Genomic DNA, 71,153 nt, shown 5'->3' with positions numbered 1-71,153 from the left:
GGACGACGCAACCTTTGATGAGCAGGAGAGCAGCTCTGACCTCTACTAGAGTCAACAGATGATCCTTCTGTTAAGAATGATGAATTAGTACTTGAGAGCGAATGCCTGCTACTTCTGTGTGAGAGCGAATGCCTGCTACTTCTGTGTGGTATCTGTTTTTGGCTACACTGCCACTTTTCTAAACGACCCCAATCAAGGACCCCGACGTTTAAAACTTTCTCCTGCCGATTTTCTCCTCTCTCCAGATAACTTGGCAAATTTGACATATACTTGACAAGCTCCTCTTCTTTGGTTACCTTCCTACATTGCTTTAGGAGATTCCTTGAACAATTAGGTGAAATATCTTTTATATTCTTTGTAATTTCATGATGAAGATCAGCACATGACAAAGTAGGCTTTTTTGGTGTGACTCTGTCATGTGGAGCCAAATTTTGCCTTGCTCGGGTTATTACAGTCTCAGAAGTTCCTAATGATAGCTGATCCCTTGAATTTATTTTCGGCGTTGAATGGTCTCCCATAAGACAAATAATTTTTTTATGACTTCAGCAATATCCCAAGTTCAGACTATGGGATGCAGATGTTTGTCAACTTCAACCTTTCTTCTCTTAAGATTTGCAAGGAAAAGGCTTTAATGTGTTCTTTTCAGCTCAAAAAAGATGCTGGCCACTCTGAAGATAAAAAGAAAAACAGAAAATGTAAAATAGTTAGCTTTTTATCCAAGTTTTGATAAGCAAATACAAAGTTCTCATGGTCATATGGCTATGGGAAAAATAAGATATGTTGAAAAAAAATACACAAAACTATATTAAGTAGAACCATCATTAGCGATGGCCACGTTATTCCACAAGAACATAGAACATTCCCTTTGGTGTTGAGTTGTGACACGAAACGAGTTAAGCAAAGATAACAAGCAACTCAAACAAAAAGCAATTCCCCTACTTATCTCATCCACCAAAGAGGCATCAATGCCACTGGGGGCATGAATTAGATATTCACTATAATAGAAATGAACAGCCTGTATTAAGATGGCAGCTAAATCAAAAGGTAACTTCTATGAAGTTTTCTACCACCATGTTTGAGTGGCCTAGAGCATTTTATTCTGAATCAGAAGTCATTAACAAACCAATATGCATGGGCACAATTTATACTATAGAACTCCAAAAAAAAAAAATCTAACCTGAGCAGCCATAAGGATTAGCTATAAAGTTTTCATAGTCATAAGTAACAGAACCCTAAAAGCATAGATGACAAAACGTACAGGTGGAAACAGAAAAAAAGAAACAGGAAACAAAGAGTATATGCCAGACAATTGTTTTAATTCCCAAATACAGATCCATGAGAGTTCTTAAGCTCTTCTGAAAGATATCCAGAAAATTTCAATTCAACAACTTATAATCTTTAAGGATGAAATTTTCAAGTTAGATATATAGCTTAAATAGAAACCTTGGTCATTGAATTAATTAAAAAAATCTGATCACCCAATTCTCCTCATCTTTACTTACCAAGTTTTGTCATCACCCACTGTAATACAATCAACTAATGGAATATACTCTAGCAAAAGTTTTAACCACCCAATTTCATCTTATAAAGTGGTTGTTTGTTCTATCTAATTGGCACTTTTCCATTAATTCCCTTATCTTTTATTAGCAAAAGAACTTAAATCCATAGATAAATGCCTATTAATTAGCAGGCCTCACCAGTCAATACAACGTACAAATATAAGTAATTCAGTATCTCTTAGCCATGATAAACTAAAATATTCATGAAACAGACCTTTTTGTACCCACTACAGATGAGATAGAATTGGCAGTATCTCTACACCCAATGCAATAAGCAAAATCATAGGGCAGACCTAGTAATCAAAATATTTTGTTTTGTTTTCCCTATACATTATGCCTTTCCTGCAGAATCTTGGAAAGCAAAGGCCTCAACATGAAAGGAAATATCTAAATAGCATGCGTCACTTGAACTTTTGATCAAATGAAGCCAATTGATCAAAGCCTTTTTCAACTTGCACCATAATTGAAATGAGATGCAAGAAGACAATAAACATCAAGCATCTTGACAGAATATATAGGCAAATAAAAATTGAGAGCAAAAATTGGGTGGTCCATGAAAGCCCTGTATATATGTGTGTGTGTGTTTTTTTGAAATACTTGAGGTAAGGCAAATCAACCTTTCCTCATCACTGATAATGGCCTTTTGCTTCAGTTAATGCATAGGACAAAGATCCCCAGCTATTCAAAAGCATAACGCACTAGCTTTCAAAACCACTGAACAGCAAGGCCTCATTTGATTCTCCAAAAGTAAGGAAAGTAAAAAAGAGTAAAGATAAATTTCCTCTTTTTTTCCTTTGTCTTTTGCAAGAATCAAACAGTAAGAAATTGCTTTATATCAATCACAGTGTAAAAAAAAAAAAAACTTTGTATGATCCCTTTCCCCTTCATTCTTTAAGTTCAACTTAAAGATGCAACTATGGACCTAAAAGAAGACAAATTTTCAAACAACAGCAACAAAAAGCATCAAACAAACAACAAATTTGAGACCATTAAACTAAACATATAAAAGCTGTAGGCAAACAGAATTTCCAGCAACTAAAGCATGAATTTTTCGTGTGATTTCTCACTCAAACAAAGAAAATAGCACATACCCATTTCAGCTTTAGTAATGCAGAGGCAAGAGATGCCATTAACAGAAGCACCAGCCCCTCCAACAGGAAGTAACGAGTGTCGGTGCTCCAGAGGTCAATGAAACCCAAGAAAACAACTACCAGAGATTAGCAAGAGTTGCAGAGAGCAAGTAAGCGGCAAAAAAAAAAGATATCAACGCCTTCATTTTGTTTTAGATACTCCAAACTCGAAACTCCAAACCAAGAATAAGCAATCCCAGAAAAGCACAAAGATAAAGAGAGGCATGTAGAGAGAGCAAGGCAGAGAGTGTGCGTTTCTGGTTGGAACTCATTTGTTTTCGTTCGCTTCAAGTACTACAACCTACAGTCAAAGAGCGACGTGTGATGCAGAGAGAGAAAGAGAGATAGTAGAGGGGCAATCGTTTTCATCGGAGGGCTAAAGGTAAAAGGTGATAATCAACAACATGGCGCGTAATGGGTATGTTTTTGGGACCCACTTTTGTGACCTTAAAGAAAACATTTTTTTTTTTAATCCTAAAGAAAATAATTAGGAAAGGACATAATTGGCTAAATAATTTAATTTATGTTTGCTATGTTCACTTCTGCTTAATAATACATTTTTTATTTAATAAAAAATAAAATGGATTGATTAATTCTCCACTCAAGATTTTTTTTTTTTACTTTCCATACTTTTTTATTGACCTTAGTTTTAATTATTGATTTAAAGATTTAATATAAGATGATTCTTTTATATTAAGAAAATGTGTGATTTAGTATATAAATTTATTAAATTTATTTATAAATAAATCAATATTTAATTTAATTTATAAATTAAAATTTTCTTAAAATAAATAAAAAATTATAAGTAAAGTATATTTACTTATAACTTATTAATTTATTTCAAAATTATATTTTAATCAAATAAAATATTTTATTATCTTAATAATTTTTAAAAATATTAATATTATTCTCATTTTAACAATCACAACACTTAATGATATATTCTTTTTTATTATTTTGATAAATTAAATTATTTTTAAGTGTATTGTAATCAAATATTTAAATTATTTAAAAATTAATTTTAAATAATTTTATTAAATAATTAATTATTTATTTTAAAATTAACTTATAAATTAAAAATATATTTTAAGTTAAAAATTAAAAATAAATAATCAAATCAAACACACTTTAAGATGACAATTTTTTTTTCATTTTTTAGGTAATAATTTATGTTATTTGTTTTTATTATTACAATTAAAAAAAATATATGCTCCCAATTATTTTACAAACAAACTCACCCTTAATGTTCAAAAAAATCTTTTTTTTTATATGGAAAATATAAAGATGACATGCTTTTGATAGAGTCTAAAATAACATTCAAAAGCATTGCTTTCAAACACAAAAAAGATATGAAAAGGAATATATATATATATATATTAAAGGGAGTGGGAGCCTATAGCCTTAAAAACATTATAATTACTTGGTAGATCCCAATATCTTAGTGATCCATGTTAATTTGAATTCATGATCACATCTTGCACTCATATAATCACATTTCATATGATTGATATAATCCCATAATGCATCTTTTCATTCATGCATGTGTAATCATTTAATCAAACTAAGAGGTTTGAAAATCTTCTTAAGTTATAGATTTCTAGCACCCTTAATTACTTTTATGTAGCATCCAAGGCTAATCTTTATACTTGTTAAATTTTTTATGTTTGTATTTTGTTTTTTAAAAAAGATTATTAAATTGTTCTTTAACTAATTTTTATTATCTAAGTTTTTAAAGTTATATTTTACCCTTTATGTAAGACCCCAATTTTTTTAAGAAATATTAAGAGGGTGTTTGGTTCATATGTTGGGTGCAACTGATAGTTGATAGACACCAAAACAGGTGAATTAGAGTGTTTGGTAAGTTTTAAAAAATAAAACTGATAGCTGATGGGTAGCTGAGAATGAGTTGTATCAGACTCTATTTTTAAATGCTTTCATCACCGATAAATGATTTGATTTTATTTTTTATTTTGACCATATTATCATTTTTTATTTAACTCAAAAATTAATATTATTAATATTTTTATATTTTTCATTTATGATTTTAATATTTTAATACATTTCAACTTTGTTAAAATATTTTTTATTAATAACATAAAATGTAAAATATTTATTTATATCTAAAAACTTAAAATTAATTATAAATTTTTTATTCATTAATAATAATAATTACTTTATTATTTTATCTATATTTTTTAAAAAATTTAATTATTTTCTTCTTTCAATAATAAAATAAATAATATAATATAATAGATTAATAATTATATTTTTATTTTAATAATATAATAAATGATATAATATATTAATTTGATAATTGTATATTTAATTTAATAATAAAATAAATGATATAATATAATAAATTTATAATTTTATATTTATTTCAATAATAAAATAAATTATATAATATATACCATTATTGGTCATTTTACATATCAACAGCAACAGCTAAACATAGTTTTACTAAATACTTAACATAAATCAACTATCATCAGCTACCAACTATCAGCTATCGGTTAACAGTAACAGCTATTAGCTAACTGTTATCAGTTGTATTCAACAGTTAAACCAAACAGGCCCTAAATATGGTTATTATTTGAATGGAAATATAATTTATAAAGTTTTGGGGAGAAAAGTTTAATTTAATTTTAGACCTAAAAGTAAAGTTTTAGAAGTTTTGGGGTAAAAAATATGATTTTTTAAAAATTCAATGATCAAAATAAATGTCACGACCCAACCTATGGGCCGGACCGGCACTAGGACCTGGGCCAGCCTAAAGCCCCCGAGGCCCGTAGTAAGCCTAACTGTTCATTAACCCAACTCTAAGGCCCATTTGGGCCCAATTTCAAGAAATCAAACGGACAGAGTCCGGCCATAAAATGGACTTTCCAACGGGGAGTTTTCGACTCACCCGACCTGTAAACATAATAAATACTCAATTGGGGAGCTCAGCTCACCCTCCACATACTCATATCCTCATAAAAATAAATGGGAGCTCAGCTCCCTCATCCAATCCATCAAACATACATATCATTATATGTTTACAGGTCCAACATGATAATAATATTACAGAACATAATCAAATAAATACTTCTAACACATGCGGAAATTCTAGGAATAAATAAAATTACACAAATATTGATAAACAACCTGCGAAGGAGAAAAGCGGGTTAACCAAAAATAAAATCCTCCTGTAGCCTGAAAAAAATATTGAACAGGAGTGAGCGTTCGACTCAGAGAGTAAAATATCAATTTTAACCATAATCTCTATAACTATCTAAAACTAATGCACCCTGTAGAGTGAAATGCAACATCAACATCATTTTCACATCATAACATCAAAAAGGTAATTTGGAGCACTCACGCACCCTGTAGCATCAATCATAACATATGGAGCCGATCCTATACTGACTCTCTTAAATCCAACTCGTGCCAAGAAGAACTCAAGCCGACTTTCGCTTAATAAACCAAATCGAGGGTCCCATGAAGAACTCAAGCCGTGACTACCCTCAAGGATCGGGTCCAATGCCAAGAACTCAAGCCGTGACTACCCGTCCTATCCATAGTCCACACCACATCACACGCACGCCAACGCACGCACACTGCTCCAAATTACCACAACAACATCATGGCACTTTAACAGTTATCAATGCATCATAAATCGTGCCTAGAGTTTAACTACATAAATATATGCATATAAGTGATGCATGGGCATGCTGAACATATAATAATATCGAAATTACAATTAAAATTAATATTTTACTCACAGACTTGACGGTGGTCACTGAGGCGGCTGGGCGGAGGAAGAAGGCTGTCCCGGCTCACCTGACAATTTTATTACAATCATTTAATACAAATGACTCAATACAAATCAAGAAAAGACCCAATACGTCCTAAGTCATGCCGAAAATCTGGCAGAGTCTTCCCTATACCTAGGACCTATCCAACCTGTAAAAGGGCTCAAAACACACTTCTATATCCACAATCCATATATCCACAACTCAATCACATCACACAGCCCCTCCTGGGCCCATCAAATCAATCATCCATCACAATATGTAAAATTTTAATTTAGTCCTTATAATTGATCATTTTTGCAGAAACTGCTCAAATAAGCTCTAAAAATTATAAAACTCTGCCCCGCGGTCCTTAGAAATATTACTAAACTATTGCAAAAAAAATCGTAATTTTCTAAGCTACCACGAATATTTTATGGATTTTTAATCCTATTTAAGCACTAGAAAATTACGAAAAAGCAAGGTTCGAGTTTACCTTTGCCGATTCCGACTTCGGGAACGTGCTCGGGATGCCTAACAATGGTGGGGTAGCCAAAATCTCGATCCAATTCGGAGACTTTTCCGATAGCTGGTCTGTTTGGCCGGAAATTCACAAATCCGGACAACTGTCGAATTTCCGCGAATTGAGATACCTACACGAAGCCCAATAATAATATATAAAAATCGTGGGTGTTACATTCTTCCTTACAGAAAATTCGTCCTCGAATTTTACACAAGGCAGAATAAAGTATATGATTACACATTGAACAGATAAGGGTACTTGCTACGCATGTCCCGTTCTGACTCCCAGGTGCACTCTTCCACTGACTGGCTCTTCCACAAAACCTTAACCATAGGGATTTGTTTTGATCTTAGCTGTCTCACTTGGTAGTCCACTATGGCTACAGGTTGCTCCTCAAATGTCAAGTTCTCTTTTAGCTCTATTATATCTGGTTGTAGTACATGAGAAGGATCTGGAATGTATTTCCTGAGCATGGAGATGTGAAGCACGGGATGAACGTGAGAAAGGTTGGGTGGTAGCTCCAACCGTAGACAATCGCTCCAACTCTATCCGTAACCTCAAAAGGTCCAATATACCGAGGTGCCAACTTGCCCTTCTTTCCAAATCTCATGACTCCTTCATTGGAGAAACCTTCAGAATACATAGTCGCCATCGCAAACTCCACATCCTCCGTCTGGGTCCGCATAACTCTTACGCCATCGAAAGTCAAGTTACTGCTCGACAAAGGAACTACCTCTGAAGTGTATTGCACTAGGTCTACATCATGCAAATTCGCTTCCCCCATTTCTGTCCAACACAGAGGAGACCTACACTTTCTTCCATATAGTGCCTCATAGGGTGCCATCCCTATGCTGGAGTGATAACTGTTGTTGTAGGCAAACTCCACCAAAGCTAGCTGCTCATCCCATTGACCTCCAAAATCCAAAACACTCATGCGAAGCATGTCTTCCAGTGTTTGGATTGTCCTTTTTCGTCTGTCATGCGAGGGTGGAAAGCCATACCGAGTTCAATCAGTGTGCCAAGTGCCTCGCAACTTTCTCCAAAACCGAGAAGTGAATGGGGCCCTCTGCCGATATTATGGAAGTTTAACTCCATGCAATCTGACTATTTCTCGAATGTAGAGCCGGGCATACTGTGCCACAGAGTATGTAGTCTTTACAGGTAAGAAGTGAGCTGATTTGGTCAAGCGGTCTACAATTACCCATATCGAGTCATATCCTCGCGTGGTACGAGGTAACCCAGTCACAAAATCCATAGAAATCATTTCCCACTTCCATTCTGGGATAGAGAGCTCTTGCAACTTCCCTGACGGTCTCTGGTGTTCAAACTTCACCTTCTGACAAGTCAAGCACTTGGACACAAAGTCTGCTATGTCTCTCTTCATGCCATTCCACCAATAGCTATCTTTCACATCATGGTACATCTTGGTGGAACCTGGGTGGACATTGTACAGTGTATAGTGTGTCTCTCGCATGATTTCATCTCTGAGATTGTCCACATCGGGCACACATATCCTAGAACCTTGCACTAGGGCACCATCATTGGCAAATCCAAACTCACCACCTTCACCTTGCTGTACTCTTTCTATGATCTTCATTAATTGTTGGTCTCTTTACTGGGAAACTCAAACTCTGTCCTGCAAGTATGGCATCACTGAAGAATGAGCCAACAATACCCCTCATCTGAAAGATCTAGGATTAAACCTTGATCCATCAACTCATGTACTTCCTGAATCAACGGTCTCTTCTCTCACAAATGTGCGCCAAATCGCTGTAAGATTTTCTCGCTTAAAGCATCTGCTACTACATTAGCCTTCCTGTGGTGGTACCGATGGTGCAATCATAGTCTTCCAGAAGCTCCATCCATCTCCTCTGTCTCAAGTTTAAATCCCTCTGTTGGAAGATGTACTTCAAACTCTTATGGTCGGTGTATATCTCGCACAATCCACCATACAGGTAGTGTCTCCAGATTTTTAGTGCAAAGACTACAACCGCCATTTCAAAATCATGGGTGGGATAGTTCTGCTCATGCCTCTTCAGCTGCCTTGAAGCATAAGCCACTACTTTTCCATTCCGCATCAAAACACACCCTAGGCCAACTCTGGAGGTGTCACAGTACACGGTGTATCCTTCACCGCTCATAGGTAGTGTTAACACAAGGGCAGTGGTTAGACACTCCTTATCCTCGTCATTATAACTGACTCTATCGAGCTCTCTTCCTGTCCTTTGCATCTTATCCACTTCCCTTTTCCTATTTTTGGTATTGTTGGTATCTTTTCAACCTGCTGTACTTATTCCTTAATTTTAGTCATATCTCATCCTTACACCTTTTCCTTCAAAGACGTCTATCACATCATCAACTTTAACTTTCTTTTTATTTCTTAGTCTTATCTTGATTACTAGTTCCATTACTTCGAAAATTCTAACCTTACGGCTTACTCCTGCCAGCACATTCTTCACCTTTTGTAACACTTATAATTAACCATAGAAAATTCGTTTTTGTAACCCCTTTCCCAACTTAACTATCAGAACATTATCATTCCCTACCAGCATTAGTAGGAAATTGCTCATCCCGGATGGATAGGAGCTCCAGAAACTATAAGTTCCATCTGAACTAACACGGCTGTGGGAAATGTATGTCATGCCTTAATTCTAAATAAGATACTTCACGTGTTTATTCTCTTTAATATAATCACATATACTGCCCACAACTTTCCAAACTTCAACCTCAAATTACCCATTAGCAATAATTTCATCTATTGAAACTCATCCACAATTAGTATTTCCTCTAGCTCATAGTTTAAAACAGTTACAAGCCTTAGTAGCTAACTCAATTTAACTCCTGTCATTACTCTGTTTGTCCTTTCATACTTAATACTAGGTATGCACTTACTGTCATTCTCATATCAGGAAATTATGTATGAATTTGTGCCTACCAAACTCTCAATAACTAGGTCTCCTTGACTCAGTTTCTGTTCCTTATATAACCTTCTAGAACCAAAAGCACAAGCTAAACTTGAAAAGAAAGAAAATATCCTCTTATATTCAACTACACCCGATTGTCATATTATAACGTTTCACCTAAGTTTCTTGGTCTTTCTCTCCAAATTTCATCATCTCCTAGCACAATTATGCTCTACCTATAAGGTATCATCTGCATGAACCCTTTACCGTACCATTTTCCTTCTTGACATAATATTTTATAATTTATTAACTTTACTTATACTCGACCTATGATTCATATCTATCATCGTTTTTATTGTGCCTTTAACTTTTGTTGATTCCTGAAAGATTTCTCTCACTAATAAATTCTTCCAACACTAATTCCACCCTTATCTAGGGTCATTAATTTGATCCTTGAACTTTCTAGTGATTTATAACCATCCAGACTTGTCACTTTTCGCTCTACCCTACTATTGTCCCGTCGTTATTGCTTCACTACAAAGTGATTCGTTGATCACACTAAAAATGTTTGCTGACATTCATAACTAACATCTAACTACCTTCTCACTATCTCAAAAGTCTAACCTAAAACCTATGTGTCATTATCTATCATTCTTTTCCTCTCATCATACCTATTTGATCCCTTAGACTGACTTTTATTCAACTTACTGCTTACTAACTTCTCTTTCTCTACCTATTTAGGTAGTCCGCAATACCATCGCACACCTTCTAACATTTACTCATTATTATTGTATTCCATACCTCCATCACTTTTCTCACTAATGTGGTCCCATTTTGGGTTTTCCATCCTTGTCATTCTCCTTGCCAAGAATAACGCTTAGCCTATCCTATATCTTAACTTTGTTCCTTTTATTATGCGCTCTTTAGGTTGTCCTTTCATTTATTTCCTTTGTCTTACCCAAAATAGAACTTGACTATTTTATCCCTGGTTCCATTCTTTTTCCTAACATAATAGCAGTACTTGCTAACTATATCTTTCAGAGTCTCTATCGCGTTATCATATGTCTGTGCTACTCAGATTTGGTCCTTTGACCACTATAGCTAGTACTTCCATTAGCATTTAGATTATATTGCATCTGCAATCAATTGTCCAAACTTTCATTCTGCACTTTCTTTATCCATTGGCCTTCTATGATTTATCTTCGCTAATTTATTACTCTTAACACTATTATAATTATTATTTTCCATGTTTACTCAACTAGCCAAAACTTAAGATTCCGGGCACCCAAACCTGTCATCCAATTCAAAGGACTTACATCCATCATGATCTGATTATATATGATTCATATAATGGAACTTGTATCCTCTCCAGGATACCCGAGCCAACTACTCTCTACCACACTCTACAGTCCCATCTGGGACACTATTCCATAAGTCATCATTATCAGTAATAACCTTCGATCCATTCTGAAAAGATAGGACTATATCCTAACTTGCTGCAACAAAGGTACTATATCTACCACCTTGCCAGAACCATGTCAAGTTAATGACTCTTTTATCATATCATAGCTCTATAAATCATCAATTCATAGTTTCGACCTTCTCTAGGTAGTAGAGTTGTACTTTATTCCATACTGATACACACAAGGTATACTATTCTCACTCTATAAGTGTCACCTTTACTTTGCAACTAGTCCAAACCTGCAGTCCGATGGAAACTCTTGATGTAACTCTAGCTCATGCTGGGGTAACTGAGTCACTGACTCTAGTTATCACCCAACTGTGACCTTTCAATATTCTAACTCTAGACTCTTAACCAAGAGTTTCCAACTCCTCTACAGATATAGAACTCTGTTCTGGTATTACTGTACCAAAACAGAGACTGCCTGCAACATCCTCATCATAAGCACTACAGGGAAGTACGCAGCTCTACACAATAATCCCATGTCTGCATCAGAATCTGCAGCTACGTAATGATATCGAGAACATTGTATAGTTACTACGATACGCCCCGATGCACTAGGTCTCCTAATTTCTTATCTCTCACGAATCTTCTATTATCACAAACTTATTCTGACTGGGTCATCTACTGATGACTGCCAGTAGTGGTATCCTCATCCTTATCTAGGGCAACTATACTTTTAAGACTCACTTTTATGTACTCGTGCCTTACACAAAATGGGCACACCATTTAAACCCATACTGACAAAAATATAACATTTCTTGGAGTACGTATCCTCATGATAGACCTCACACGTCTACTAACTCTATTTCACATTTCTATGTACTCCACGAAAATCAAGACACTAACTGAGGTAATCTTATATTTCCCAAGGTATAACGTAGAATCTAGAAACAAAGAATTACAGGACAAGACGAAATGTAATCCTATACTCCGCATGTGACTCTAGTAGACTCTTCCCAACACTTAGATGATTTTTCCTATGAATGGAGCCTAAGCTCGATACCACATTTGTCACGACCCAACCTATGGGCGGACCCAAGACTAGGACACAGGCCACCTAAAGCCCCGAGGCCCGTAGTAAGCCTAACTGTTCATTAACCCAACTCTAAGGCCCATTTGGGCCCAATTTCAAGAAATCAAACGGACAGAGTCCGACCATAAAATGGACTTTCCAACGGGGAGTTTTCGACTCACCCGACCTGTAAACATAATAAATACTCAATTGGGGAGCTCAGCTCACCCTCCACATACTCATATCCTCATAAAAATAAATGGGAGCTCAGCTCCCTCATCCAATCCATCAAACATACATATCATTATATGTTTACAGGTCCAACATGATAATAATATTACAGACCATAATCAAATAAATACTTCTAACACATGCGAAAATTCTAGGAATAAATAAAATTACACAAATATTGATAAACAACCTGCGAAGGAGAAAAGCAGGTTAACCAAAAATAAAATCCTCCTGTAGCCTGAAAAAAATATTGAACAGGAGTGAGCGTTCGACTCAGAGAGTAAAATATCAATTTTAACCATAATCTCTATAACTATCTAAAACTAATGCACCCTGTAGAGTGAAATGCAACATCAACATCATTTTCACATCATAACATCAAAAAGGTAATTTGGAGCACTCACGCACCCGTAGCATCAATCATAACATATGGGAGCCGATCCTATACGACTCTCTTAAATCCAACACGTGCGCCAAGAACTCAAGCCGACTTTCGCTTAATAAACCAAATCGAGGGTCCCATGAAGAACTCAAGCCGTGACTACCCCTCGAAGGATCGGGTCCCAGCGAAGAACTCAAGCCGTGACTACCCGTCCTATCCATAGTCCACACCACATCACACGCACGCCAACGCACGCACACTGCTCCAAATTACCACAACAACATCATGGCACTTTAACAGTTATCAATGCATCATAAATCGTGCCTAGAGTTTAACTACATAAATATATGCATATAAGTGATGCATGGGCATGCTGAACATATAATAATATCGAAATTACAATTAAAATTAATATTTTACTCACAGACTTGATGGTGGTCACTGAGGCGGCTGGGCGGAGGAAGAAGGCTGTCCCGGCTCACCTGACAATTTTATTACAATCATTTAATACAAATGACTCAATACAAATCAAGAAAAGACCCAATACGTCCTAAGTCATGCCGAAAATCTGGCAGAGTCTCCCCTATACCTAGGACCTACCCAACCTGTAAAAGGGCTCAAAACACACTTCTATATCCACAATCCATATATCCACAACTCAATCACATCACACAGCCCCTCCTGGGCCCATCAAATCAATCATCCATCACAATATGTAAAATTTTAATTTAGTCCTTATAATTGATCATTTTTGCAGAAACTGCTCAAATAAGCTCTAAAAATTATAAAACTCGCCTCATGTCCTTAGAAATATTACTAAACTATTGCAAAAAAAATCGTAATTTTCTAAGCTACCACGAATATTTTATGGATTTTTAATCCTATTTAAGCACTAGAAAATTACGAAAAAGCAAGGTTCGAGTTTACCTTTGCCGATTCCGACTTCGGGAACGTGCTCGGGATGCCTAACAATGGTGGGGTAGCCAAAATCTCGATCCAATTCGGAGACTTTTCCGATAGCTGGTCTGTTTGGCCGGAAATTCACAAATCCGGACAACTGTCGAATTTCCGCGAATTGAGATACCTACACGAAGCCCAATAATAATATATAAAAAAATCAGGGGTGTTACAATAAAATTTATTTAAAAAAGAGGGACAACTGACAGCCCTTCTCCTGCATTATATATATATATATATATATAAAAGAAATAGAGAGTAGAAGAATCGAGAAAGAGAAAAGGAAAGGAAAATGAGAGAAAGAGAGAAGGAGAAGAAGGAGAAGGGAATGAGGAAAATGGTGGCTGGATTTTTGAGATTTCTTTAGCAAAAATGGACATTAACAAGGAGAAAAGAGGGAAAGTGGTCTAAAAATCAAGAAATTAGAAAGAGAAAGAGAGGAAAATGATGAATAGGAGTAGAAACAGGGGTTGAGCAGGGGCAGCAATTTTGTCTTCTGTCCAGGTGAGTTTGGTGCATCTTTCACCATTGATTTTTTGATATGTTTGAGGTCTATACCTATAGAAGTTATGGTTAAAATTAAGTAATTTTTCAACAGTTAAATTTGGAGAAATAAATTATTGAACATAAACTATATGCATTGGAATTCTAAATTTTAGCTACTGAAATTTGAGTAAAATAAATAGTTAGGATGCTTAGAAAATTATAAAATTTGGTAAAGATTGTATTTAGGATGTTGGGGCTGTTATGGTAAAATTTGGTGAATTTTGAACTTGTGATTTGTGATATATAAATTATTTTATATGAGTTAGAGTTATTCAAAAAAATTCAAAATTTGAAGGATTTGATAGATATTTTGATATCTCATGATGTAGAGATAATGACTAATATTGTATTTGGATATCTTGAACATATGGTTAAAATTTAGAATTTATCTGATGGTTATAATATTTTATATAAATTTGAATGTACAAATTGCCAATTTTAGTATTAAGGATTGGGTTAAGTTGAACATGTTATTTTAATAGAACTAAAATTATTTTGAGATAGTATATGGTGTATAATGAATTTTTAAGTCATTTTAGAATATTTTTGGGAAATAAACACAAATGTTTAATAGGATTTTTTGTGATATGGATATATTGTGAAATATTTTAATTTAGATTTGACTATGAAGTATTGGAATTAATAATTGTATGAAGATATAAGTTGAGAATTTGTGTAAGTTGATATAATTATTGAGTAGTGGATTTGAGTTTTGTGACAAGAAATTTAGTCAAATTTTAAGAGAGAATGCTATCGAATATTTATTAGAAATTTAATATGGAATTGAAGTTTTATTGATTAATTTGATTATAATTGTATCATGATATTTTAGTGAGAGCTTTTGAAATTGTAGTTTTAATTTGATTATAGACGAGTTCAAGAACCGAGCTAGAGATTTGAGTTTTAGACGTAGTTTAGGATGCTTATAGGCCTCAAATAGGCATTATGTTGTGTTGTGCTGTGGGTTTGAGGCCTATGGATTATTGAGATATAAATAAGATTTTTCTTGCAAGGAGGTTAGATCCTAAGTATAAGGAAAATTCTATCTAATTTTCAATACAAACTTAGGAATCTTTTATTTTTTTAATTATTTATTGTTGGTCTATTATTGATAGTTATTAGATATGTTTGCTTAGGTGATTCAAATCAACAATTTTCTTCTTCTCAGCAGAATTAATAAGCATTGGGTTGCACTGTGAGTTTGATATTAATTTTATTTGTAATTTTAATATTATTAATTTATATTTAAGGCATACTCATGCATTAATTAATTAATGCTAGGCATGCTCTTTTGCTGCATATGTTATTAAATTTATTTGTGGAAGTCGCCTTAAGATAACTTAGAGCTTTGTGTATATGTTGGCGTGAGTATGGGGTGTATATATATATGGGTAGGACGGGTAGTCGCGGCTGGAACCTAACTCACTCAGACCCGATCATTATATATGCGTAAGTCAGGGTGAGCACAATTTTGAGTAAGATCCGGACATAGCCGTTAGATTTGTGGTTGGCTACATAGTATTTTTCAAGCTAGGTGGAGTCTCACTTCGTGCGATTCGTAGATTAGAGATTTTCGGGTATTTGACTTAGCGGACACAATAAGCTCTCTCCGTACTTGGATTATTAAGCGAAAATTCAATTTGAGTTGGCCTCGCTGATAGATACTAGATTAAGAGAGCTGTGGAGGGAATCAACTCACATATGTGTATCGATATAACACATAGATGTGTGCGTGCTTTAAATTATCTATTGTGCAAATATTGGTTGAATTGTTTGAACTATGTGAACGTATTGCATTTCATACATAGGAATGCATTAGAGTTAGATAGTTATAGAAATTATATATAAAATCAATATCTTACTCTTTGAGTCAAACACTCACTCCTATTTAACTATTTTTACTCAGGTGATAAATGGTTTTATTTGTGATTAACCTGATTTCCTTTCCTACAGGTTTAAACAGAAAATATTTTGATTTACTTTTATTGTCTTTTATTTAAATATAAAACTCCGCATGGACCAATAGTTGTATTTTTATTTGAGTTGTAATAACTTAACTCTGGAATTGTAAAATTAATTATGTGAGATTGCATGGATATAAGAGACATTTATTATTAATGTTGGAGGGAGCTAAGCTTTCAAATATTGATATATGTGATTTGAGGGTTGTGATAGTTAGCTAAGCTCTCCATATTATGTATATTATTTGTTTATAGGTCAGGTGAGTTAATACTCCCCGTTTGATAGTTTAATTTATAATTGGACTCTGTCCATTTATTTTATTAAAATTGAGCTACCTTAATAGGTTTTATGAATGGTTTAAAAATAGTTAGGCTTACTACGGGTTTCAGAGGCCTTATACAGATTCAAGTCCTAGTGTCGGTCTGATCCAGAAATTAGGTCGCAACACGTTAGTTATTAAATGAAATAAATTCTTTAATTATCTATACAAATTTAATTAAAAATTCAGAAACTAAAAAAATTATTTTACTTAAAATGTGAGAAATTAAAAGAGTGTTTTTAAATTACCTTTTTGTTTAATTATTGGTTGCTGGACTTTTAACCTGAGAACAATATAAAAGAATGGCAAAAAGAAAAAAAAAAATCAATCAATCAAGTTGTGATTGCTACTTATTGAGGAAAAATGAGTGCAAACATTGAATTTGGTCATATTTTGGTTATCACACAATAAGAAGAAAGTTATTTTATTTAGAAGAGAAGGAAAAGGGGGAAGAAAAAGAAACCCACATGAGCTAGAATGATTGAAATATTGAATTTAATTATGGGTTGAAAATTAATGTGCAGGCAAATGAGGATGAGGTACTGGTACATCTGAAATAGTGCAGCCTGGATCATCAGCCATGCTGAAATTAATGCCAAGTTGCTAAGATTGAGTAGAATCATATGAATTGAGAATTTAATTCTATTATGGCCAAAAGCCTAGAGAAAACTTTTGTTCTTTAGATGATATAACCAATTAATTCTCATGGCTACTTATGATGATATTATTGATGGTATATTATGTCGGGAGGTGAATTTTTTTTTTACCTTAGTAAATTTGTAATTAGCTTCAACCTCAATTATATCCCTATATTTAATGAAAAAGTTTAATTTAACTCATTTTGACTTTTGATTTAATTTAATTTAAAATTTTTAATTTAAACTCAATTTAACCCAAAAATTAAAAAAATTAAGAAATTAAATTTTTTTAGTTTTTGAATTAAAATCAAGAAATTAAAAAATTTAGTCATAAAATAAAGAAATTAAACTTCTTATTTTTTTATTTAAATAAAAAAATTTAGTCTATAAATTTTAATGTTTGAGTTAAATTAAGTTTAAATTAAAATTTTTAAGTTAAATTGGATAAAAAAATTAAAAATGAACTAAATTAAATTTTCCTAATAAATGTATGGGCTGTATTAAACATTTTATCATTTTTAATTCCCCAATTTAAAAGAAAAAAATTCTTTGTCATCATAAAATTGAATAAAGATGAAGATGATGTGAAGGGATGATATGCAAATTACGATTGTTGAATATAAAACAGGAAATATGTGGTTGCCCATCAATGGCGATTGAAAAATAATCACCGACCAGGCCCCTATGTCTCGCATTTCTAAGCAAAGGCCACAGAGGAATATTAATATGTACGGCCTACATATTATTCTTGTTCTTAATTATTTCTTTCAATAAATCTGTCTCACTTTCACAAATTAATTATAATATATATTTTTAATCAGATTTGATGCATGTGGAGCTCGCTTAAAATTAGGCAACATAAACTACTACAACTTTACGCCACTAATATATCTTTTCTCGTCTGCAACAAGTTGAGGGATGTGAATGAAGAAGAAAGATAACTTTGCCTTATCATCTGATACACTCTAAATCTTCAAATAAGAACACATTTCATATTTCTCTGACAATTTCTTGCTTCTTTGATTTGATTCTTTCATGTGATCGATTAACGTAAGACATTTCATGATACTTGATTTTGTTTTTCCAACGAAAGGCAGTGCATGCATCAGCCATTAACATTTGACCTTCCAAAGCTAGATGGAAAATGACCCTTGAAGTTGAAGGTTGCTTTCTTTCATTATATTTAATGAAGGGTTATTAAGTTCAGCTGTGGAGAGTGGAGACACATCATATGCCTTTTATGGCTACTGCTATCAACTAGACTCTCAGATGGTTTGTTTACTTCTGAAAATTAAAGCACAAGGAAAAATACAAAAGAGAAATTAATTTACATAGTATAGTTTTTGTTTTCTTGTCGTGACTTGATAGAGAAGTAGAAGATTTGTGTTCTAGCTAGCTCCATTTTTTGTATTGTGGATATGCAGTTCAGCTTTGGACTGAAACTCATCCATTCCATAATCATATTTGCCATATATGCCCTTTTCCTCATGGGATTCTAAAATGTGTGTTTCCATAGTTGATCATAAGAGTTACGTACAGAATTGTTATTTGCAATTTTTTTTTTATTTTAAAAATTTATGGATTAGTCTTTTTCTTAAAGAAAATGAATATAAAACAGGATTAAAAACTTGTAGACAAAACCTAATTAACATAATTTTAAAAGTTTAGACTAGCGATAGATGCACGCATGTGCCATTCTCGGGTCCAATTTCAATCTTGTTTCTATAGAAGGCCATGCATTTTATAGAAATTATTTGTTTCTTCCCCTCTTCATAATTTTCTTAATAAAACATTTATCATCATATTTTAAACAAGATTATTTAATTTAATGATCATAAGCGTCCACTATAAATAATGTTCAACTGTGCACTCACCTGGCAAATCAAAGAGAGCGGCGCAATACCTGATCAGCAGATTCAAGTATATTCTCTCTGTTTCTCTCCTTTCTCTTAATCTCTATTAATAACTAAAGGGGTTTTGATCAAAGTTTTGTGTTCAATCTCTTTCAGGAATGTTGATGATTCCAAGTGGTTTTGGCGTCAGCAGCTGCTTGAATGCAAGCAATAATCTCAATTCAAGCAGTTTCAGCAATCTGTTTGGCTTCAGTGATCCCTTCTCCATCACAGTGTGTGACGATAACCTAATAACTAATAATGCATTCTTTCAATTAGCATTATTTTTAATGGGGTTGGTTTCACTTTTTCTTCAGATGTATTGGCAAGAAACAACCTTCGTTGTCACGGCAAACCTGCAGGGACTGAAGACTGAAGACGTGAAGGTTGAGATCAGAGGCAGAAATGTCTTGCTGATCATTGGTGGTAGTCGTCCAAATTGCAAAAAGAGCTGTCAATTGCCATACAATGTGAATGTGGAGATGACCGCTACTTCCTTCAGCAATGGCCTTCTGATTGTCAAGGTGCCAAAGCAAAGTGATGTACTGCAAAAGAAACAGAACCACCCCGTAGTTGCTCATGTCACCAGATGCCGCTTTGGCAGCTTCTTCTACTAGGTTGAGTTCCTTGCTTGCTGTGATTGATCATGGAATATTAATTGTGCTTGTAAGTAACTTAATTGTGCGTGTGTGATATAAGTTATTGCCAAGAAAAAAAAAAGAGATGATATATATATAGTGTGTGGGTTATGAATTATGATATTTGAAGAAGTGAACAGAAATGATTTATATGAAACTTAAAGATTAGTACTCTAATTGACATATGTGGGTTTGTTTAACATAAAGATGCGATCAATTACAGGTGTGAAAATACTTTACTTAAATTTATGGTGTGGATGACACCGTCTGATGATAACCCAAAAAAAGCCCACATCCAAGCTCAGAGTCCAGAGGCTTCCCTATGAAAGCCACAAAGCTCCAGACTTTACCAGAAAGTTCGTTAACAAAAGCCCACGACACAAGTAAGATTGATCGAGAAGGTACCAGACGTCTCCCTGCATCCTATAAATATCCAACCCATGTCTCCCATGTTATTCCGACGACAACGAGAGGCAATTCATAGCTAAATCTGCAAGATTAACAATCCTCCACTCTTAAAACTTAAGCCTCAATTGAAAATGTCAATGATTCCAAGCCTCTTCGGTAACCCAACAAGCAGCATTTTCGATCCCTTCTCTTCTTTTGCTCTGCGGGATCCATTCAAGGACTTTCCGTTCCCTTCCTCTTCTAGCGAAAATTTGGCCTTTGCTAACACTCGCATGGACTGGAAGGAGACTCCAGAAGCTCATATCTTCAAGGCCGACCTTCCTGGGCTCAAAAAAGAGGAAGTGAAAGTTGAAATTGAAGATGCCAGAGTGATGCAAATCAGCGGAGAGAGGAATGTGGAGAAGGAAGACAAGTATGATACATGGCACCGTGTGGAGCGTAGCAGTGGCAAGTTCTTGAGGAGGTTCAGGCTTCCGGAGAATGTGAAGATGGATGAGGTTAAGGCTTCTATGGAGAATGGAGTTCTTACTGTGACTGTTCCTAAGGAAGAAGTCAAGAAAACTGATGTGAAGGCTATTGAGATTTCTGGTTGAGATATTATTTCTTGTGAAAAGTATACGGAGAGATAAAGGGATGGTGTGTGTTCTGTAAATTTACAGGTTATAATTATTGAAATTTTGTGAGCAGTGTGTGATATAAAATATCTTTGGTTATCTAATAATAATAATTTGCAGTGCTTGCCGGCTCTTGTTTAAACCAATTTGCATAGACGTCTTTTTCTTTCTTTCTGGAACTAAGAAACAAAGAGTAACTTATCACTCTTCAATGTCTTTATTGGTCAAATTTTCATGACTAGAGAAAAAAAATGTTACTGAAATCCAATCTTCTTCCAAAATAAAATTTCCTGCACCATTTCCTCTTCTTTTATTTTTAACAAGCATTATTGCCTGCAGCTTGCCGCGATTAGTACAATATTTTCCCATCCAATATTTTTTAATAATTGGATACACAAATATATATTATATATATTGATGCTATATAATGATATTGGCAAAATTAGTAAAATGTCTACTTTATTAAGGTTTACTTATTATGTAGACTTTAACTATTCAGAGGTAATGTCTACTTTATTAAGGTTTACTTATTATGCAGGCTTTAACTATTCAGAGGTATTGTCATTTTTTATATATAAATAAAATGACTTATATAAGTATATACATAAATATATATTGATTTAGTAATGTTATGTTGCCTAACTTATGCAAAATGAGATGACATATATATATATATATATATATATATATATAGGCAGTTATTGTATTTATTAGCAAAAGAGAGCTAATATTTATTTTCTAATCCTATAGAATAAAGTTGTTGAGATTGCTTTCAGGCTAGTTTGAGTTTATTCTCCTCTAGTTGTCTGCTACTATAAAAAATATAACGAATAAAATTAATAGACAATTGAGAATAAATATAATATTGAGTGTGCTATAATCTTATATCATATACAAGATCAATGATAAAAGGCTATGATAAAATAAGGTGAGAAGATAGAAGCACATCATATGCTATTACAATAATTTTTGAAAAGTAATTTAAAGCAAAATTGTAAATCAAAAGTGTAATTTCAACCAATAAAAACAAGAGGATAATTGCTTAAATACCATTTAATAACTTGATGAGGTTTCATTTGATATAGATGTTCTTGTATGAATTTTAGGCACATAAAACTCTTTTATAATATAAACAAATTATAGTTATTTATATTATAATATCAAGCATGTAATATTATCCAAGTTTGTTGAACTTGAATCCCAAACTTTTTTTTATCTGCTGCTATATCCTTGAAATTTATAAATCCATTCTCACATGTAAAACTACTATATTCTTAAGATTTTAAATCAATTTTAAAATAAAAACAATTATGGAATAATAATAGATTATTTCAATTTTATTTCTCAATTTCTAAAATTAATACAAATTTTTTTTTAATATAAAATTATATAATTTAAATGACAATAGTTAATAATCTTTTTATGTTTGAAGGATATAGAAAATAGATATATATACCTATTAAGTTGTTTTGTTGTTTTTGCTTTGAAAGAGGTTTTTGATAGTGCAGAAGAATGAGTTAGAAAAACACTATAGAAAGGTTAGTAGAAGAATTGACCCATAAACATATTGTTTGAAACATTGATGCTATTCAGTGTGGAAATTCATGCATTAATTTAATACCTTAAGAAATGTGGACAGTTGAATGAATATGTCCCACTCATTCCAATATGGGTTTCACTCATTTAACGGTTCAAATTACTTGTATACTGAATTTTTCTACATATTGCTCATATAATAATACTTTCTATTAAAGGAAAAAAAAAAGGGCAATATGGACAGTGCCAAGTGAACGGAAATCAATTTAGAAGTGACGAAATGGTCTTTTAACTGTTCTTAAGAATAGTAAAAATGTTGGTTATTTTAGTATATTAGTAGAATTTATGGCATGTTTAATATTTTGAAATTAAAAAAAAAAGGGAAGGATATGCTGGAAATTGGAACTTTTTTTTCCCCTTCAAAATATTAAGAAAAAATAGTAATTGAAGAGATTAGCTTCAATCTAGCTCTTACAAGAGGTGAATACAGTTCTCTAGAATTGACTTTTCTACAATAGTATTGGAAGAAATTGATTCTTATTAATGTCTTGATATTTGAAACACAAACTGGGAAGAGTTATACACAAGCATGAGAAGACTTATTAGTAGATTAGATGGAAACTTAGTCAACTTTCATTGTTGAAATTCCATCAACTTCAAAAACCCGTACTCCATAACCAGCAACTCAAACTACCTTATGGTGTCAGAAGAATTTCGAGTACTCGAACACCATGTTAATCGATGGAGTCAATTACATCTGAGGCAGCAGCAACTCATCTGCTATGGAAACCTTGACAAAGACACAAGCTATTTCAGCAACAAGAACAGTAAGAAAATTTTCCTTTCATTTGTTTAATAGGATGGAATGATTGAATCTTTTTCCTAGATGCTGCATACTAATTTCCCAAGAACACTACAGAAATTAGGCAGGAGCCATGCTCTTTTGTCCCCCCAAATCAGCACTGTGGATTATCCTGGACTCATCTTCTTCCACATATAGTGTCCACCTTTAACAGGATTTTGAATCATTTCAAAGAAACAGTACCGTATTCCTTTTATATACACTGGAATCATCTCTTGGATTTCTTGTTGATGCCTCAGTGACCCCCACAGCCCCACTTGGAAACAACACAAGAAACCTCGGATCCAGCGAATGGCCTAATGGGAATCTCCACTTCCCCAGTATAAGAATACTAAGGAAGTATTTGTCCTAAAGTTGGTGCATTCGATGAGTATCAACGATCCAGGATTTTGATATGCAAAATTCACGCATAAATATATAATTTATCCTCTTGTCTTGTGCCCATTCCTAGTTTTATCTTGATCTACTTTCCAGCTACTTCTTTTCTATTCTATCCCATTGTCATTATTGTTTTTTTTTTGGTTTGTCCATTACATAATTTTGGAAGCAGATGCTCTGCCTGGAAGGAAAACAAAAGCAATAAAGCAGGACAGCAATCAAAAACTAAAAACTGTTGCCTCGGACTTGTAGATTTGAACTATGTAATAACCCATTTGCAACCAAAGCATATTTGGACTATCTAATCAACATCCTGAATCACTTGACTTGTTTCTGTTCTTTTCTTAACAATTCTCTTTAAACTTAGAATCTCTATGCTTAAGAATAGCGGCTGGAGGCATTAGCCAACAGAGAAGAATTGCTGAAAAGCCAATGTATCATTTATCTATTATAATAAAATTCACAAATTTTTGATAAATAATTTTTTTTTATTTTATTGAAAATGATGTAAAAATTATTATGTGATGTCTATCTTATTATTTGTTAGAAAACAAGCACATAGCTTCACTCATCCTCCATCCAATTTATAACTCACTGAACCAGTATATATGTTGTGATATAAAAGATTTGAGATTGGTTTAGGGTTAAAAATTTTCAATATAAAGAAAATAATATGATCCACTCTTGATGGGCATCCATTCTCTGAGAATGTTCTGGACACCCAATAACTTGTTTAGTGGGGCGAAGTCCTGCCCACGAAAAACCCAAGTCCAAACATTCAGAAAGTCTAGAACATTCGCCCACTAGAATTATCTAGGAAAGCCAGAGTGTACTAGAATACCCCTCCAACCACTACAAATACGTCAACCTTCCTCACTGGCAGCAGCATTCAGTGCACGGAAAAGCATCCCGTTAACTTAGCAATCAAGTCCAGTCTTCTCGCTCAGCTCAGCTAAAGATGTCGCTCACTCCTTTCTCCGGCAACCGAAGAAGCAGCATCTTCGATCCTTTCTCTCTTGACATTTGGGACCCCTTCAAGGACTTCCCTTTCCCTTCCTTTGCTTCTTCTTCCTCGCTCTTCCCTCGTGAAAATTCTGCGTTTGTTAGCACCCGCATCGACTGGAAGGAAACCCCTGAAGCCCATGTCTTCAAGGCTGATCTTCCTGGCCTTAGAAAAGAAGAGGTGAAGGTTGAGATTGAAGATGATCGGGTGCTGCAAATTAGCGGAGAGAGGCATGTGGAGAAGGAAGACAAGAACGATACTTGGCATCGCGTGGAACGCAGCAGCGGGAAGTTTTCCAGGAGTTTTAGGCTGCCGGAGAATACTAAGATGGATCAGATTAAGGCTTCCATGGAAAATGGGGTTCTTACTGTGACTGTGCCAAAGGCGGAGGTCAAGAAACCTGATGTTAAGGCTATTGAAATCTCTGGCTGAAGATTTCAAGTTAAGTGTCATCTCTCTCCTGCGACACGTATTTACGATATATGTGATGAATGATAAGATGAGGTTTTTGTGGTATGTGGAAAGTGTTTGATGAAATTAAGTTGGCTAAGCTTTTGAATTAGGAGGTTTATGTGTTATGTGGAAAGTGTTCGATAAAATTAAGTTGGCTGTAATGTGGAGTTGTTTAACTTAATGTTATATACTTGGGTCTATTCTGTAGATATCCAAGGAATCGAAGTATGTGCTTTTTTGTAAATCTTGCTAATCTGGCCACCCTCTTGTTTGTTCTAATGAATGGAGTGAAATTGTGATACCAGTTTGAATGCTCGAATTTATGTATGTTCGGTTTGAAATGAGTTTCAATGGCATCGAGCAAGAAAGGAGAGGTATAAATAAGGATGCCATATCCTCTTCCTGGCATTTTTTTTTTTTTTTCACTTGATTCACCAAAATGCCTTGTTTTTTGATGGCTAAGACATGCTAGTTACAGGGACCCAAAAAAAGATGTTTTGTTCATGTGATTCATTTCTTTAATTAGCAGATAGCCAACAAAGGGTGCAAATTATGGAAGACAATATGACCTATTAGGATGATAAAACCGATATGTTGATCGTGTGATTCATTTCTTTTATTAGCAGATAGCCAACAAAGGGTGCAAATTATGGAAGAGAATATGAGAAATTAGTATGATAAACAGATATTTTGTTAATGTGATTCAATTTTTTTATTAGCAGATGGCCAAGAAAGGGTGCACACTATGGAAGACATTATGAGAAATTAATATGATAAAACAGACATTCTGTTTATGTGATTCATTTCTTTTATTAGCAGATAGCCAACAAAGGGTGCAAATTATGAAGACAATATGAGAAATTAGTATGATAAGATGTGTTGTTCCTACTTGACCAAGGAATTGTAGGATGAGCCTCCATTCTTCATGCTAGATTCAACCTTCTCCTTCAATTCTATAGTTTTCTGCCTCATCTCCATCCCCTCTGCACTTACCATTAGCCTTCTGACTGCTCTTGTTACCTCCTCTCTTTCCAACTCATTTTCCAGCTCCAATCCCACTTTCCATACATGGCACACATACCTCGCATTAACTTTTTGGTCCCCAAAACATGGTCGACATATCATAGGAACCCCTTCACTGATACTTTCAAGCGTCGAATTCCAACTGCAGTGACTCCAAAACCCTTCAACTGCTGGATGTGCCAATACTTCCTTTTGCGGTGCCCATTTCACAATGCAGCCTCTTTCTCCAACAGCTTCTTTGAAATCCTTGGGTAACAATTCAATCCATTCAGAACCACACACTGAATTGGGTCTTATAACCCACAAGAAAGGCTGCTTACTGTTGGCTAAGCCCCAAGCCATTTCAGCCAACTCTTTCTCAGTCATAGAAGCCAAGCTTCCTAAGCTCACATAGATTACTGAATTAGGAGTTTTCCTATCCAGCCATGTGATGCAGCAGGTGTCCTCGGCAATTATGCTGCTGGAGGAGGCTGTTGCAAATTTGTACAGGGGGCCTATAGAGAAGAATGGAACTTGGTATTGTTGCTGGTGCTGCGCCAATTCTGATTCTTCAAGGCAGTCCATGCTATTCCAGATGATGGCTGAGGACCTTTTGGCAATAATTATATTTGTTAATTCCATCAAGGATTCTAAACTTGCAAAATCGATGGTGGGTAGGTCCTTAAACCTGAGGGGATAAAGCACAGGCACCATTTCCTGCAATAGATGCTCTGCAAACATAAAGTGAGTTTTCCTCATTGGCATTTGCTGGCTGATCATTAAGTAGTAGATGCTGTAGCAAGGTAATTCTGATTTAAAGCATTTCTTGAAATGATGAGATGGAGTATGTTATGTTACATCAGAAAATTGGCAAAATATTGAAAACTAATTCATAGAATCAAGATAGTTGTGAAGTCTTGGTGGCTCATGCAGAAGGATTTAAGAGCCAATCATACCTTTTAAAGGAAAGTAACCTTCCTGTTGTAGCTGAGTGAATTTGCTGTAAGCGATCAAAGTGGCAACACTGCTAGTTCTTAAGATTATGCTAGTTAGCTTCAGACGATTGGCCACTGCTTCTGAGTAGTGCATAAGTGTATCATAGATGATACAAGTGATCTTTGTGTGTGGCTTTTCCATGATTTGAGACAATGATTCCAGCAATGGTGCTTCGCAATTACCATTAAGATATGATATCAGAGATACAATATCGAGAGATGCAACATCATGCTCAGGTAAATGGTCTGCTATGGGTAAGAAACTGAAATTCGGATAGTTGGCAGGGTTAGGAAAGTTGAATTTTGTGTGAGCAATTGTAATGGAGAAGCCCCTGCAGTAAAGAATGGTGCCTAACTCGAACATAGGACTTATGTGGCCTTGGAATGGGCAAGGAACAAGCACCACCAATCGCCCGTGCCTTTGTTCTCCCTTCTTTTCCATCTTGCTCTCCCAGTCTATAATCCAGAGAAATCCAAGTGCTGCAATTATGGGGAAGTAGTTTGCTGGGGCTTCTTACTATTAAGGAATTTTAGATTTGGGCCGGCATAGATGCTAACATTATTACCTTTGGCACATAGAGTTTGGATTGGCTTGTGGAGTTTTATGCTGCATCACTTTCATACTGCATCCGATGATTTTACCTTGAATATCATTTCATATCTATCATGCTACGTTACTTTATTCTTTTTCTCCCCTCTGTGTCTCTCTTTTATAAAAAATACTAATATTTCTAAAAGAGAAAATACTGGAGATTATAATATATATTTTTATTTTTGGACAAATTACATCAAACACTGCTCACAAAACCCAACGTATACAGAAACACTCTTCTTCATCTGTTGACATACACCCATGCCATTTATAATAAAGAAATAACTCAACCAGAGATTTCAGTGGCTTTGGCATCAAGTTTCTTCAGTTCCTCTGGGACACTCACAGTAAGATTCCCATTCCCCACTGAAATCTCTGGTTAAGACTTGAAGCTACTTTTCCTGCATCACCATTTCTAGCCTTACAGGATTTTTTTTTCGACAGTAATAGAATGCGGATATCAACTTCTCAATCTTTTTAGTCTTTCTGCTAGTTGATGCAGCTTTTGCTGACACTCTTCTTCCATTATTATTATAGTCTAATTATGAAGTTAGTTTCTTACTCCAGGCATTAATATGATGAACAATGTGTCAGTATTATCAGTGTACTTTATGTGATTCCTTTTATTTAGTTACCAAAGATATCCCTGTAGTGATGAATATTTCTCCCTTTCTTTAGAGGGAATATTCATGGTTGCTCACTTCCAAGTTCGATCTTTTAGATTGAGTGATTTTATGGCACTAGAAACTTTTTGATTGAAAAAAGTCTTGGAGTTTGAATCCTATGCATCCCAACAAAGGTGGACAGGGAGTAAGGTAATTAAATTTACTAATTCTGATATTAAACTTTTTCTTTTCCTGGATAATAGCTGTGAGAAACTGTCACTGAAGGTGCTGCCAAATGAACAGATATATGCGGGCACAGGGATCAATAATGCAGTTTATTTTACCACAATCTGCCTATAGAGGTTAATATTTTTAAACGGCAAACATCTGTACAGATATTTTTGTTAAATAATTCATCATTTGCCCCTATGGACATATTCAATCTTTCTTGGATTTTGCTTCTTTTGGCAAATGACAAGACAAATCCAGTAATTGAGGTGCTCTTAGAAGTAGAGTAATGCCATTATAAGGTGTACTGTTATATGAGATATTATGAACTTAAGTTGTCTGTGCCACCATCAAAATATTTTATGAGCACAAGACGTATGCTCTTGCTAGAGAAATGAAAAACTACATTACATGCAGAGAGAGAGAGAGAGAGAGAGAGAGAGAGAGAGAGATGCATAACCGAAGACATTAACGTTGCCTTGTGCTGCTAGTGTCATCTGTAGTGATTCTAGTGAATAGGCTCTGAGGTTTTTGCAGTTTGTGGAAACTGTTGGATAAAATTAAGTTGGCGGTGGTATTGATTTGTTTAGTATAATTTGATAACTGGATCTTTCTGTGGATACAAAGGAATCAAAGTATGTGTTTCTAAATATTCCAATGTATCGAAAAAAAAAAAGGTAGTCTGTGTTTCTTGTAGATTTTGCTATTATGACAACCATCTTGTTTTTTTTTTTTCCAACGAATGGAGTGGGATGGTGGTCGTTGTTTGAATGATAGAATATATGAATATTTTGGCTTGAAATGAGTTTCAAAAGCCTCGAGCAAGGGAAGGAATTGTGTATGTTATGGAAAGTCAATCACTATATTATTTTTCTGTATATTCTGTATTCTTATTTAGGATTTCTTATTTAGGATTTCTTCCTAATTAGTAGAACACAATTATAGGAATCAATTGTATATATATACCCATGTACAGATTAATTGAAATCAATGAGAATCATCTCTTTCTACATGGTATCAGAGCAGGTCATCGATTTAGGATGACTATTTGTTCTCATTACCCAGTTCAAGAGAGACCTTGGCCCGATCACTGCTTTAACCCCGATCAACATCGCGGCCGCCTCAACCCCTCATTCCACCATCGTGTCGTTGTTCGATCCAAAGATACCATTAAAGGACTTCTGAGGTTTGGCTCTCAGATCCTATTTCGGTATTTGCTTGATTTGTGATTTTGGGTTATTTTGCTGCTATAAGCACTTTATATTAGCGTTTCGGTTAGTTTTCTTTGTCTCAACAAATGGCAGACAATAAGAATGTTATTTCTGATGTGATTCCGGTGATGACTAAGATCACGGAACACAAACTTAATGGTTCGAATTACCTGGAGTGGAGTAAGACTGTTAGGGTCTATTTGCGTAGCATTGATAAGGATGATCACCTTACTAAAGATCCATCCACTGATGATACACAACAAACTTGGCTAAGGGAGGCTGCTCGGTTGTTTTTGCAGCTTCGGAACTCGATTCATAGTGAGTTAATTAGTTTAATTAATCACTGTGAATTTGTTAAGGAATTAATGGATTACTTAGATTTTTTGTATTCTGGTAAAGGGAATATCTCCCGTATTTATGATGTTTGTAAGGCATTCTACCGTGCTGAGAAAAAGGATAAGTCTCTCACGGCTTATTTTATGGATTTTAAACGGGTATATGAGGAACTTAATGTATTGTTGCCTTTTAGTCCTGATGTGAAAGTTCAGCAGGCCCAACGGAGCAATCGGGTCATTATGAGTTTTCTTGCAGGCCTTCCTTCAGAGTATGAGACTGCTAAATCTCAAATTCTCTCCAGTTCTGAGATTTCCTCTTTGCATGAAACGTTCACACGGGTCCTTCGTACAGAGAGTACTCAATCTTCACAACCTGCCAGTAGTGCTCTTATTAGCCGTAATCTAAATGGACAACAGGGTAATAGAAGAGGAAGTAGAGGAGGAATTACAGCAAATGTATAATCGTAATAGAGAGGCTAGTTCTAATCAGGACTCAAGAGGAGTCATTTGTTATTATTGCCATGAGCCTGGCCATACAAAATATAATTGTCCGCAACTTCAGAGGAAAAATCAGCGATCACAGATGGCAAATATGGCAGCAGAGAATTCTAAAGTATCTTCCTCTGAGAAAACTATTTTGGTATCTGCAGAGGATTTTGCACAATTTTCTAAGTATTAGGCATCTCTAAATCCTACCAGTTCCCCTGTCACTGCGATCGCTGAGTCAGGTAAATTCACTACATGCCTTGTGTCTTCTTCATCCAAATGGGTTATTGATTCTGGTGCGACAGATCACATGACAGATAATTCTAGTCTTCTATCTGTTTTTCAGTCTAATCTCACTTCCTCTACTGTTATTTTAGCTGATGGTTCTACTTCTTGTGTCATGGGTTCTAAAACTGCGAACCCGACTTCGTCAATTTCTTTGTCTTCTGTTTTTTGTTTACCAAAATTCTTTTTTAATCTACTTTCTGTTAGTAAACTTACTCGTACCTTAAATTATTCTGTTTTCTTTTTTCCTGACCAGTGTTTGTTTCAGGGTCTTACGACGAAGTAGATTATTGGTAGAGGACGCGAGTCAGGTGGTCTCTACATTCTGGAAAATCATGTACCGAGGTCACTTGTTTGCTCCAGTACCTTAACACCACTTGAAGCTCATTGTAGATTGGGTCATCCTTCTTTATCTACCATGAAGAAGCTGTGTCCTCAATTTCAGTCTTTATCAGTACTAGAATGTGAGTCGTGTCAGTTTGCAAAACATCATCGTTTGCCTTCTGTGTCTAGAGTCAATAAACGGGCTTCATCCCCTTTTGAGTTAGTTCATTCTGATGTTTGGGGTCCTTATTCTGTTACATCTAAAACTAGATTTCGTTATTTTGTTACTTTTGTTGATGATTACTCTCGTGTTACCTGGTTATATTTAATGAAGAATCGTTCTGAGTTATTTTCTATCTTTTGTGCTTTTTGTAATGAAATCAAAACTCAATTTAATATTTCTGTGCGCATATTAAGAAGTGACAATGCCAAAGAATACTTTTCAGCATAATTTCAGCCTTATATGACACAAAATGACGTTCTTCATCAGTCTTCCTATGTGGATATCCCATCCCAAAATGGCGTGGCCGAAAGAAAAAATCGTCATCTTCTTGAGGTAACTCGTGCTCTTCTTTTTCAGATGAAAGTGCCTAAACACTTTTGGGCGGATGTAGTTTCTACGGCATGTTTTTTTATCAATCGTATGCCGTCTTCTGTCCTTAATAGGAATATTCCTTATACTACTTTGTTTCCTATAAAATCTTTATTCCCTATTGAACCCGTATTTTTTGTTATACCTGTTTTGTGCAAGATGTTCATCCACAGGTTACTAAATTAGATCCAAAATCTCTCAAATGTGTCTTCCTTGGGTACTCCCGGCTTTAAAAAGGGTATCGTTGTTTCTCTCCTACTCTTAATCGTTATCTTGTTTCTGCAGATGTCACATTTTTTGAATCCACTCCATTTTTTCCTCCATAATCTGTGTATGAGAGTCAGGGAGAGGAGGATGATCTCTTAATATATACTGTCCAATCAATGTCTAGTCCTCTCCCACAGCCTATTCCTTCTGTCTCTAGACCTACTCGACCTCCCGTTGTTCATGTTTATTCCAGGAGATTGGAGATTCCAGACTCAGATCCTCCACCAGCTACTTCGTTGGGAGATCCTGTACCTCATACTGATTATGATTTTGATCTAGACTTACCCATTGCTCTTCGTAAAGGTAAACGTTCATGTACTTATCCTATCTCTTCTTTTATTTCTTATAATAAATTTTTTTCTTGTTCTCAGTGTTTTGTTATTTCTTTAGACTCTGTTCCTATCCCTAATACTGTTGATGAGGCACTGTCTCATCCTGGCTGGTGTGATGCTATAAAAGAGGAAATAGAGGCTTTAGATGCTAATGGTACATGAGAACTATTGCCTTTGCCCACTGGTAAGAAAGCTATTGGTTGCAAATGGGTATTTACAGTAATGGTAAATCCTGATGGCTCTGTAGCTAGGCTAAAGCACGCCTTGTAGCAAAAGGATATGCTCAGACATATGGGGTTGATTACTCTGATACTTTTTCTCCTGTAGCTAAACTTACTTCTATTCGCTTGTTTGTCTCTTTAGCAGCTACATATGATTGGCCTCTGCATCAATTGGATATTAAGAATGCTTTCCTTCATGGTGATCTTCAAGAGGAGATGTATATGGAGCAACCACCTGGGTTTGTTGCTCAGGGGGAGTTGAGTAAAGTTTGTAAGCTTTGAAAGTCTCTTTATGGCTTGAAACAAAGTCCTAAGGCATGGTTTGGGAGATTCAGTGAAGCAGTACAGGAATTTGGTATGCAAAAGAGTAAGTGTGATCACTCAGTATTTTATAGGCAATATGAGGCTGGTCTAATTCTCTTGGTAGTCTATGTGGATGACATTGTCATCACTGGGAGTGACTCTGCAGGTATTTCATCTCTTAAAACCTTCCTCCAAACTCAGTTTCAGACCAAAAACTTGGGATTGTTAAAGTATTTATTGGGTATCGAAGTTATGAGAAGTAAGAAGGGTATTTTCTTGTCTCAAAGAAAATATGTCTTTGATCTATTGACAGAGACAGGAAAATTAGGTGCTAAACCTTGTAGCGTACCAATGGCTCCAACTTTACAACTGTTAGCAGGGGATAGTGAGTTATTTGAAGATCCAGAGAGATACAGAAAATTGGTAGGAAAATTGAATTACCTTACAGTCACTCGTCCTGATATTGCTTATGCCGTTAGTGTGGTAAGTCAGTTTATGTCTTCCCCAACTGTTACTCATTGGGAAGCCTTGGACCAAATCTTGTCTTATCTAAAAGGCGCTTCAGGAAGATGTTTGCTATATGGTAATCATGGGCATTTGAATGTTGAATGTTTTTCAGATGCTGACTGAGCTGGATCTAAGGTTGACAGTAGGTCAACTATTGGATATTGCATTTTTATTGGAAGAAATTTAGTGTCTTGGAGAAGCAAGAAGCAGAGTGTAGTTTCTCGATCTAGTGCTGAATCCGAATACAGAGCCATGGCACAATCAGTATGTGAGGTAATGTTGATACTTCAATTACTAGATGAGACAGGTTTTAAGACCTCATTGCCTGCGAAATTGTGGTGTCATAATCAAGCTGCTCTTCATATTACTTCTAATCCGGTGTTTCATGAGCGGACCAAATATATTGAGATTGATTGTCACTTTATTCGTGAAAAGATTCACTAACAGATCATCTCAACAGGACACATTAAAACTGAAGAGCAGTTACGAGATATTTTCACAAAAGCTCTGAATAGAGCTAGGATTGACTACATTTGTAACAAGTTGGGCATGATTAACATCTATGCTCCAACTTGAGGGGGAGTGTTATGGAAAGTCAATCACTATGTTATGAAAAGTCAATCACTATATTATTTGTCTGTATATTCTGTATTCTGTATTCTTATTTAGGATTTCTTGTTTAGGATTTCTTCCTAATTAGTAGAACACAATTATAGGAATCAATTGTATATATATACCCATGTACAGATTAATTGAAATCAATAAGAATTATCTCTTTCTACAGTGTACGAGGATATAGGATGTTTTTTCTTCACTTCTTTCACCAAATAAATGATTTTTGAAGGGCTTATACATCCTTGTCACAGCTCACAGCGACAGAAAATAGACCTGTGGTTCATTATTTTGCAGATAACCAGCTAAGGGTGCAAAATGTGGAAGAACGTTTGAGAAATTAGCATGATAGGATCTGCTCTTCCAACTTGATCAAAAAGTTGTAGGATGAGCCTCATTTCTTCATACAAATTTCCACCTTCTTCTTCAGTCCATACTTAGATGCTTCATCTCCTTTTAGTACCATTAGCCTTCAGGTCTTTTATCAACTAATTTTCCAGCTCCAAACCAACTCTCATTCTTTCTCATCCATGGAAGCCAAGCCTCCTAAACTCACGTAGATGATTGAATTGTGAGTTTGCTTATCAAGCCATGGGAAGCAGGTTGTGTCCTCGTCAAATATGCAACTAGAGGAGGCTAACGCAACTAAATAAAGGGGGCCTACTAAGAAGAATGGAACTTGGTATTGTTTCTGGTGCTGGTGCTGCTCCAATTCTGATTCTTCAAGGCAGTCCATGGTATTCCAGATGATGGCTGAGGATGTTCCCGAGTGAATTTCTTGTGGGTGATTAGGCCTTGTTCAGTATGGATTAAATAATTGCCCAAGGGTTTAATGGAATCCATTGGCGAAAGAGGTTGTATTTTTGAATGGGTACCACAAAAGCAAGTGCGGGCACATCCTGCAGCAGGAGGATTCTGCAAGAAGAGCGGCTCCTCCTACAATTCCTTGAGCAAGTTAGTGGAGTTAAGTCACGTCAGTAGCCACAACTAACATCCTTCTGTGCCACATCTGATATAAAAATAAGCATATTGAAATTAGTTCCAGTTTGATTTATTATATTTTAATGCAATGATAAATAATGTAATCAAACAAACAACAGAATCTTTCCACTGGCGTGGAAGTGGACAACACAGGTGATTGCTTGCCCTATGTCCATAAGGAAAATGATGAAGATATAAAAAATTCAATGCTTCAGCTTAAAACCATCTTTTACTCAAATGATTCTCCATCACCACTCCTCAAATGCATTTCAATTTTATAAATCCATCCGTGCATCCTAATTTTAACAACCAAACCATATCAGATGGTTTATCACACTGTTGTATAATTCCTCGAAGAATTTTATTGCCATTTGCAAGGCTGCATTCCAGGTTTCACCGACTCAAATGATCCACAAACCATGTTCTTTCGTAGGCTCTTGACGATGAATACACGTCGCCAATCTCCATTCACCTACATGGCAGTGCTGGTGATTTGCTAAAACACCATGCATCTCCTCATCTTCAGAAGGAATTTTACCTTCTTTTGGCCAGGTAAAATAAATTGGTAATATTAGGAATTAGGTGATACAAGCTTTAAACCCACGCGATGCCGTGTTGTGCAATTATATTTTTATAATAATATAAAATAATATACTTGCATCTTAAAAATAAAATTATAATCTATAATATTATTAAAATCATTTAATCATTGAATTAAATAAAATTTTAATCATTTGCTATATTGCATATTAATTAAGTGTATATAGTTAGTGTAAGATCAATTTATATTAATAATGTAACACCCCTGATTTTTATATATTATTATTGGGCTTCGTGTAGGTATCCTCAATTCGCGAAAATTCGACAGTTGTCCGGATCTGTGAATTTCCTACCGCACTACCGGAAAAGTCTCCGAATTGGATCGAGATTTTGGCTACCCCACCATTGTTAGGCATCCCGAGCACGTTCCCGAAATCCGAATCGGCAAAGGTAAACCCGAACCTTGCTTTTTCGTAATTTTCTAGTGCTTAAATAGGATTAAAAATCCATAAAATATTCGTGGTAGCTTAGAAAATTACGATTCTTTTTGCAATAGCTTAGTAATATTTCTAAGGACAGTTTTATAATTTTTAGAGCTTATTTGAGCAGTTTTTGCAAAAATGATCGATTATAAGGACTAAATTGAAATTTTACATATTGTGATGGATGATTGATTTGATGGGCCCAGGAGGGGCTGTGTGATGTGATTGAGTTGTGGATATATGGATTGTGGATATAGAAGTGTGTTTTGAGCCATTTTACAGGTTGGGTAGGTCCTAGGTATAGGGGAGACTCTGCCGGATTTCCGGCATGACTTAGGACGTATTGGGTCTTTTCTTGATTTGTATTGGGTCATTTGTATTAAATGATTGTAATAAAATTGTCAGGTGAGCCGATGCCTTCTTCCTCCGCCCCGCCTCGGTGACCACCACAAGTCCGTGAGTAAAATATTAATTTTAATTGTAATTTCGATATTATTATATATTCAAGATGCCCATGCATCACTTATATGCATATATTTATGTAGTTAAACTACGTGCACGATTTATGATGCATTGATAATCATAAAGTGCCATGATGTTGTTGTGGTAATTTGGAGCAAAGCGTGCGTTGGCGTGCGTGTGATGTGGTGTGGACTATGGATAGGACGTAGTCACGGCTTGAGTTCTTCATTGACCCGATCCTTCGAGGGGTAGTCACGCTTGAGTTCTTCTGGGACCCTCGATTTGGTTATTAAGTGGAAGTCCGAAATGAGTTCTTCACGGCACCAGTTGGATTTAAGAGAGTCAGATAGGGGATTAGCTCCCATATATTATGATTGATGTTACAGGGTGCGTGAGTGCTCCAAATTTACCTTTTTGATGTTATGATGTGAAAATGTTGTTGATGTTGCATTTCACTCTACAGGGTGCATTAGTTTTAGATAGTTATAGAGATTATGGTTAAAATTGATATTTTACTCTCGAGTCGAACGCTCACTCTGCTTCAATATTTTTGGAGGATTTTATTGTGGTTAACCTGCTTTTATCCTTCGCAGGTTGTTTATCCATATTTGTGTAATTTTGTTTACTCCTAGAATTTCCGCATGTGTTAGAAGTATTTATTTGATTATGGTCTGTAATATTATTATCATGTTGGACCTGTAAACGTATAATGATATGCATGTTTGATGGATTGGATGAGGGAGCTGAGCTCCCATTTATTTTTATGAGGATATGAGTATGTGGAGGGTGAGCTGAGCTCCCCAATTGAGTATTTATTATGTTTACAGGTCGGGTGAGTCAAAAACTCCCCGTTGGAAAGTCCATTTTATGGCCGGATTCTGTCCGTTTGGTTTCTTGAAATTGGGCCTAAGTGGGCCTTAGAGTTGGGTTAATGAACAGTTAGGCTTACTACGGGCCTCGGGGGCTTTAGGCTGGCCCAGGTCCTAGTGCCGGTCCGGCCCATAGGTTGGGTCGTGACAAATAATATAATATTTATTATAATATATTAAATAAGATATAATTTGATAATAAAAATATTTAACAGAGCCTAGTTACAAAAGAATATAACAGTAATATATTGGCTAAAGTTAAACTTTTGATTTATAATTTTATTTGAAATTACATTTTAAGAATTATTACAATATTATATAATATGCTCTTATCTTCTTATTTTGTTTTATTTTAGCCTTTTGTCATTAATATTGTATATAATATAATATTATAACAAAGCCTAATATTATATTTGTTCTCGATTTATTCTCGATTGTCTATTAATTTTATTAATTATATTTCTAGTTACAAAAGGATATAATAATAATATTGATTAAAAAGAGTAAATTAATCAACTTATCTAAAAGAAGCCTAACACTATTCTCATGATCATAGGTTTAATATATAAATTAATGTATGTGTATATTATTTAAAAAATTTTTTAATTATTATAGAATAAATTAATTATATTATAATTACGTCAAAATTTCCAAGCAAAGTAAATTTAATTATTAGTTACTTACAAAATAAATATACTGAAAAAAAATATAAACATTATTTTTTTAAATATTTTTTAGATACAATTTTGTCATAAAATAAAGAAATCTTAAAATTGATTAATAATAATTAATGTAAATTTAATAATTAAATAGTAAAATGTAAAACAATTAAAATAACAAAAATGAAAAAAAAAATAGTAAAAAAAACTGAAATCATACATGAACGCTTTTTAAGATTTAAAATAAATAGATAGAAATTTAAAAATTAATTAAGAAAATAAAATATTTTAATAAAAGTTTAAAGGGCACTTAAGCATTTCTTCTGATTTAGAATATTCGACTGATTAAAAGAAAAATTTTGAGGTAAAATATTCAAAGATTTCATGATATGTAAAAATAAAAAATAAAGTATTTATTTTTAATAATATTTAAAAAAAAATAAAGAGATCAAAATAAGAACCAAAATGATAAAATGATTGTAACACTATTAAAATTGAGAAATACACTTTATCAGAAATAAAATTGTTTCAAAATTATTTTAATGAAAATAATAATAAAATAGTTTAAATTAATTTAAAATAAAAAATAAATTATTATTATTATTATTATTATTATTATTATTATTGGCGAATGAGTGAGTGATCTGGAATTGAAATGACAAGAGGGGTGAGTAAATCTTTTTGCTGTTGTTAGTAACAGTAAAAGGAAGCTCCATTTTTAGATGCGGTAATAAAAAAAGTAAAATTGTAATTTTACTGTTCTTTAGGTACAGTAAAAATGTTATTTATTTTAGTAAATATAATAATAATGTATAAGCATTTTATGGTATAAATATTTTGTAACTTACTGTAAAGACACTTTATCAGAAATAAAATTGTTTCAAAATTATTTTAATGAAAATAATAATAAAATAGTTTAAATTAATTTAAAATAATAAATAAATAATAATAATTATTATTATTATTATTATTATTGGGGAATGAGTGAGTGGTCTGGAATTGAAATGACAAGAGGGGTGAGTAAATCTTTTTGCTGTTGTTAGTAACAGTAAAAGGAAGCTCCATTTTTAGATGCGGTAATAAAAAAAGTAAAATTGTAATTTTACTGTTCTTTAGGTACAGTAAAAATGTTATTTATTTTAGTAAATATAATAATAATGTATAAGCATTTTATGGTATAAATATTTTGTAACTTACTGTAAAGACACTTTATCAGAAATAAAATTGTTTCAAAATTATTTTAATGAAAATAATAATAAAATAGTTTAAATTAATTTAAAATAAAAAATAAAAAATAATAATTATTATTATTATTATTATTGGGAATGAGTGAGTGGTCTGGAATTGAAATGACAAGAGGGGTGAGTAAATCTTTTTGCTGTTGTTAGTAACAGTAAAAGGAAGCTCCATTTTTAGATGCGGTAATAAAAAAAGTAAAATTGTAATTTTACTGTTCTTTAGGTACAGTAAAAATGTTATTTATTTTAGTAAATATAATAATAATGTATAAGCATTTTATGGTATAAATATTTTGTAACTTACTGTAAAGATAAAGCAGAAAATAAAATATCTTTAAGAACAATGAAAATATGCAGAGTAGTTCTATTAGACCATTAGAAAATCACACAGTGTATCAGCCACTGTTTATTAATCCAACGAAGTGTTGTCACATCCGCTCCATTTACAATAAAGATATTAATCAACCAGAGATTTTTATGGCCTTGACATCAGGTTTCTTCACCTCCACCTTAGGAACAGTCACAGTGAGAACCCCATTCTCCATGGAAGCCTTAACCTGATCCATCTTGGCATTCTCCGGCACCCTGAACCTCCTCAAGAATTTGCCGCTGCTACGCTCCACACGATGCCAAGTATCGTTCTTGTCTTCCTTCTCCACGTTCCTCTCTCCGCTGATTTGAAGCACTCTGTCATCTTCAATCTCCACTTTCACTTCCTCTTTTTTAAGCCCAGGAAGATCAGCCTTGAAAACATGAGCTTCTGGGGTCTCTTTCCAGTCTATGCGAGTGTTAACAAAAGCAGAATTTTCACGAGAGAGGATTGAAGAGGATGAAGGAAATGGGAAGTCTTTCAATGGATCCCACAGGTCGAAAGAATTGAAAGGATCGAAGATGCTGCTTCGTGTACCGAAGAAGCTAGGAACCATTGCCATTTCAGATTGCTTAAAAGGGTTTTGAAATAGAAATGGATAGGTTTGTTTGATTGCTTTTGCTGGTTTACTATGGCGAAATGGAGGGAAGATGGGTCATACTTATAGGAAGCAGAAGAGAGCTCTGGTGAATTCTCGAATAATCTTATTGGGCTTTCATTAACAAACTCTGGCAAATTCTGGATCCTTCAAGAAAGCTTTAAACTGAAGATCTGGAGTTGGGTTTGTTCTCGTAAATTCTTGAACCGTCAAATGGGTGTACCTGAACTCTGGCCCGCACTTTTCAAGTCGAAACCATCGGTTAAAGAATGGGCCTTGCCGCAACCACCATGAATTGATATCAAGATCAATGAGTTCCAAATGAAACGAGTTGTCGTTCTACCACAATGACAAACCGTCATTACTTTTTCTATTGCCTTATGCCCCCTAAAATTTCATGGACGTACCCATCACGTTTTATTAGCAAAAAAATCCTTCAATTTTTCCTGTAATTGAATTAGCCTTGTTGCTCCCAGGGCAGATGTACAATTGGGCAAGCAAATAGCTAATGGATACCATAAAACAAGCCTACCTAAATCTTCGACAATTTGTACACAAAAGAAACAAACCATTAACAAATTTTGGTTATCCACCTTGGAGATTGGAATGAAAATTATTGAATACATTTAAGCATTACTGACGGCCCAGTGGGCCGAGATCAACTTCACCTTATGGAAGAATCAGCTTCACGTAAATTTTAATTCTTTTATTGCACGTCTGTAATGATTAATTTGATTTCAATTCACTTTTTTTTTTAATTTAATTAATTGATTAAATGTTAATAATTTATTTGATAACAATTATTAACAAAATATTTTTTTTAAATTTAATAAAGATACAATAAACTAAAATTTTCTTTATAATACCTATAAAAATATATAATTTAAAAAAAATAAATAACTCACGTTCAAAACTACTGTCTAAAAAAAATTACACTCTACTTAATTGGCATTGAAAAAAAAATTACATGTACTTTATAAGAAGCAAAATTAACGCAGGAACTCCATTCTCTAAATATTTTTCGTTTAGGGTCAAGTAAATTCAATTAATACTAAAATTTTATAGTTTTTTAATACTAAAATTTTAATTTTATATTTTAAACTCCAAAATGATATATAACTTTATATATTTATTATATAAAAACAAATTAAGTTACAAGATTTCAAATTATAATTTTTGTTTTTGGATAAATTACGTCATACATATAAAAACAAGCACTACTTTTCTTCATATCTTGGCAATCGGCATATATCCACTCCATGCCATTGCAACAAAGAAAATAATTAATCAACCAGAGATTTGAATGGCCTTAACATCAGGTTTCTTCATTTCCTCCTTAGGAACAGTCACTGTGAGAACCCCATTCTCCATTGACGCCTTAACCTGATCCATCTTGGCATTATCCGGCAGCCTAAAACTCCTCAAGAACTTGCCGCTGCTGCGCTCCAGGCGATGCCAAGTATCATTCTTGTCTTCCTTCTCCACTTTCCTCACTCTGTCATCTTCAATCTCCTCCTTTACTTCCTCCTTTTTAAGTCCAGGAAGATCCGCCTTGAAGACATGAGCTTCTGGAGTCTCTTGCCAATCTATGCGAGTGTTAACAAAAGCAGAATTTTCCCCAGAGATGATTGAAGATGAAGAAGGAAATCGGAAGTGTTTGAATGGATCCCACAGGTCGAAAGAAGTGAAAGGATCGAACATACTGCTTCGTTGTTTACCAAGGAAACCAGGAATCAGTGCCATATTCCTTATGCAGAGAGGGCTTTGGAATTGAAATTGATGGGCTTGGTTGATTGCTGAGGAAGAATTATAGCTAGAAGAAGAGACATCTGGTACTTTATGGGGCCAATCTTCTTGGGCCTTTTCTGGTACTATCTCGTAAATTCTGTAATCTTCTACGCTTTGAACCAAAGATCTGGACTTGGGCTCTCTCTCGTAAATTCTCAAAGCTCCAAACCTGGTTTTGAAACTTGAAATGGGTTTGAATGAACTAAACTATCCCAGTCCTGAGGTGGTTTCAAGGAATGGACCCCCAGGCCACTTCTTGTCCTCATCCTTTATTCCTCTGGTTATGACAATTAAATCTCTCATAGGGTTAATTAAGATGTTACGCCAATCATTTGCAGATTGATTATATATGATATTCGACAAAAAAAAAAAATTCATGATAATTTTTTATAAATAAAAAAATTTTCATGATTCGATCAAATTTATTACACAAATAAATCCATTATCATATTAATCAATCAAATACAATCACTAATAAATTCCAATGAACTCTATTATTGCCTAAATCATAAAATCAATGTTCTCCCAATTCACATTCTTGGCTTACATATATCTTCATAAATAGTCCATTTTTTTCCCTCTCCAGACCTTGTCCCTGGTGGACCTTCCCATCTTGTTCCACCATGGAGCTAGTCCAGAGAATTCCAGAATGCACATCACTAATTATGCAACAACAATTTGGACATAACTTGCAACAACGAGTCCCCTCCATTATTTATTAGTTATCACTCTGATACAGCAGAAAAGAAATGGTAGTTGTGACTGAAGGCAAACAATTTAGGCTACTGAGAAGACATAAACTCTACTAACTTACTTAGGGAATTGTAGGAGGAGCCACCTTTCTTGAAACAAGCTTCTACTTTTTCCTTCAAATCCTCAGCCCTCTTCCTCATTTCCTCCCCTTCTTCATCTACCATTAATCTTCTCACAGCTCTCTCTATCTCATTTCTCTCCAACTGATTCTCCAATTGCAATCCTATTCTCCAAACATGACTCACAAACCTTGCGTTTACCATTTGATCTGCAAAACATGGTCTGCATATCATTGGAACCCCTTCAGATATGGTCTCCAGGGTCGAATTCCAACCGCAATGCGTCCAAAATCCTCCCACTGAAGGATGTGCCAACACATCCCTTTGTGGTGCCCATTTCACAATGCAACCTCTTTCTCTAACAGTTTCCATGAAACCCTCAGGCAATGATTCAATCCACTCTGAACCGAGTGTTGAACCAGGCCTAATCACCCACAGGAAAGGCTGCTTGCTGTTGGCAAGACCCCAGGCCATTTCAGCTAATTCTTTTTCGTCTGTGGAAGCCATACTTCCCAAACTTATATAAAGAACTGAGTTAGGATCTTGCTTGTCAAGCCATTCAATGCAGCTACTATCTTCTTTTAGTAGACTGCTCGAACAGGCAGGTGCAAATTTGTGCATAGGGCCTATTGTGAAGATTGGAATAGGAAATTGTTTTAGCTGTTGTTCAGCCAATAGCGATTCTTCAAGGCAATCCATGGTATTCCAAATGACAGCTGAAGATGTTTTTATGTCGCATACATGAGCCAACAGCTGATAGAAATTTTTTGGTGTTCCAAACTCACAAATCGGTAGATCCTTGAACCTTAAGGTGCGAAAGTCAGGTACTTGGTCCTGTGACATAGCATCTGTATCCAGGTTTCGTTAGAATGCTAACGATAAGAAGACTTAATTAAGAATTCTTCGATGAGATCGTCTGCTAGAGGAAAATGACTATAAGTTTTCTATGCATGTATACATGTATACCTGGAAAGGGAATGTAACCTTCATCCTTGAGTTGGAGAATGGCCAGACGGGAAAGAAGGCTGGCTACACTGCTAGTGCGCAAAACAATGCTTGGAATGTTGAGACGATTGGCCACTTCTTCGGAAAAGTACATAAGGTCATCATATATGATGCAAGTAATCTCATCATGTGACTCCTGCTGTAGCATCATCTGAATCAAACGTTTCTGGAAGGGAATTCTGCATCTTTCATTCAATGCCAAAATGATATCCACTAAATTCCCACAAGCAATTTCTTGTTTGGACAAGCCCTCTGGTATAGGTTGGAAATCAAATTCAGGGTGCTTGGAGGGTTTGGGAGAGTTGAGTTGGGTGTGAACAATTGTGATGGAGAAGCCCTTGGAGGACAGGATGGTCCCAAGTTGAAGCATTGGATTAATATGGCCTTGGAATGGGCATGAGACTAGCACCACTCTGCGGCATCTCTGGGAATCCATCTCTGTCTCTCTTTCTCTCTCTCTCTCTAGCAATATCGCGTGCAGGCTTTGAGAGGTGTAGCTTGCTCTCTAGCATCTTTGTTATGAGTATATATAGAGGACCATTGGCACATAAAATATATGAACATGACAAGTGCATTAAATGGCCTATTTGTTTATTATTAATTAAATCACATTAAAAATTAACATTAATAGTTTTTTAGGCCTAATAATGATCCTTAAAGGGTGCCAAGTTTCGATATTTTATCCATCTTTTTTTTAATATAGTTTTATATATATGTCTTTGACTTCGTTAGTGGATAGCAACTAGGGCAGAGAAATCATGTGCGAGTGTTTATGCTCATGAATTAGTACTAAGATGGGCAGAATTTAAGTTGAGTTTTTTCTTTTTTCTTTTTTTACAAGTTGAATTTTTTTTTAATTGGTTGTTGTAAGGTTTAGTTTGTTAATAACCTGTATTCATTTTTATATAGCAGATTCATATTGTTAAACAGTAGTCAATGTAAAAAGAAGAAGAACATCAAAGTGGAAATTAAAAAAATAATAATAAAATTATTATTTATTCTTGTAATGAAATTAACTATTTAATTTCTATATTTTAAAAAATACACAATTTAATTCTATATTTTACATGTGATAAACATAATAAATTTATTGGACATATAATAAATATTATATTAATATTTTCATTAGTTATAACATAATAAAAATATATATTATTTTTAAGAAATTAATAATGAAAATAAAATATTTTTTTTAGTACATATTTATATTTAACATGATAATAAAAAAGTTGGGTACAATGATTATTAATATATTTGATATTTTAATTATTTCGTAAATGTCAAATTCAAATATTTACTCTCTTAAATTTTTTATGAAAAAAAAAAATTTGGAGCATATATATATATATATATACAGTGATAAGGATTTATATATTTTTTGGTCAATGCCTTGATAATTTGGCAACTTGAGAGTAATTAATTAAGCATATCGCAGTTGTCAAATATTTTTCATAATATTAAATGTTACATGCCGTTACTATTAAGCATGTGGTTGTTTATAAGAGTAAAAAAAAAAAAAAATTTGTCTCGTTACTATCACAATTAATTTTATTCTTATATTACATTCATAATTAATTTTTATAATACATCAAATTAAGTTAATTTTTAAATCTAATAATATTATAAAAAAATAAAATACAGTTAATTTTATTGGAAAATAAGAAAATTAATAATTATGATTTAATTTTAAGAATAAATAATATATTATCTCTTCGCACAAATTGATCCTATTTTTAATGTTTAAGCGATCGATGGCTTTAATAATTTTCTGTGAGGCGGAAGAAACAGCTCATATAGACAGTTTCGACTATAATTAATGTTTGTTAATTAATGAATGTGTACATGTCAAGTGAGCAGTGGTACATTCTCCTTCTCATTCAATAACTTCTGGAACATTTCTTCTAGATACAATATAATACCAATTTTATGATTAAAATAACAATTAATTATCAGTATTAATACAGTTGTCCTTTATTATTTTTTTTTTCACGTGATCCATCTTCATAATGAAAAAGATGGCAAGTAATGTATGTCTTATATTAAACGATTTTTATTAATTTAATTTTGAAAAAAATTAGAAATTAATGATTGAGAAAAAGATTCAACAGTGAGATTTGTTTATAGTAGTGGTTACTAAAATCAGATCAATAATTGAAAAGTTCTGTCGTTTTAATAGCAAAAATGGGATTTTTATTTATAAATAATAAATAAGAGCATTGAATATTGATGTATAATTTTTAATTAAAAAAAATAAGTGAAATAGGTGCCTTAATTAAACACTCCTCGCAAATCGAAGAAAAATCACAAGTCTAAGCTTGACGAAAGCAAAGGCCTCGCAGTCGCCAGCTTTAAAGGGATTGGCAACCAGATATCGAGGGATCGTGCTTGTTACTGGCAATAACGTGCTGCCTCATCCTCTGCTCTCTATTAATCTCATTTTGCTTTTCATTATATTTTCACTCACTAATATAAGAATTAACGTTTAAACCCCTTTTTTTTTAATGTATTTTTCTTTTCAATTTGTAGTAAACTAATCATGTATGTGTAATTAATCATTATTATAAATATGGCGATTCAGTATTAATATTGTTGTAATCTGAAATTAAAAGCGCAGTGGATGTTTTGTATATTAAATTCTCCGGCAATGTCCGGCCGCCGACATGCTACCAGATCTGTTCCTTTAACAATTAGCAGGATCTCCCAGAGCCATAAACGTGGATTCATATTGCTATTATATATGTTTCTGAGTAATGAGAATTACCTGGCATTTAGTCAGTAATTGCTCAAGTCTGTCTATATAAATTGAATTTAAAAAAAAAATTGAACATTAATACTTATTATTAGGATCTAAACTATGTGGTACTTATAATTAATGCACTCCACTAATTAGGTAAGTAACTCAGACAACTGATTTTATAAACCTAAGAAGGAGTGGGAAAAGAACAGAAGCTTCACCATATAAGGAAATAATGATTTGGAATATATATTTTACTTATAATCATGCTGAAATGTCTCTTTAATGTGTTACTAAGTCTATGTGGGAGCCATAAATGTGAATTGTGAGAATATTGATTTTATGAGGTGGGGCAATAATAAATTTCATTGGAATTTATTAGTGATTGTTTATTAAAAAAAATCAGAAATAATCAATTTGTAAATTATTGTCAGAAAATCTTAACCCTGCAAGAGATTTGATTGTGTTGCTCAAGGCCATTCTTCATAGCTCCTATTTGTAAGAGTTTCTTGGATATAAAATAAAATTTTCACCCTCCTGATTTTTTTTTCTTTTTTTGACCTTGATGCTTTTGTTGAATCGACTCCTAAGGCAAAGCAGCTGCTTGTGAATTAATTCTCAAGGATCAGGACTTGGAGACATTGTGCCTTACAAAATAATAGGAAGGTAGAAATTTTTTTAAAAAATACAATAAATAATTACAGGCCTTGAACAAGAGGAATGAAAGGATGAGGACAAGAAGTCGCTTGAGGTGTCCATTCTTTGAAACTACCTCACGACTGGAATTGTTCAGTTCATTCAAATCCCATTTCAAGTTTCAACGCCAGGTCTGGAGCTTTAAGAATTTACTAGAAAAAAGCCCAAGTCCAAATCTTTTGTTCAAACCACAGCATAGAAGACTACAGTATTTACCAGATAGTTCCAGAAAGAGCCCAAGAAGATTGGCCCCAGAAAGTACCAGATGTCTCTTCTTCTTGCTATAAATGCCAAGCCTCTTTGCCCTGTATCTCATCATCCGAAAGCAATCAGCAGTTCCCAGTTTTTAGCAATCTACTAAACTCATTAAATTCAATTCCGAAACCCTCTCTACATAAAGAAAATGGCAATGATTCCTAGTTTCTTTGGTAACCCACGAAGCAGTATCTTTGATCCTTTCTCTTCTTTCGACTTGTGGGATCCATTCAAAGATTTCCAATTTCCTTCTTCCTCTTTGATCATCTCTGGGGAAAATTCCGCTTTTGTTAACACTCGCATAGATTGGAAAGAGACTCCAGAAGCTCATGTCTTCAAGGCTGATCTTCCTGGACTTAAAAAGGAGGAAGTAAAGGTGGAAATTGAAGATGATAGAGTGCTTGAAATCAGCGGAGAGAGGAACGTGGAGAAGGAGGACAAGAATGATACTTGGCACCGAGTGCAGCGTAGCAGCGGGAAGTTCTTGAGGAGGTTCAGGCTGCCGGAAAATGCAAAGATGAATGAAGTGAAGGCCTCCATGGAAAATGGGGTTCTTACAGTGACTATTCCTAAGGAGGAAGTGAAGAAACCTGATGTGAAGGCCATTGAAGTCTCTGGTTGATTAATTAAACTTTTTCTTGCGATGGCATGGCATGGCATGGACATATGCCAATTGCCAAAATATGAAGAAAAACGGTGTTTGTCCTGTGTATGTATGTTCATTGGATTTTGTGAGCAGTGCGGGAAATAATATATTCAAAAATAAAATTATAATTTGAAATCTTGTAACTTAATTTGTTTTAATATAATAAATATAAAATTATTTTTCCAATATCTTTTTAGACACAAGATTGTGAGACCGTTATTTGGTATGACCTTGAGGAGAAAAGAGATGAAAAGTTTGAGAGTCGTGGTAGGCCTTACAGGTTTAGTTCATCTGTTTGTTTTCGTTAGGCGATAATTGTGAATTAGATGGAGCATGAAAACTGAAAAGGAGCTATTATAGAGTCAAGTTCTTCGCTAGTTGCAAAGAATTCATAGATAGCTACTTACTGTTTTCCTAGTAAATGGCAAATGATTAATCTTTCTTAGCTTGTGGAAACTCTTTAAATGATAACTACAATAATATACCATGCGGAAATTCCAGATTCACTTGTTATCATGGTGCAGTATATAAGTTGATATGGAAATTAATGTGTTGGTGTCTCTACGTGCTGTGAAATTCTAGAGAAATTTTTGCATATTATTTTTAAGAAATTAATTATATTTTCTAAAATTGGGCTGGATGTTGCACGATTTACAGTCAAGCTTTTTGATCTTGAGAAATGAAATGCACTTCTTGTTAATGGTAGTATTCTCATTCATTGTTTGAAATTTTATAAATTAATGCGATGGATATACTGCGAAAGAAACTATTAAAAGAAATAAAATAGTTATATTATTTTGTGATTAAATAGTAAAATGTAAAAATTATTTATATTAATCTATTATTAATTCAGAAGAAACTAAAAAGCAAATCATGTAAACATGTACTCAGTGAATAAATAAAATTAATACATAAGAAATATCCGAGCATGGAGCTGTTGTTAGAAAACTTTGCAAGTGACATTTTCACATTATCTTCTTTAATTGCTTCTTACATAAGAGAGTCAAGAATTAATAGCTTTTGTTGGGTTTGTATGCTCATGTCCATAAGCAAATTGGCCATCTGAAAATGAAAAGTTTGAGAGTCGTGGTAGGCCTTACAGGTTTAGTTCATCTGTTTGTTTTCGTTAGGCGATAATTGTGAATTAGATGGAGCATGAAAACTGAAAAGGAGCTATTATAGAGTCAAGTTCTTCGCTAGTTGCAAAGAATTCATAGATAGCTACTTACTGTTTTCCTAGTAAATGGCAAATGATTAATCTTTCTTAGCTTGTGGAAACTCTTTAAATGATAACTACAATAATATACCATGCGGAAATTCCAGATTCACTTGTTATCATGGTGCAGTATATAAGTTGATATGGAAATTAATGTGTTGGTGTCTCTACGTGCTGTGAAATTCTAGAGAAATTTTTGCATATTATTTTTAAGAAATTAATTATATTTTCTAAAATTGGGCTGGATGTTGCACGATTTACAGTCAAGCTTTTTGATCTTGAGAAATGAAATGCACTTCTTGTTAATGGTAGTATTCTCATTCATTGTTTGAAATTTTATAAATTAATGCGATGGATATACTGCGAAAGAAACTATTAAAAGAAATAAAATAGTTATATTATTTTGTGATTAAATAGTAAAATGTAAAAATTATTTATATTAATCTATTATTAATTCAGAAGAAACTAAAAAGCAAATCATGTAAACATGTACTCAGTGAATAAATAAAATTAATACATAAGAAATATCCGAGCATGGAGCTGTTGTTAGAAAACTTTGCAAGTGACATTTTCACATTATCTTCTTTAATTGCTTCTTACATAAGAGAGTCAAGAATTAATAGCTTTTGTTGGGTTTGTATGCTCATGTCCATAAGCAAATTGGCCATCTGAATTTTTGGTAAGCAGTAATAGGCCAAGCTACAGGAATAAGAAACAAATTATTGAAACATTTTATCATGGTGCAAGAAATCTTTGAAGGGGGAAATTATTGCTTCAATTACTATTTTTAGGTCTTGTGATGAACATGTCATTAAAAATAAAAAGATTCAACCATCTTCTTAAAATCAGATAACCTTTCGTTCGTTTTGAAATAGTTGATCTTTTTTTTTTTTTGAATAGTAATTACTATTATTAATTCAGAAGAAACTAAAAAGCAAATCATGTAAACATGTACTCAGTGAATAAATAAAATTAATACATAAGAAATATCCGAGCATGGAGCTGTTGTTAGAAAACTTTGCAAGTGACATTTTCACATTATCTTCTTTAATTGCTTCTTACATAAGAGAGTCAAGAATTAATAGCTTTTGTTGGGTTTGTATGCTCATGTCCATAAGCAAATTGGCCATCTGAATTTTTGGTAAGCAGTAATAGGCCAAGCTACAGGAATAAGAAACAAATTATTGAAACATTTTATCATGGTGCAAGAAATCTTTGAAGGGGGAAATTATTGCTTCAATTACTATTTTTAGGTCTTGTGATGAACATGTCATTAAAAATAAAAAGATTCAACCATCTTCTTAAAATCAGATAACCTTTCGTTCGTTTTGAAATAGTTGATCTTTTTTTTTTTTTGAATAGTAATTACTATTATTAATTCAGAAGAAACTAAAAAGCAAATCATGTAAATATGTACTCAGTGAATAAATAAAATTAATACATAAGAAATATCCGAGCATGGAGCTGTTGTTAGAAAACTTTGCAAGTGACATTTTCACATTATCTTCTTTAATTGCTTCTTACATAAGAGAGTCAAGAATTAATAGCTTTTGTTGGGTTTGTATGCTCATGTCCATAAGCAAATTGGCCATCTGAATTTTTGGTAAGCAGTAATAGGCCAAGCTACAGGAATAAGAAACAAATTATTGAAACATTTTATCATGGTGCAAGAAATCTTTGAAGGGGGAAATTATTGCTTCAATTACTATTTTTAGGTCTTGTGATGAACATGTCATTAAAAATAAAAAGATTCAACCATCTTCTTAAAATCAGATAACCTTTCGTTCGTTTTGAAATAGTTGATCTTTTTTTTTTTTTGAATAGTGATGTGGTTCTAAAGAAATGACTATATTCACCTTTAAAAAGAATTGATTGTTTAAGGAATCAAACATGAAAGAATTTACCATTTTATTAGGAAAAGATTATAGATATAATTCAATTAAAAAAAAAGGAAACATGACTAAAAATCATAATGCCAAGAGTTAATTTATTGATTACTGTTCACTCCAATTAAAAACTTAACTATGAGTTTTGGGGCCATAAGGCAAAAGAAAGCGACAACTCTTTTCATTTGGACCTCATTGATCATGATATCAACTAATCCTAGCAGCTGCAAGGCCCATCGTTTACGCGATAGTTTGGACTTGAAAAGTGCAGTTCAGAGTTCAAGTAGATCCATTTGATAACCAAGTCCAGATTGACTCCAAGAGCTTCAAGAATTTAGGTGAACAAAGCCCAACTCTATATCTTCACTTTAAAGCTTTCTTGAAGGTTCAGGAATTTACCAGTGTTTGTTGATGAAAGCCCAATAAGATTTCTGCAGATATCACCGGAGCCCTCTTCTACTTAAGACCCATCTTCCCTCCATTTCGCCGTAGAAAGCAAGCAAAAGCAATCTTGTAAACCCTTTAATTTCTATTTCAAAACCCTTTTCAGCGATCTACAATGGCAATGATTCCTAGCTTCTTCGGTAACCGACGAAGCAGCATTTTCGATCCTTTCAATTCTTTCGACCTGTGGGATCCATTCAAAGATTTCCCATTTCCTTTTTCCTTTTCAATCATCTCTCGTGAAAAATTCTGCTTTTGTTAATGCTTGCATAGACTGGAAAGAGACTCAAGAAGCTCATGTCTTTAAGGCTGATCTTCCTGGGCTTAAAAAGGAGGAAGTGAAAGTAGAGATTGAAGATGACAGAGTGCTTCAAATCAGCGGAGAGAGGAACGTGGAGAAGGAAGACAAGAATGATGCTTGGCATCGTGTGGAGCGCAGCAGCGGCAAATTCTTGAGGAGGTTTAGGCTGCCGGAGAATGCCAAGATGGATCAGGTTAAGGCTTCCATGGAGAATGGGGTTCTCACTGTGACTGTCCCTAAGGAGGAGGTGAAGAAACCTGATGTCAAGGCCATTGAAATCTCTGGTTGATTGTTTTCTTTCTTAAAAATGGAATGGGTGTAACTACACGTAGTTGGATTTCATGAACAGGCTGATACAACGTATGATTGTCTAATGATCTAATAAAACTACTCTGTATATTTTCATATTTGTTAAAAATATTTTTCAGCACTATCTTTAACTACAATATGTCTTAAAATGCTTGTACTATATATCACTTAATTCATAACATCACCAATTCCTTTTACCTGGCAAAAGGAAAGTAAACTTCCTTCTGAAGATATGAACTGTGTTTTCGTAAATTAGCAGTACTGCCATGTAGATGAAGCTTGGTGACAGCTTCAGAGTACATGTATTCATCGTAAAAAGCCTATGAAAGAACAAAGTTTGTGGATCATTTTGTTAGTGAAACTTGGAATGGGGCTTTGCAATTGGCGATAAAATTCTGCGTCGAAAATATACAACAGTGTGTCTGATGTGGTTTGTAAGTTAAAATTAGGATGTATGGATGACAGAAGGCAAGCAATCATAAATGTTGTCCTCTTCCAGATTCGGTTGTTTATTTGATTGCATGATTTAGCATTGCATTAAATTATAATACAATCAAACTTGAACTAAATTTCAATGTGCTTATTTTTATATCAGATATGGCACAGAAGGATGTTAGTTGTGGCCACCAGTGTGACATAAATTCTGATAACTCACTCCACGAATTGTAGGAGGAGCCACCCTTTTTGAAACAGGCTTCAACTTTTTCCTTCAAGTCCTTGGCCATCAGCCTCATTTCCTTCCCTTCGTCATGTACCATTAGTCTTTTTACAGCTCTTTCTATTTCATGACTTTCCAACTTGTTCTCCAATTGCAAGCCTATTCCCCAAACGTGACTTACATACCTTGCAGTTACCCTTTTGATCCCCAAAACATGGTCGGCATATCATTGGAATCCCTTCAGATATACTCTTCAAGGTTGAATTCCAACCACAATGGCTCCAAAATCCTCCCACTGCAGGATATGCCAGTTGCTTCCTTTTGCGGTACCCATTCCAGAATACAACCTCTTTCGCCAATAGTTTCTGTGAAACCCTTGGGCAATAATTCAATCCAGACTGAACCAGATATTGAACCAGGCCTAATCACCCACAAGAAAGGCTGCTTGCTGTTTGCAAGAGCCCTGGCTGTTTCAGTCAATTCAGTATTAATATTGTTGTAATATGAAATTAAACGCGCAGTGGATGTTTTGGATATTAAATTCTCCGGCAATGTCCGGCCTCCGACGTGCTACCAGATCTGTTCCTTTAACAATTCACAGGATCTCCCAGCGACATAAACGTGGATTCATATTGCTATTATATATGTTTCTGAGTAATGAGAATTAGCTGGCATTTAGTCCGTAATTGCTCAAATCTGTCTATATAAAATTGAATTTTAAAAAAAATCAACATTAATACATACTATTAGGATCTAAACTATGTGGTACTTATAATTAATGCACTCCACTAATTAGGTAAGTAACTCAGACAACTGATTTTATGAACCCTAAGGAATGGGAAAAGAACAGAAGCTTCACCATATAAGGAAATACTGATTCTTCAACTATAATTTTTCAACTGTAAAACTTATTTTTATATAGAGAGAGAAATTTGATCCATTATATTACTTACTATAATATAAAAAAAAAATTTAATAAATCATAAAAGCCATTTATTTAATTCTTGGAAAAGAAATTTATATTCATTAAAACTAAAAAAAAATTTACTTCCCTTATTTCATAAAAATAAACTTAATTTCTTTTTTTATTTGTCTCAAATTATAAACTATATAAATTTATAATAAACCACAAAATTATAAATATCAAAAAATTTATATAGTAAGTTTTTATTTATATATATTTTACTTATAATCATGCTGAAAGCTCTCTTTAATGTGTTGCTAAGTCCATGTTACATAATTTTCTACTAAAATTGCATTAAAAATAATAATTATAATAAAAAAGTCCATAATTTATGATACATTTGAACATCTCCAAATAAAAAAGAAAAGCAAATGCTATATTGGAATTTCATATTTGAATTATGTTAGATGTTATGAAAAGGAAATTATTCCCATTACATAACTAATATAATGTTTTGAGATTAAAATACATTTTAATTAATAAAAATATTTTTTTACTATAAAATTTTAATTAAAAATAAATATAAATTATATTTTATATTATAAATATATTTTATGTGGTAAATAGAAGTATTTAGATGTAAAATTTAAATTAATGGACTATTTATTAATTAAATAAATTTTTAGAAACTATTTTATTATTTATCGTTGTAACAATTAATTAATATTTGGTAATAATAGATAAAATTAAAAGAATTGGTTATAATTATAATTTAATGATTTTTTAAATTGAAAAAGAAAAAGAGAAAAAAAAGACTATTTGTGAATATATATGAGAGCCATGAATGTGAATTGTGAGAATATTGATTTTATGAGGTGAAGTGATTGTGTTTGATTAATTAATTTGATAACGGATTTATTTGTGTAGTAAATTTAATTGAATTATTAAAATTTTTGGTTTATAAAAAAAATTAGAAATAATCAATTTGTAAATTATTGTCAGAACATCTTAACCGTACAAAAGATTTGTTGTGTTGCTCAAGGCCATTCTTCTTCATAGCTCCTATTTGTAAGAGTTTCTTGGATATAAAATAAAACTCACACTCTGCTCATTTTTTATTTTTTTCACCTTGATGCTTTTGTTGAATCTACTCCAAAGGAAAAGCAGCTGCTTGTGAAGTAATTCTCAAGTGTAACATCCCGTACAGTAATAGGAAATAATCTGCAGCTAGAAGCGGGACCTCGCTTGAAATCTTGACAAAATATGGAGCAAGAATAAACTGAATCATAGATTAAAATGGAACAAAATCGTAAGGTTCACAATGAAGTGGGTCAAAGTGGACAATTTTTCTAGTGGTTGGAGCAAGGCGTTACAGATGCTATTAGAGCCAGACTCAATTTAGTAGATGTGTGATTCGGGGAATAACCAGACGAAAATTGGTGGGCTTGTAACAACCTTGTGCCGCAAAGAAAAATAATCTACGGTTAGAGGCGGGGCCTAATTTGAGATCTTGACCAAATGGAGGGTAAAAATGAAACGAATCATACATTGAAATGGAATAAACTAATCACTATAGGCGCTTTTTGATGAAATGACCTAAAGAGTTGAAAGAATTTCGGGATTAAGCGTGTTCGCTTGAGAAAAATTTTAGGATGAATAACCTTCTGATAAGTTCTTCATTCTATCTATGAAACAAAATTATGAGCCTCAAGATGAAATGAGCTAAAATAGATAATTCTTCTAATGGTTAGGATCAGCACTTGGAGACATTGTGCCTTACAAAATAACAGGAAGGTAGAAATTTTTTTAAAAAACACAATAAATAATTGCAGGCCTTGAACAAGAGGAATGAAGCATGAGGACAAGAAGTCGCTTGGGGGTCCATTCTTTGAAACTACCTAATGACTGGAATAGTTCAGTTCAATCAAACCCATTTCAAGTTTCAACGCCAGGCCTGGAGCTTCAAGAATTTACCACAAAAAAAGCCCATGTCCAGATCTTTTGTTCCATGCAAAGAAGATTACAGTATTTACAAGATAGTTCCAGAAAAGGCCCAAGAAGATTGGCCCCAGAAAGTACCAGATGTCTCTTCTTCTTGCTATAAATACCAAGCCCCTTTGCCCATCTCATCATCCGAAAATAATCAGCAGTTAACTGTTTTTAGCAATCTGCTAGGCTCATCAAATTCAATTCCGAAGCCCTCTCTGCATAAAGAAAATGGCAATGATTCCCAGTTTCTTTGGTAACCCACGAAGCAATATCTTTGATCCTTTCTCTTCTTTAGACTTGTGGGATCCATTCAAAGACTTCCGATTTCCTTCTTCCACTTTGATCATCTCTGGTGAAAATTCTGTTTTTGTTAACACTCGCATAGATTGGAAAGAGACTCCAGAAGCTCATGTCTTCAAGGCTGATCTTCCTGGACTTAGGAGGAAATAAAGGTGGAGATTGAAGATGATAGAGTGCTTCAAATCAGCGGAGAGAGGAACTTGGAGAAGGAAAACAAGAATGATACTTGGCAACGAGTGGAGCGTAGCAGCGGGAAGTTATTGAGGAGGTTCAGGCTGCCGGAAAATGCAAAGATGAATGAAGTGAAGGCCTCCATGGAGAATGGGGTTCTTACAGTGACTGTTCCTAAGGAGGAAGTGAAGAAACCTGATGTTAAGGCCATTGAAATCTCTGGTTGATTAATTAAACTCTTTCTTGCAATGGCAGGGCATGGACACATGCCAATTGCCGAAATATGAAGAAAAATGGAGTTTGTTCTGTGTATGTGTGTTTATTGGATTTTGTGAGCAGCGTGGGAGTAATATATCCAAAAATAAAATTATAATTTGAAATCTTGCAACTTAATTTGTTTTAATATAATAAATATGAAATTATTGTTCCAACATCTTTTTAGACACAAGATTGTGAGATCATTATTTAGTATCACCTGGAGGAGAAGAGATGAAAAGGTTGAGAGTCGTTGTAGGCCTTACGGGTTTCGTTCATCTGTTTGTCGTCGTTAGGTGATAATTGTGAATCTAATTGAGCTTGGAAACTGAAAAGGAGCTATGAAAGAGTAAAGTTCTTCGCTAATCTCAAGTTTTGTTTCTGGGAATGATTTGATTTTAAAGAATTCATAGGTAGCTACTTACTGTTTTCCTGGTAAATGGCAAACGATTAGTCTTTCTTAGCTTGTGGAAACTCTTTAAATAATAGCTACAATAGTATGTATACCGTATGAAATTCCAGATTCACTTGTTATGATCATGGTGCAGTATATAAGTTGATATGGAAATTAATGTGTTAGTGTCTGTACATGCTGTGAAATTCTAGAGAAATTTTTGCATATTATTTTTAAGAGATGAATTATATTTTCTGAAATGGGACTGCATGTTGCATGTTTTGCAGTCAAGCTTGTTGATCTTGAGAAATGAAATGCACTTCTTGTTCATGGGAGTATTCTCATTCATTATGATGCCGTAAATCTTTCATTTTGTTTGAAATTTTATAAATTGATGTGAAGTTATATTATTTTGTAATTAAATAGTAAAATATAAAAATTAATTATATTGATCTGTCATTAATTCAGAGGAAATTAAAAAGCAAAGCATATAAATATGTATTTAGTGAATAAATAAAAAAATACACAAGAAATATCCAAGCGTGGAGATATTGTTAGAAAACTTTGCAAGTGACATTTTCATATTGTCTTCTTTAATTGCTTCATACATAAGAGAGTCAAGAATTAATAGCTTTTGTTAGGTTGGAATGCTCATATCCATAAGCAAATTGGCCATATGAATTTTTGGTAAGCATTCTCTTAGAATTATGACTCAAATTATAGTAAGATTTTGAGAGCGACCTTTTCCTATATAGAGTATAATTTTTATTTTAATATTATTCCTAAATTGAGTGGAACTTTTAATCATATTAGAATTGAGAGAATTAAAATATAAATATGAGAATGGTGAAAAAGGTTATTTGGCTTTCAGCTCATGGAGTGAGGTTGTCACCCATTACAGAGAAAGTCTTTATCAATTGCTAAGGATTTGGCTTTATCTACTGATAAGGGGTTCCTGCCCATTGTAGTTTAATGGAGGGAAAGAGGATTCAGTCTAAAGTGAAAAAATGACATATAATTTAAAAGAGAGTAATTATTATCTATTGGTAAAAAGGCGCTTGCTCATATAGTTAAAGGTACTATTTGTAGTATAGTATTGTAATAGTAAATATATTGAATTATGTTTAGAGGAGACTGAGAGGGATTAACTAATATATTTACTATAAGCAGTTATGTAGTATGAGTTCTCTTGAATATGATTGAGTTTATGACTAACATAATTTTGAGCTTATAATAATGATTTATTATTATTGATAGTGAAAGATGACATACCCATTGATATAGCTCTATATTAAGAGGGTGAACTACATAAATATTAGAATTTTATATATTCATTTTATTTCTTTACTGTTTACACACTTTTACGATGCACAACACATTCATAAGCCAAGCTACAGGAATAAGAAAGAAATTATTGTAACATTTTATCATGATGCAAGAAACCTTTGAAAGGGGAAACTGTTCCTTCAATTACTAATTTTAGGTCTTGTGATGAACATGTCATTAAAAATAAAAAAGATTCATTTATTTTCTTAAAAATAGATGACCTTTCATTCGTTTACAAATGGTTGATCGTTTTGAGTGGACATTAATGTTGAATTTCATAAATCAACAATGCCAAATGCTCAATAGTGATGTGGTTCTAAAGAAACATTATTCATCTTTAAAAAGAATTAATTGTTTAAAGCATCAAATATGAAAGAATTTATCATTTTATTAGGAAAAGATTATAGATATAATTTAATTAAAAAAATGGAAACATGACTAAAATCATAATGCCACAAGTTAGTTCATTGATTACTGTTCACTCTAATTAAAGACTTAACTATGAGTTTTGGGGCCATATGGCAAAAGAAAGCGATAACTCTTTTCATTTGGACCTCATTGAGCATGATATCAACTAATCCTAGTAGCTGCAAGGCCCATCCTTTACGCCATAGTTTGGACTTGAAAAGTGTAGTTCAGAGTTCAGGCAGACCCATTTGATAACCAAGTCCAGATTGACTCCAAGAGCTTCAAGAATTTACCAGAACAAAGCCCAACTCTGTATCTTCAGTTTAAAGCTTTCTTGAAGGTTCCGGAATTTACCAGAGTTTGTTGATGAAAGCCCACTAAGATTTCTCCAGAAATCACCGGAGCCCTCTTCTGCTTCCTATAAGTAAGACCCATCTTCCCTCCGTTTCGCCATAGAAAGCAGGCGAAAGCAATCTATTAAACCCTTCTATATCTATTTCAAAACACTTTTCAACGATCTACAATGGCAATGATTCCTAGCTTCTTCGGTAACCGACGAAGCAGCATTTTCGATCCTTTCAATTCTTTCGACCTGTGGGATTCATTCAAAGACTTCCCATTTCCTTCTTCCTCTTCAATCATCTCTCTTGAAAATTCTGCTTTTGTTAATACTCGCATAGACTGGAAAGAGACTGCAGAAGCTCATGTCTTTAAGGCTGATCTTCCTGGGCTTAAAAAGGAGGAAGTGAAAGTAGAGATTGAAGATGACAGAGTGCTTCAAATCAGCGGTGAGAGGAACGTGGAGAAGGAAGACAAGAATGATAATTGGCATCGTGTGGAGCGCAGCAGCGGCAAATTCTTGAGGAGGTTTAGGCTGCCGGAGAATGCCAAGATGGATCAGGTTAAGGCTTCCATGGAGAATGGGGTTCTCACTGTGACCGTCCCTAAGGAGGAGGTGAAGAAACCTGATGGCAAGGCCATTGAAATCTCTGGTTGATTGATTTCTTTCTTATAAATGGAATGGATGTAACTACACATAGTTGGATTTCATGAACAGTGGGTGATACAACGTATGATTGTCTAATGATCTAATAAAACTACTCTGTATATTTTCATATTTGTTAATAATATTTTTCCGCAATATCTTTAACTACAATAAGTCTTAAAATGTTTGTACCACGTCACTTAATTCATAACATCACCAACTCCTTTTACCGGGCCAAAGGAAAGTATACTTCCTTCTGAAGATTTGCACGGTGTTTTAGTAAATTAGCAGTACTGCCATGTAGATGAAGCTTGGTGACAGCTTCAGGGTACATGTATTCACCGTAAAAAGCCTATGAAAGGACATAGTTTGTGGATCATTTTGTTAGTGAAACATGGAATGGGGCTTTGCAATGGGCAATAAAATTATGCGAGGAAATATATAACAGCGTATCTCTGTTGTGGTTTGTAAGTTAAAATTAGGATGTATGGATGACAGAAGGCAAGCAATCATAAATGTTGTCCTCTTCCAGATTCCGTTTTTTATTTGATTACATGATTTAGCATTGCATTAAATTATCATGCAATCATGCTTGAACTAAATTTCAATGTGCTTATTTTTATATCAGATATGGCACAGCAGGATGTTAGTTGTGGCTACCAGTGTGACATAAATTCCGCTAACTCACTCAACGAATTGTAGGAGGAGCCACCCTTTTTGAAACAGGCTTCAACTTTTTCCTTCATGTCCTTAGCCGTCAACCTCATTTCCTTCCCTTCGTCATGTACCTTTAGCCTTTTTACAGCTCTTTCTATTTCATGACTTTCCATTTTGTTCTCCAATTGAAAGCCTATTCCCCAAACATGACTTGCATACCTTGCTGTTACCCTTTGATCCCCAAAACATGGTCGGCATATATCATTGGAACGCCTTCAGATATACTCTCCAAGATTGAATTCCAACTACAATGGCTCCAAAATCCTCCCCCTGCAGGATGTGCCAGTACTTCAGTTTACGGTACCCATTCCAAAATACAACCTATTTCGCCAATAGTTTCTATGAAACCCTTGGGCAATAATTCAATCCAGACTGAACCAGATATTGAACCAAGCCTAATCACCCACAAGAAAGGCTGCTTGCTGTTTGCAAGACCCCTGGCCATTTCAGCCAATTCTATCTCATCTATGAAGGCTACACTTCCCCAGCTTATGTAAAGAACTGAGTTATGACTTTGCTTGTCAAGCCATTGTTATCCTCTTTTAGCAGACTGCAGGAAGAAGCTGGTGCAAACTTGTGCATAGGACAAATTGTGAAGATTGGAATGGGGAATTGCTTTGTCTGCTGCTTGACCAATAGTGATTCTTCAAGGCAATCCATGGTATTCCAAATGACAGCTGAAGATGATTTTATATCGCAAGCATGAGCTATTAGCTGCAAGAAATCATCTGGTGTTCCAAATTTGGAAATTGGTAGATCCTTGAACCTTAATAAGAAATCAAGTTTAGGCACTCGGACCTGTGACATGGTATCTGCATTCATTTTCTGTTAGAATGTTAATTATAGGAACAGCAACAAAACCTTAATTCCAAATTAATTGAGGTCGGCTATTTACGGGGGTGGAACTATTCAGTGATTAGAGGGGGCCATGCGCCTCCAAACTTGGTCAATTTTTTTTATTTATTTATAATGTATAGTTACTAAATCAATTCTTATAACGACTAATTTTCATATAATGAGCCTCGTAAATCTTTTTAATAATAATCAAATTTGCTTTATAAATTTCAATATTTATAAGAATATATTTCCTTTTATAAATTAGCTATTTTAACAAATGAATTCTAAATAATAACTATAAGAATAATAATAAAATTTTTACAAGTATTAGAAATTCACTATAATAAATTTTTGATGAATTGATATTCAATATTATTAATTCTTTAAATTAAATTTTGTATTCAATTTTAATCTTTCACTCCAATTATGCAAATTTATTAAATTCTATTGATCTAATTTCATATGATGTATACACTGTAATGAATTTGTGTATAACCTTATCATACAAATTCTTATAAATGTTGTAATTAATAGAATATATTAAACAAAAATTTAATGTGATGTGATATTTGAAAAAAAAAATCTTTATCAATTATATACATATTATTAGTAGCAAAAGGATTTAAATAGATATTAAAATTATAAATTAGAAAATTATTTTTTCCCAAAAATATATATTGTGAGAATTCTGCAAATAAATTTATTAATTAAATTAATATCTACATTAAATTGCTAACAATTTTCATAATATTAATAACTAAAACTTAGAAAAGTAGACTTAAGAGTACATTATCAAATTGAGTCCAAATTCAGTAGGAACACATCAATGAAAGTTGTTATCCTCTGTGAGCAGAAGAAATAAAAGTTTTCTATGCATACCTGGAAAGGGGATGTAACTTTCTGCCTTGATTTGTAGAATGGCAACACGAGAAATATAAGTGGCTGCACTGATGGTTCGCAATACAATTCTTGGAAGCTTCAGATGATTAGCCACAGATTCTGAAAAGTACATTAGCTCATCGTATATGATGCAAGAAATCCCATCATCAAATTCTGTTGTACCATCATCTGAAGCAAGCAATCCTGAAAGGGTATTTTGCAGTTGTCATTGAGTGCGGATATAATAACCACCAAATTCCCAGAGTCAATTTCATGTTCCGATAAACCATCCTCTATAGGTTGGAAGGTAAATTCCGGGTGGCTCGAAGGATTCGGAGAGTTGAATTGGGTGTGAATAATAGTGATGGAGAAACCTTTGGAGTAAAGGATGGTTCCTAGCTGAAGCATTGGATTAATATGGCCTTGGAATGGACATGGCACTAGAACTACTCGGCGGTGTCTCTGTCCTTGGTTTTGCATCTCTGTCTTTCTCTTCTACAATCTTTAATGAAGTTTTTCAGATCTGTAGCTTGCTTCAGTTTCTTTGAGGATATAAAAGCAAGAGCATAGGTCTTGTAAAGATAAAATATTTTGATAATTATATCTCATATGACAGTACAACTCATAATAGCACTACTTGCAGCTTGGAAATTTCCTAGATAAGCAAGCACTTCAATTATTGAATTTATTCTTAGCCAAAAGAAAATGAAAAATCCATGACAGATTGAATGTGACAATGCTCAAAGAGGCAAATCACAAAAAAAAAAAAGAAAGTTATCAGTTTGGATGCTTTGCCATAAAATCTTAATATTTATTGGTAGATTGTAGTAAAATAAATCACAATATCGTTCTGTGTGCCCACATATATCTGTTCATTTGGCATCAGCCTCAGCGACAGCTTCTCATAGCAATATAAAAGTGTAGTCACATCGATAATTAATTACCTACAAAACATTCACAATGTCTGGGGATGTCAAAAGTTCCAATTACCATATCATTAAACCACTCAATCTTCAAAAAGGAAATTTGTAAATGAGGCACCAAGAGTAACATTTCTAAAGAAAGGAAGAAATCTTTATCGCTATAACATTACATTTAACATATCGTCTCTCATATTAATAACTCAGAAATTAGCCTATAATTGCAAGAAATATAAGAGATGATATCAGCACGAAATGCATCAAGAAGTAGCTAGGAAGACTAAAAAAAAAAAGAAGGAAAATTGGAGATATATTATTATGACAAAATCCGATTATAGGATTGTAACACAGTAAGGCTGGAAATAGTAATGCAGGATAAGTAGTTTTAACCAGAGATTTCAATGGCTTCATATCAGGTTTCTTCACTTCTACTTTTGGCACTATCACATACCCCATTTTCCATAGAGGCCTCAACTACATCCATCTTTACATCCTCCACCAGCCTGACCCTCCTCAAGAACTTGCCGCTGCTCCGTTCAACCCAATGCCAAGTATCTTTCTTTCTCCGCATTCCTCGCTCCGCCAAAAGTTAAAGATTATTTAACTTCTGGCATTTCTTCCCTTGAAAAAGTTTTTTTTATAAAAAATGATTAGTTTCAGGGCAAATATTTAAATATTCTTTTTATAATTTTTACGTTTAAAAATATTAAAAAAATAAATTAACAAAAAATATATTCTATTGATCAAAGAACAAATTATATCATTTTTAATATAATAAAAAAACTTTCATATAAAATATTTTTTGATATATAAATTATTTAAATAAAATAACCGAAGCCTTAATATTTAAATTTTTATCAATAATACTAAGAAACTTTTGACCTAATTCTATTTACAGGAAAATTAATTTTCAATACATGTCATAGTAATAGAATAAATTGTAAACGAGTGAAGCAATACATAAAAGTCTATTATCAAGTGGAGTTTTTTAACGACGGAAATCAAATACTGTAGTAACCCGAGGCTAAGAATTATCAATGAGTTTAAATTTTTATATTTTATTAAGATTAATTACATTAATAAAACCTCACAAATATGCATAATAGTTGTTAATTATAGAGCATCGTTAAAATATGGGAAACATAATTTACAGTCGAATTTTTTAAAATTCCTCATCAAAATTGTTTAAAATTTCGTAAAAAAAATTTTAGGTGGCAAATATATTTTTTTTTTAAGAATTGAAAAACAGAAAAAAGGATTACAATGGTGAGATTCGAATATTGGCAAGCTAATGATCTTAAACTATATAAGTTATTATGAGAATATTATCAAATGTATAACACTTAACCAGTGATAATCAGTTTAAAAATAAACATGTCATTAAAAATTATTGAAAAAAGTTATTGAAAAATATTTTGTAATAATTATTTATTATAAATAATTATGAAATAAAGAGTAATGATAAATTATTAGATATATTGTAATTGAAATGGTTTTGTGTGTTATAAATTTAAAACATAAAAAAAAAAGCTAATGTTATCATAATTAAGAAATTCTTATTAGTATTTGTACTCTTATTAAATCACAAAGACCTAGGAACTAACAAATATCAAGCTCAATTGAAACTCTAAACAACTTTCAATTAATCAACAAATTTGAATAATAAACCTTGAATTTGGTTTATTATTCAAATAAACCAGTCTAATGAACATGAAATTCAAATCCGAATCAACCATGCCATTTAAGTGACATGATAAAGTCTACTAACTTCTTCATGGAATTGTAGGAAGAACCACCTTCCCTTGTGCAAGCTTCAACTTTATTCTTCAAATCAATTACTCTCTGCCTTGTCTCCTCCCCTTCTTCATCCACCATTATCTTATAGTCCTCTCTATCTCGCCTCTCTCCAACTTGTTCTCCATGTGTACACCTACCCTCCATACATCACTCACATGTCTAGCAGTTACTTTCTGGTCTCCAAAAATTGGTCTGCATATCATTGGAACCCCTTCACAGATACTTTCAAGGGTTGAATTCCAACCACAATGAGTCCAGAACACGCCAACTGCGTCATGCCTCAACACCTGTTTTTGGAGTGCCCACTGAACTATGCACCCTTTGTCCCCAACAGCTTCTTTATAGTCATTGGTTAATGACTCTATCCACTCTGATCCAATTACTGATATTGGCCTGACAACCCATAAGAAGGGATGTTTGCTGCTGGCAAGGCCCCAAGCCATTTCAGCAAAGTCTGTGATGTTTATGGAAGCCAAGCTCCCCATGCTTATATAAATCACAGAGTTATGGGCTTGCTTAGCAAGCCATGTAATGCAGCTGGTGTCCTCTTTTAGTAGGCTATTGGAGGAGGCAGCAGGGTCAAATTTGTGAATAGGGCCTATTGAGAAGATTGGAACAGGGCATTCTTGTTTTAGCTGTGCTAATTGTGACTCCTCAAGGCTATCTGTTGTATTCCAGATGACAGCTGAACTTGTTCTTATGTTGCGCGAATTATTCACTGCTTGCAAGAAATTTTCTAATGTTCCGAAATTTGAGGTTGGAAGATCCTTGTACATGAGGGGATGGTAACCTGGCACCTGTTCCTGTAATGCAGAATCTGCAATATAAGAAGTATTGGTAAACTTGCATCTCTGCAATATATGCCTCTTAATGGAGAAAAAGGAAATATAATGAAGAAAACAGTGCACTTTCAATGATAATGCTCCTATTGTAATTCATAGCAGGAACGGGAAATACTGTAATTCCTAAAAATTTTTCCCGGAAAAAAGTATTTGTTATTAGATATAAAATGGTTCAAACCTGACAATGGAAAGTGACCACCAATGATGAGTTCAAGAACGCAACCGCGGGCAAGATACGTGACTGCATTGTTGGTGCGGAAGATGACGCTTGGAAGTCCTGCACGATTAGCCACAGCTTCAGAGAAGTATAAGAGTTCATCATAAATGATGCAGGCAATCTCTTCATGGGGCTGCTGATATTTCATCATCTGTGTCAGACATTTCTCCAGAGCGGCTAAACAGTTCACATTGAGAGCCAAAATAAGAGCTGTATAATTCCCAGAAGATTTGTCACGATCAGATAAGCCATCAGGTATGGAAAGGAAGGTCAAATTGGGATGATTTAAAGGTATACGAGAGCTGCATTTGGTAAGAACAACTGTGACAGAGAATCCATTGGATTGAAGAAAAGTTTCACGCTGAAGCATTGGATTAAAGTGGCCTTGGTAAGGACATGGGACTAGCACCAACCGGCCGCGATGTCCCATTTCTCTCTCTCTCTCTCTCTCTCTCACAAAGCTCTTAGCTGATCTCTAAGATGTTGCTTGCAACAAGTAATAGTTATATTAATGCTATCTTTGTCCTTCTTCCTTTGGTGTGCGCCTTGCCGATTGATTGAAATTTCTATTTAAGTTCCAAACAATATATCAGATATTTTTGCCCTATGATACAGCTATGAAATACGTCTATGACATTAAATTCTACTACGCCACTACGCCAGTTTTGATTTGTTGGATTGTCTAACTCATTACGGATATCAGATGGCAATTCATTCAACTTTATTAATTTCTTTAATTCAGATTTCAGGCGTCCTCATCTTTCCAGCTAACACAAGTACACTACACTAGTTATTTTTTATTTTTTAACAATACCACACTGGTAATTGAATCCAAGTTTTGCGCCTTTGTATCCCTAATTTGGCCAAGCAAAACCATATGGTGGGGTAAAAAAAAATATGTAACTTACAGTCAAAAAGCAAGTAGTAAACTAAGAATACATAAGATGGATTTGATATCTTGGCCTTTACATTTCCCTTTTGGTCTAATATAATTTTGACTTCAATTATCCCAAGTTAGCTTATGTGTGTGTGTGTATATATATATATATAATCAGAAAACTTTATTAATAATAATAACTAAGTGAAAAACGTTGACCAAGGTCCAGCCAAAACCGACAAAGTAACACAACAAACTGCCTAGACCACAAACCAGACCAAACGATGCAAGTAAACAAATGAAGAGGACAAAACCCAGTCATGCCATTCACCAAAACGCATCAGCTAATCCCCATGTGCATATTAAAAAGTTGCATTTATGTTAAAAAAAAAAATTGTATATTATTATAATCAAAGTACTTATCCTCTGCTAGAATGAGGCCTAGTTGTTACTTGCATTTTGGATGGATTTGCCCTGCGGGTCCATCTCTTTCAGCCTTCGAACGGGCAAGTTGATTTCGAGTCCAAAAGATCTCCATGACTATTGGGCTTGCTGTTCTGATATTACTTTTATTTTATTTTATTTTATTTTATTTTATTTTATTTATGGGTTGAAATATGGACTTTAGGCTTGAAATGTGGGTTTCTTCACATTGGGCCAGCTTCTTATTAACATGGCTTAAACCATTTTGACTTTTTATACTCATTCATTTATATTCATTTTTGTCTTTTTTATCAGAAGATATAGTTCATTGATAAAAATTAGGCCAGTACAATAGCAGTCCAACAAAGATATAAAGACCAATACAGTCATAACCCATAAACCTAGCTAAAATAGATTACAAATCAGCCCTAAGCTAGGAGGCCCAAAACGAAAATAAGGGTCCAGAAGAAAACCCAGATCAAGCAATGGACATAGGTTCTCAAACCAAGCAACCCTAGCTTTTTGACGCGACCCACAGCTACAAGATCCGGATTGTGTGAAGTGCATTGCCGTCTCTCCCAACAAACAAGTTCTCCGGCGACATCCTAGGGAAGATCAAGAGAGCAGATGGAGCACGAAGGAAGACCCATTAAGGCCATAGCTGTTCATCAATGAATCTCCTTGAAAATTACAACCTCAGAATGTCTTGCACTCCACATTGATCGAACGAAGATGAAAGAACCAGAGCCAAGACATAAGCACTACAGGTTGCTCAAGGAGGGTGATAAGGCAGAGCTTGAATGGCAAAGAAGCCCATGTAGTCAGCCATAGAAGGCAACGCTGGCTTAGGACTCCCAAGGTACTTGCATCCCCTAAAATCTCAACCCTCCCAAAGCTAGAAAGGTAGAAAACTAATGGAAAAAGCATTAAAACCTGCATGCAAAACCCACAGCCAGACAACGAAGCTTCAACCATAATAGATCTACAAAGACTCTCAAATCAGCACCATCTGCCTTCAAAAACAGCCAACCATTATTTATACGCACACTCCACACAGAAAGGGGAGAGCAGACCCACAATCGAGATAGAGGAAAGGACATCCGGGTAGGGAAAACTACGAAATCGGCAATGGCAGAGGCCAAGAGCCTCGGGTGAAGAAAAGAACAATGCGAGAAGGCCGAGCAAGACCCACAAAGTTGCTTTCAATAACCAATTTGCACAGAAAAGAAATGAGTAGATGTTTAGCTACTGAATAATTATATTCATTTTTGTTTCCTTTCCGACTCGATGTGAATTGCCATTTTCCAATATTCCCATCAAGTGCAAGTTTATAGATTTTTTTAGGCTACACTATATTAATTTTTTTTTGTTCAAGTGTGTACTTGAGCTCTGTTAAAGGGTTGAATCATTGGACTCCGTATTTTAACTTCACCCTTTTCTTTTTTTTTTCCTCCTCCTGACGTTGGATTGTCCCACTTCCAACATCCTCTGATAAAAATATACGAGAGGATAAAAAATTTACAATTTCGTCTATGAACAAAAAAATTATATTAAACTTTAATTTTTGAGTTTTAAAAAATTAATTATTTAATTATTTAATTATTTAATTTTATATTGTAACATTTTAAAATTTTAAATTTATTATTTTATGAGTAATATTAATATTTTTATTTTATTTAAATTTTAAGAAATTATTTGAAATTTTTTAGATTTTCAAAATCGGATTTGATTTCTCGAAAATATAAAATTTTAATGATTTTTAAAAATTAATTTAAAGACCACGTGACAAAACTAAAATATATTTAGAGTTTACAAATTTTTCCGAGTTTTCTAGAATTTTTTTAGAATTTTTGGGTATCGTTTTCGGTCCCAAAGCAGAGTAAAAAATTCAAAATTTTGTATCTTGAATCGGATCGACAGAATCGAACCGGACCGGATCGGACCGGTCTAATCGAACCGGCCTTATTCTTCTTTTCTTCCCTTCCCCCGCCCGTCCCGTCCCTTCCCTCCTCCTCTCTCTCCCGTTTTCTCTCTTCTCCCTCACCTCTAGGCCGCGCCGCCGCCTCCCCACCTCGCCGGCGCGCCGCCTCACCACCTACCCACGGTCGGGCAACGCTCCAGGCGTTCGAAAAACGCGCGCGAAGAACAGACGCGCGCCCGCTGTTTCGTCTTTCCGGCCAAAATCTGGTCAATCCGGCCACCAATTGGGCCGGGTCTTATGTCAAACACCATCTACACTTAGAGAGCTTTCCATAGACACCAAGAACACCAAAATCCATTGAGCGGTTTGTCCAATTTTTGTCCGAGAAGTTTTAGCCTATTTTGACTTTTGGGCTAGATTTCTCGCAAACCGTGAACCCCACGAGAAAACCGAGATTACTAGAGCACTTTACTCGTCGAGAGCTTCGCGGCAATATAAATTTCAAAATTTTTCGACACCGTTTTTCGGTGGGTCCCACGGAACTTCGCAATGTTTTTCCGATCATTAAATGAGCTTAGAAAATTCCATAAAAATTTTATACTAACCCCCGTGTTGTGGGCTTCGTGTAGATACCTTCAATTCGAGGAAATTCGACATTTGTCTGGGTTTGTGAATTTCCGGCCAGACAGACTGGCTACCGAAAAAGTCTTGGAATTGGATCGGGATTTTGGCTACCCCACCGTTGTCAGATGCCCTGAGCGCGTTCACGAGATCAGAATCGGCATAGGTAAACCTGAACCTTGCTTTTTCGTAATTTTCTAGTGCTTAAATGGGATTAAAAATCTATAAAATATTTGTGATAGCTCAGAAAATTATGATTCTTTTTGCATTAGCCTAGTAATATTGCTAAGGACCGCGGGGAAAGTTTTAGAATTTTTAGAGTTTATTTGGATAGTTTTTGTAAAAAGGGTCAACTATAAGGACTAAACTGGAATTTTACATATTATGATTGATGACAATTTGGATGGGCCAAGGAGGGGCTGTGTGATGTGATTGAGATGTGAATGTATGGTTGGTGGATATAGAAGTGTGTTTTAAACCCATTTTCAGGTTGGGTAAGTCCTAGGTATAGGGGAAACTCTACCGAATTTTCGATACGACTTAGGACGTCTTTGGTCTTTTTCTTAGTTTGTATTGAGTCAAATTTATTAAATGATTGTAATAAAATTGTCAGATGAGTCGGGATAGCCTTCTTCCTCCGTCCAGCCGTCACAGTGACTGCTGTCAAGTCTGTGAGTAAAATATTAATTTTAATTGTAATTTCGATATTATTATATGTTCAAGCATGCCCATGCATCACTTATACGTATATATCTATGTAGTTAAACTCTAGGTACGTTTTATGTTACATTCACAACTGTTAAAGTGCCATGGATGTTGTTGTGGTAATTTGGAGCAGTGTGCGTGCGTTGGCGTATGTATGGTACAGTGTTGGCTATGGACAGGACGGGTATACACGGCATGAGATCTTCGCTGGACCCGATCCTTCAAGGTAGACACGGCTTGAGTTCTTCACTGGGACCCCGATTTGGTTTATTAAGTGGAAGTCCGAGCTGAGTTCTTCGCTGGCACAGGTTGGAATAAGAGAGCTGTATAGGGGATCAGCTCCCATATATGTGGTGTTTAACATTATCGGGTGTGTGAGTGCTCCAAATTACCTTTTTGCTATTATGATGTGAAAATATTACTGATATTGCATTTCACTCTACAGGGTGCATTAGCTATAGATAGTTATAGAGATTATGGTTAAAATTGATATTTTACTCTCTGAGTCGAACGCTCACTCCTGTTCATTATTTTTCAGGCTACAAGAGGATTTTTGTTGTGGTTAACCTCCTTTTCTCCTTCGCAGGTTGTTTATTAATGTTGGTGTAATTTTACTAACTCCTAAAATTTCCGCA

At 34.2% G+C, this 71,153-nt stretch overlaps 10 protein-coding genes and 5 pseudogenes across 10 annotated transcripts in view; 7 read left to right on the top strand and 8 right to left on the bottom strand.

Annotated features, from left to right (window-relative positions):
• Window positions 1–3,053, bottom strand: part of LOC110666320 (uncharacterized) — a 5,703-nt gene extending 2,650 nt beyond the window's left edge. Inside the window, exons 1-2 of the mRNA XM_021826759.2 lie at window positions 2,651–3,053; window positions 1–668 (exon numbers count right to left, since the gene is read on the bottom strand). The exon at window positions 1–668 is cut by the window's left edge and continues 1,993 nt beyond it. Coding sequence (XP_021682451.2) covers window positions 1–518 — 518 coding nt within the window. The 5' untranslated portion in view covers window positions 519–668; window positions 2,651–3,053. The remainder of the gene's footprint in view (window positions 669–2,650) is intronic.
• Window positions 3,054–18,322: 15,269 nt separating this feature from the next.
• LOC131174674 (uncharacterized) lies at window positions 18,323–19,909 on the top strand. Its single transcript, XM_058138429.1, has 2 exons — window positions 18,323–19,525; window positions 19,610–19,909. The coding sequence occupies exons 1-2, from the start codon at window positions 19,412–19,414 to the stop codon at window positions 19,907–19,909; spliced, it is 414 nt and encodes a 137-aa protein (XP_057994412.1). The 5' UTR covers window positions 18,323–19,411.
• A 538-nt stretch (window positions 19,910–20,447) lies between these two features.
• Window positions 20,448–21,094, top strand: LOC110666318 (17.3 kDa class I heat shock protein). The gene has a single exon (XM_021826758.2). The coding sequence runs from the start codon at window positions 20,470–20,472 to the stop codon at window positions 20,929–20,931; it is 462 nt and encodes a 153-aa protein (XP_021682450.2). The 5' UTR covers window positions 20,448–20,469; the 3' UTR covers window positions 20,932–21,094.
• A 3,489-nt stretch (window positions 21,095–24,583) lies between these two features.
• LOC110666316 (18.1 kDa class I heat shock protein) lies at window positions 24,584–25,428 on the top strand. The gene has a single exon (XM_021826755.2). It carries the CDS (start codon window positions 24,687–24,689, stop codon window positions 25,161–25,163), a length of 477 nt encoding a protein of 158 aa, XP_021682447.1. The 5' UTR covers window positions 24,584–24,686; the 3' UTR covers window positions 25,164–25,428.
• Window positions 25,429–26,069: 641 nt separating this feature from the next.
• On the bottom strand, window positions 26,070–27,626 carry LOC110666317 (UDP-glucose iridoid glucosyltransferase). Its single transcript, XM_021826757.2, has 2 exons — window positions 27,143–27,626; window positions 26,070–26,917 (listed from the first exon to the last, which is right to left on the bottom strand). The coding sequence occupies exons 1-2, from the start codon at window positions 27,621–27,623 to the stop codon at window positions 26,070–26,072; spliced, it is 1,329 nt and encodes a 442-aa protein (XP_021682449.2). The 5' UTR covers window positions 27,624–27,626.
• A 12,019-nt stretch (window positions 27,627–39,645) lies between these two features.
• Window positions 39,646–40,327, bottom strand: LOC110666315 (17.3 kDa class I heat shock protein). The gene has a single exon (XM_021826754.2). The coding sequence runs from the start codon at window positions 40,242–40,244 to the stop codon at window positions 39,774–39,776; it is 471 nt and encodes a 156-aa protein (XP_021682446.2). The 5' UTR covers window positions 40,245–40,327; the 3' UTR covers window positions 39,646–39,773.
• Window positions 40,328–41,325: 998 nt separating this feature from the next.
• On the bottom strand, window positions 41,326–42,055 carry LOC110666428 (17.5 kDa class I heat shock protein-like). The gene has a single exon (XM_021826911.2). The coding sequence runs from the start codon at window positions 42,021–42,023 to the stop codon at window positions 41,568–41,570; it is 456 nt and encodes a 151-aa protein (XP_021682603.2). The 5' UTR covers window positions 42,024–42,055; the 3' UTR covers window positions 41,326–41,567.
• Window positions 42,056–42,753: 698 nt separating this feature from the next.
• LOC110666433 (UDP-glucose iridoid glucosyltransferase-like) lies at window positions 42,754–44,381 on the bottom strand. The gene is made up of 2 exons (XM_021826917.2): window positions 43,847–44,381; window positions 42,754–43,728 (listed from the first exon to the last, which is right to left on the bottom strand). The coding sequence occupies exons 1-2, from the start codon at window positions 44,319–44,321 to the stop codon at window positions 42,851–42,853; spliced, it is 1,353 nt and encodes a 450-aa protein (XP_021682609.2). The 5' UTR covers window positions 44,322–44,381; the 3' UTR covers window positions 42,754–42,850.
• A 3,252-nt stretch (window positions 44,382–47,633) lies between these two features.
• Window positions 47,634–48,404, top strand: LOC110666314 (17.5 kDa class I heat shock protein). The gene has a single exon (XM_021826753.2). The coding sequence runs from the start codon at window positions 47,719–47,721 to the stop codon at window positions 48,190–48,192; it is 474 nt and encodes a 157-aa protein (XP_021682445.2). The 5' UTR covers window positions 47,634–47,718; the 3' UTR covers window positions 48,193–48,404.
• A 3,414-nt stretch (window positions 48,405–51,818) lies between these two features.
• LOC110666312 (17.3 kDa class I heat shock protein-like) lies at window positions 51,819–52,405 on the top strand (annotated as a pseudogene).
• Window positions 52,406–52,566: 161 nt separating this feature from the next.
• Window positions 52,567–56,064, bottom strand: LOC131174673 (UDP-glucose iridoid glucosyltransferase-like; annotated as a pseudogene).
• A 7-nt stretch (window positions 56,065–56,071) lies between these two features.
• On the top strand, window positions 56,072–56,777 carry LOC110644025 (17.5 kDa class I heat shock protein-like; annotated as a pseudogene).
• A 2,442-nt stretch (window positions 56,778–59,219) lies between these two features.
• On the top strand, window positions 59,220–59,905 carry LOC110642167 (17.3 kDa class I heat shock protein). Its single transcript, XM_021794114.2, has one exon. The coding sequence runs from the start codon at window positions 59,301–59,303 to the stop codon at window positions 59,772–59,774; it is 474 nt and encodes a 157-aa protein (XP_021649806.2). The 5' UTR covers window positions 59,220–59,300; the 3' UTR covers window positions 59,775–59,905.
• A 373-nt stretch (window positions 59,906–60,278) lies between these two features.
• LOC110644150 (UDP-glucose iridoid glucosyltransferase-like) lies at window positions 60,279–62,924 on the bottom strand (annotated as a pseudogene).
• Window positions 62,925–64,817: 1,893 nt separating this feature from the next.
• LOC110643812 (UDP-glycosyltransferase 76E2-like) lies at window positions 64,818–66,488 on the bottom strand (annotated as a pseudogene).
• Window positions 66,489–71,153: the final 4,665 nt, after the last annotated feature.

Source organism: Hevea brasiliensis, chromosome 16, assembly GCF_030052815.1.
Source record: "Hevea brasiliensis isolate MT/VB/25A 57/8 chromosome 16, ASM3005281v1, whole genome shotgun sequence".
Taxonomy (NCBI): Eukaryota; Viridiplantae; Streptophyta; class Magnoliopsida; order Malpighiales; family Euphorbiaceae; genus Hevea; species Hevea brasiliensis.
This window is presented reverse-complemented; position numbering and strand designations above follow the sequence as displayed.

Bases quoted from the DNA above. Each gene is read 5' to 3' on its own strand.
- LOC131174674 (XM_058138429.1), top strand. From the start codon at position 19,412: ATGTTGATGATTCCAAGTGGTTTTGGCGTCAGCAGCTGCTTGAATGCA. The intron at 19,526-19,609 runs GTGTGTGACGAT...CTTTTTCTTCAG, and splicing joins GTGATCCCTTCTCCATCACA to ATGTATTGGCAAGAAACAAC.
- LOC110666318 (XM_021826758.2), top strand. From the start codon at position 20,470: ATGTCAATGATTCCAAGCCTCTTCGGTAACCCAACAAGCAGCATTTTC.
- LOC110666316 (XM_021826755.2), top strand. From the start codon at position 24,687: ATGTCGCTCACTCCTTTCTCCGGCAACCGAAGAAGCAGCATCTTCGAT.
- LOC110666317 (XM_021826757.2), bottom strand. From the start codon at position 27,623: ATGGAAAAGAAGGGAGAACAAAGGCACGGGCGATTGGTGGTGCTTGTT. The intron at 26,918-27,142 runs GTATGATTGGCT...TTATGTTTGCAG, and splicing joins AGGTTACTTTCCTTTAAAAG to AGCATCTATTGCAGGAAATG.
- LOC110666315 (XM_021826754.2), bottom strand. From the start codon at position 40,244: ATGGCAATGGTTCCTAGCTTCTTCGGTACACGAAGCAGCATCTTCGAT.
- LOC110666428 (XM_021826911.2), bottom strand. From the start codon at position 42,023: ATGGCACTGATTCCTGGTTTCCTTGGTAAACAACGAAGCAGTATGTTC.
- LOC110666433 (XM_021826917.2), bottom strand. From the start codon at position 44,321: ATGGATTCCCAGAGATGCCGCAGAGTGGTGCTAGTCTCATGCCCATTC. The intron at 43,729-43,846 runs GTATACATGTAT...ACCTGGATACAG, and splicing joins AGGTTACATTCCCTTTCCAG to ATGCTATGTCACAGGACCAA.
- LOC110666314 (XM_021826753.2), top strand. From the start codon at position 47,719: ATGGCAATGATTCCTAGTTTCTTTGGTAACCCACGAAGCAGTATCTTT.
- LOC110642167 (XM_021794114.2), top strand. From the start codon at position 59,301: ATGGCAATGATTCCTAGCTTCTTCGGTAACCGACGAAGCAGCATTTTC.